At 42.8% G+C, this 65,224-nt stretch overlaps 2 protein-coding genes and 1 pseudogene across 2 annotated transcripts; all 3 read left to right on the top strand.

Moving 5' to 3' along the window:
* The first annotated feature begins 10,903 nt into the window (after positions 1-10,903).
* Positions 10,904-30,291, top strand: LOC126648461 (transmembrane 4 L6 family member 1-like). Its single transcript, XM_050331408.1, has 7 exons — positions 10,904-10,940; positions 13,843-13,902; positions 16,611-16,789; positions 20,057-20,122; positions 26,722-26,867; positions 27,567-27,753; positions 28,272-30,291. Exons 1-7 carry the CDS (start codon positions 10,904-10,906, stop codon positions 28,290-28,292), a joined length of 696 nt encoding a protein of 231 aa, XP_050187365.1. The 3' UTR covers positions 28,293-30,291.
* A 4,891-nt stretch (positions 30,292-35,182) lies between these two features.
* LOC126648457 (high affinity choline transporter 1-like) lies at positions 35,183-42,579 on the top strand (annotated as a pseudogene).
* A 14,925-nt stretch (positions 42,580-57,504) lies between these two features.
* On the top strand, positions 57,505-64,212 carry VSTM5 (V-set and transmembrane domain containing 5). Its single transcript, XM_050333161.1, has 5 exons — positions 57,505-57,661; positions 60,687-61,016; positions 61,116-61,253; positions 62,822-62,946; positions 64,115-64,212. The coding sequence occupies exons 1-4, from the start codon at positions 57,577-57,579 to the stop codon at positions 62,863-62,865; spliced, it is 597 nt and encodes a 198-aa protein (XP_050189118.1). The 5' UTR covers positions 57,505-57,576; the 3' UTR covers positions 62,866-62,946; positions 64,115-64,212.
* Positions 64,213-65,224: the final 1,012 nt, after the last annotated feature.

Genomic DNA, 65,224 nt, shown 5'->3' with positions numbered 1-65,224 from the left:
GAGAGGTAATAGGACAATATAGATGTTGTACAAACAGATTTCCTGATCCTCAGCACTAGCAGTCTTCCTAATAGTCTTGGAGACCTTGCTCATCTCTTCATTCTTGGGCTGCAAACCACATGCTGCCCAGCTTCTTGGCTTCTCGTGTCAGTCTGTATCTTCTCTTCCGAAACACTGACACTTAGAAACTGTCTTTCATCTCTACTGCTTTGTTGTGTCACTTTGTTGTGTTACTCACAACAAAGGATAACAATTAAAAGTACTGTGATTCTAAAGGGCATAATTAGAAAGCAAAGACAATGACTTCAGGACAGGCAGAGCTTTTCCAGATAGTGGCATAAACATCAAACATGGCTCTGGGGTGGGACTCACAGGCCAGCTGGTGGGCTATGAAGTTGTGAAAAGGTCAAGGTGATGCTTGAAGGTTAACAAGACCCCACTGTTGTCTTTGCACAGGGCCTGGGACCCTCCTGCAGATAATACTTCCACTGCCCTACCCGGAGTAGCTATCTTGAGCTCAGGGAAGCTACAAACTTCTTGTCCTGTCACTCAAGCACTTGAGTTTACATACTCAGAACAAGGTGCCTGTGTTATGCAAATATTCATTGCCATAAAGTAGTAAGCATTTTGCATTTGAATAGAAAACATGTTTATTTAAAGAGTAAAGTGCACTTTGAACAATATTGTGTGGAGTTCAGTTGCTTAAATCAGCCACTTGCATGGCATTAGAGATATTTAAGGACTAAGGTACAGGGAAATTTCATCCAAACAGTTTTTTGTGACCTCCTGTCTGTTTGCTTTTATGTAACTAAAGAACTTTGTTATACGTTTAACTAAATTTCTGTATATGTGGACTCCTATAACTCAAGAACATCAAGCTGTAGGGGACTAGAAAGGGGGAGTGTTCAGTTCTGAGCTGGCACCTGACTGCATTATAGTAATTTAATTAATAATAGTGCTATGTCCTAGTTTTTCTATTGCTTCTCATGCACGCAGGATTGAGTCCTGGTAGCTTTCTTCTTAGAATAACTATTTAAAATTCAAATATGAAGTTAATTTATTTGTCTATTACTATAAAATTTATTTATGTAACTGAAATAATGTGTGGGCATTACCACCCTATATCAGTAATATGTAGTAAGTCTGGTAAACGCCTTAGCTTGGCTTTGGCACTTACTAGATCTGGCAACTTGTACACCCTTTGTGTCCACACATTAACACTTAATTACCTTGTCACATCATTAAACCCAGGCACATTTACATTCCGGAGAGGTGCTGTGGGCGTGACTCAGAAAAAGATGAAAGAAAAGCTGTTTTGCCCTTGCATCAGGAAAATTTCTGGGAAGCTCCCCTCCAGCGGTGAGGTAATGGGATTAAGTTTGTCACTTTGTTCAGGATCCTTTCAGGGAAGGGGTTGGGTACCGGTTCCTCTTTTTGTTCCTCTGAAGGCTAAAATTAGAGCATGGCTGGGTTTCAAAATTTTTTAATAAGAAGCAATGCTCATAGGTCTGAAGGGTGAACATTTTGCTACCAGTTTGTGAATGAGCCCTGAAACATCACCAATAGACCTTTCTTTTCAAGTACAATAATAATGATTGCAACAATTATCTTAAGTTAGTGCACTAAAGACCAGACTTGTGCCAAATAATGTTAGTGATTTAACTACAATACTTAAGGTAACCTTGTGATTGCCATAAAATCAAAAAAGAGAGATGCTGGATGATCTTGATCAGTTCCTTGAAATCAGGCAGCTCACAAAGAAGCATTTTAGTAAGACTGTCTACTACTGAACCCCAGCTTGCATTCCCCATTGAACAGAGGATGAGTTGATGTTCATGCAGATTGTTTACTCTGTTCCCTCTACTTCTTCTTGATAGCAGTAGAATTCCCAGTCATAGGTGTCCCTTCCTAGTCCCTCTGCTCTGTAGGTTTGTGTCCCTATTGCAATCCGGGTTTAGGAAATTGTCTATTTCTAGCATAAGATTACTCTCAGCTGGTATTGCTACCAACCTTGGAACTATGCCTGTAGTGGCCATCCCAAGTTTTAATCACTCTTTTAATCAAGACATCCTCTCCCTTCATCAGTTTTCCCATGCTCTCCAGTCATGAACACATACTAAATACAAAAGTGTCATAGTATGTTGCTGAAAAACACTTTCTATTCCGCTTTTTAATAATTTTCTGAGTTGCAGCAGTAGTGAGAGAATGTAAACCTCATGTTACCTTGGGTAGTCACACAAGGTGTATCTGAGTGACTTAAACCTTTTGAGTTCACACTAGTAGGTTGGAAATCTCAAAAACCACCTGCCCTCCAAGACACGAACAACTCCTATTTACAATTCTGGATAGGACTTTGGTGAGAAAGGCTTCCTTGGCATATGCAGCACTTCCCAGGAGCACTCCAAGTCTGAGCACTGAAGCTGTTGGAGGCAGGAAGACAAAAAAGCTGCTGGAACTCCAAGAATAACAAGGATCTGTGATCAGTGAGGAGGACAGCTGTAACCCATATTCCACATGCACAATGAACCTGACTCATATCTGCCCAGAAGGCTTTGTGGCAGGACGGAGACTGAACCTTTCCCTCCAGATTCCCATGTCAGAGCCCGCATGGCTCCATGGCATTGCCTTCCAGCCACTTGGGCTCAGTCCATGTACCCAGCTCAGGGTCACAATTGGACATTCACCACAATGGTTGTCTGGAGATATTAGGGCAGAGTAATTTTCTCTGTGCAGATGTTTTCCTTGTAGAACACCTACTTGGGCACATTATCAGCTGTGGACAAATCTTTACTCGAGGTTTGAAATGGGGAAAAGGGCTTCTGTTATGTCAGAAGCAGCACAGAGATTCTTCTCAAAGTTTTGAACCACACCCAATATCTGCCACAATGGGAACAAAGGAGAGTATCATAGCTAAATTTAGAGTTTAGAGAAACCAATTATACATTGGGAAAAAAACTGAAAATATTTAAATTTGAGAAATTTTGGAATGCAGGGATGAGAAGGAAGGCGTTTACCAGTGTACTGAAAGAAGCTGCAGGTTTTAAGAGATTACAATAATTTGCCAAATAGGCTGCACAAGTGAAATGTGCTCATCCTCAAAAGCCATTAAAACAAAGCTAAAAAAAAAAAAAGACGTTTTGATCCTAATTAAGAGAAGCTTCTTGCATGTAGTAACTCATGTAATATCTGCACTGTTAAAACAAGGCTAATACCTCAACAGAACTTCAAGGTATATTATTTATGGGTTTCTATAGTGTTGCCCATTGTAGCACTTAGCAAACATGAAAGAGCTTAATATTACGTCAGCACTGTGGGACAGAGCATGTTTATTAACCCTATTATACAAACAAGACGCTCAGGCAGCAAGGCAGCCTGGTCTCTTGACTCCCTGTCCAGAGCTGGGGGCAAGGCAACAGCCCCTCTGCCCCATAACCTTTCCCCTGAGCACGAGGATGGTGGAGACCAGGGTCTCACCGGACTTTCACTGTGGAAATGATGCTATGACTGGTTGCACGGTGAAAACCTTTCACACCCATCTTTGCTGCCTGCCAGAAGAAGGGCCAGTGCCAAGGTCCACTTTGGATCTCCCTCAAGTAGCTCCTCTGCCTGCCTAGCCTCCTCCAGATGCCCCATGGGCATCATGGGAACCTCTTCCATCAAGTCTCGAAACACTGACCTACTTACTGGAGGAAATGTGGCCCTTTTGTTTCCCTCCAATGAGATCATTGCCTCATTTTCTCTATAGGTACATAGGAGAGTTGTGGTAATAAATCCCAGCACTGGAAACATAAGCAGGGCTATTTAAAGCAGGTAGCAGAAAAGAGCACTGTGAGCAGAAATGGAAGAATTCATGTGATTGCATCTGTACAAGTGGCTTCTGAACTGTTGCAAACTCAACTCTGCCGGGCAAAAAAACCCCAAGAGTGCTATTAACCTGCACTCTCCCAGCAGGCTCATAACACTTTGCTTGGGGTCTGCTGATTAAATGGGAGGGTGTTGTGTGTGGTGGAGGAATTAACAGGAGTTACCTGCTGTCCAGACAACTTCTTCTGTCCTGTTTTTCTGCCTGAAAAGGAGAAAATGTGGAAAATGTCACAACCTTGTGGAAACCTGGATGATTGCCCACCTTGAAATTATGTGATTTATGGGATATGCTGCCAACACTTTTGGTGTCTTTCGTCTGTGTCTACAAAGCTTTGCAATAAGGAGCACTCTTCACTGACTCTGGTACTTTCTATTTGAAGGAGCCTGTGTTACAGCCAGAGAGCCATTCCTGGAATGGAAACTTTCAGGTCTGAAATTAAAAAGGAAAATAATTTCTAGGGCATTATAAATTCTGTAGTCTATGGAAAAAAACTTCTCTCTTCCACCAGCCCAGTTATCAATTTAAAGAGCTTGCTATGGTGTTTCAAGACATAATTTGTCTTTGTTTTGTGATTCCGTGTTAGTACCAAATCTTACACAGTTGCTACTGAGAATTTCTTTTCCTGTCTGCCCAGCTCTCCTTTTCCCTGCTGAGTACAGTCCTGGGAGCTGCAGAGGTTTAGCAGAGACATGCAGGAGACAAGGTAACTCATTTAAAACTCCAGAGTTGGGTCAGGAGTGTTGGCATCTTTCTTTACAAGTAAGGGCTTGTGAACACCATGGCAGGGATGTGGCCTTGTAAGCCTACACTACGTATACAAGACTGATGAAATTTGCCAACTCTGGTCCATATGCCTCTCCAAAGTATTATGTAGTGAAAGGCAGTATGATGCAAATATGGCTGCACCATCCCTGGGTGCAAGCTGGAGTGTTTCTGTGCTGGAGTCCACTCAACGTTTCTGAAATCAGGACCAACTTAGACAGAGGCACCCGGGCTTTGCCAACATGGTGCCAGCAGAGCTTCCTCCTTTCCCAGGCCAGGTTAGTAGCTCAAATGGGAAACTTCATGAACAACAGTGCCTGAAATGCTTCCTCCAGCTCATGCAGGACTTGGGGCAGATCACACAGGTCCACAGTCTGTATGTTTGGGAAGTAAAAAAGTGAACACCAAACCCCACCTTTAGTCATCTCAGGAAACAGCCAGAGCCTCAGAAGTGCTGAGCAAGTTCCCCCAATGAAGGAAACACGGTTTCAGCTGACTAACTGTAAGCCCTCAGTTAGCCTTAGCTTCTCCTCCTGTGTGCTCATCTGAAAAGTGGAGATGATTATATCTGACTCCTTCTCCAGGTATTTGGAAGCTAATTTAGCTAATGCTTGTCAAGCACTTTTAGGTCTTCAGATGAAAGGAGCCGCAGATAGGCAAAGCACTGCTATTACTATTAATTATTTCTATTGTGCAAGGAGACATAAAAGCAGCAAGAGTGATGATTACTCGCTTCCTTTACAAATGTCAGGACACAGTGCAAATACACAGACAGGGATCCTCCCTGCCCTGCAGTGCTCCTATCTTACCAGCCAGATCAACCAGACAAGGAGAGGGGAAATGAGCACAAATGCAGACAAATGCAATGCATGTAGTAACTTACTACACACTGGTTGGTTTTTGCAACAGCTGCTTTTTAAAGTGTCCTGTTAACAAAAAAAAGCACAATGTCACTGTTCGGAGGTATTTAAAAATACCAAGTCAGGCTCCCAAAAAAGGAAAAGTTTTTACAAAAGCTAGTAAGCTAATTCTCCCTCTTTGGCCTCTGATTTTTGAGCAAATCGAGTTTTGAAGTTTTTCTCTGCAGCCACCAGTACTGAAAATATTTCACTCCAAAACTAATTTAAAATATTTGGATATGTAAGAAAAATTCCTAGTAGTAACAGGTTGCTGTCAATCAGCTGCTCAGCAGGAAGGAGATGAGCGTGGGCTTGGTGACAGCTCATCCCTCTTCCCTCCCAGGCACCTAGTGAGTCTCTCACAATTAGTTTTCATTCTTTCCAAGGTGCCAGGGGCTGAGTGCACACCACAGAGGAGTCTGTGGAATCTATGGAGTCTAAGGAATCTATGCAGTGATGAGATGCTCCACAGTAATTTGTTCCTTTATCTAATTCCTGACTAGAGAGGCAGACAGATAGAGATGTGAAAAAACCAAGCGGATCTGAGCCAGATGCCGAAAACTCTCACGCATTTCTGTGAAAGGGCTGGTGCTGGCTCAGATGAGGGAGTGGGAAGCACGTTCAAGACTAGTAGCATAGCAGGACTGGAATGCTCTGAGTTGAGATGTACTAATCTGAGCCATCTCACCTTTCTTTCAGAGTGTGACCTGTCACAGAGGCAGATCCTGGGGCAGGGAGTACCAGGCTAGCCTGGCAATCAGGAATTTGCATACCTCACCTCCTTCAGGGTCTGTTTCAGCCCCTCTGTGGAAGGAGTGGATCTGCAATGTCTTGGGTGAATCTGACTACTGTATGAATCCAAATGGTTTTCTTGTTAGCTTTTTCCCAAATAAATCATCCAATTAATTTAATAATAGCTAGTGAACATGCTTTGGACTGTATCAGCTGCATTTTTTTGGTGAACTATTCATGGGATGAGGATGCCTGATGGAAACTACCACCAGACATGCACTGTAATTAAACTCTTGAACTATTTTTAAAAGAATCTCATCCTCTTGCAAAAAACAATTCTTTCAAGGAAGAGGCAGCAATGTTTCTGGGAGATCATAGGGAAGTGCATCCTTATCTCATGAAGCATCTCAAGGATATTAAAAATAGGTTTAAAATGCTGAACCAGCTGTTCTCCATGTACTTCTTCTTCTTTTCAGGATTGCATTTCATCCTTGGGTTCTCACCAAGCTCCCTCTAATGGTCATAGACATTGTCAGTCATTGTCTCTCTGTACCACCACACGGGCAAGACACAGGCACAAAGCCCCAGCATTGCACAGGGTGAGATGTACCTAACAAGGATGCCCTCCAGGTTCTTGTTTTAATAATGTGTGTGGGTTCATCTCTCACCTACGTCTTTTATGGTCTTGTCTCCACCCAGTGTCTTCCCTCTTAACACTTCCCTAGGTTCTCGCCTTTTTCCTCAGCCACTGGAGACGTTCCATCTTCAGAGTTAATGGACACCTTGTCCTTAGAATCATAGAATCATAGAATTAACTGGATTGGAAGAGACTTTTGAGATCATCAAGTCCAACCCTTGATCCAACCCCACTGTGATTACTAGATCATGGTACTCAGTGCCACATCCAGCCTCATCTTAAAAACCTCCAGGGACGGTGAATCCACCACCTCTCTGGGCAGGCCATTCCAATGCCTGATCACTCTCTCTGTAAAGAACTTCTTTCTAATATGCAACCTAAACCTCCCCTGGCAGAGCTTGAGCCCGTGCCCTCTTGTCCTATTGCTGATTGCCTGGGAGAAGAGACCGACCCCCACCTGGCTACAACCTCCTCTCAGGTAGTTGTAGAGAGTGATGAGGTCACCCCTGAGCCTCCTCTTCTCCAGGCTAAACAACCCCAGCTCCCTCAGCCTTTCCTCACAGGACTTGTGCTCAAGTCCCTTCACCAGCCTCGTTGCTCTTCTCTGGACCTGCTCCAGCACCTCAATATCCTTCCTGAACTGAGGGGCCCAGAGCTGAACACAATACTCAAGGTGTGACCTCACCAGTGCTGAGTACAGGGGAAGGATCACTTCCCTGCTCCTGCTGGCCACACTGTTCTTGATGCAGGCCAGGATGCCATTGGCCTTCTTGGCCACCTGGGCACACTGCTGGCTCATGTTCAGCTTCCTGTCAATCAGCAACCCCAGATCCCTTTCCACCTGACTAGTCTCCAGTCAGGTGGGAAGCTCAATTCAGGCCCACACCTAGTATAAAGAGTGGATTACAGCACTGAGGAATGACAAGAGCATACACTGGGCAGTTTGTTCCTCTTTTTAAGTCTAGCTTTTTGAGGTCTTCCTCCTGCTGGCTCAAACAGGGCCACCTGGAGCTGGCTGCCCAGAACCATGCCCAGATGGCTTTTGAATATTTTCAAGGATGGAGATGCTATATCTCAAGCATGGAGACAGACAGTTCACAGCTTTTCAGAAAGGACCTAAAATTATGTCTCCCTAATTTTAGACACAAACAAAAATGCCTGCAGTCCACCTCAACATCCCCTCACCCTCCAAGAAGTGAGAGTGCATCTGCCTTCTAGTGGACCTAGGAGTAGGAAAGAATAGATAATTTGAAGATGGAGATTGCTTCACTTCTGGGAAAAAATTGTGATGTCATTGTCTGTGCAAGCAGAGAATCCCTTTCAGGAACTCATGCAGTGCTAAGACGTGCCTAGAGGCACTTCCCACTTTGGGAAATATTGACTTAATTGCCTCAGACCCTTCTGCTACACATGTAGAGATTTAAAATACCATCCTGTCCCACAGTGGGCCCAAATTAACAACTTCAGGGTCAGTAAGGGGATGATGCATTGTGCTTTCTTCAACCAGCCAGCACCAGTTGAGAAAAAAACAGACAAACCTCAGGATCTGAACACTAGCTGTATTTCCTAAGGCTTATCCAATTTTTCCACATATATCTGTTTCTCTGATACAGTCAAAGTAAGTAGTAAGTACTTTCACTAGCAAGCAATAATTCTGGCTACAAACCTGACCTCATCTATGTGTTCAAAACATCATAGTTAAGCACACAGAGCTAGTATTGATTTTTCTTTCTTTTTTCCTTCTGGCACAAAACCAGATGGAGATGGTGAACCAGAGGACAGTCCCCTTGCAATAACAAAACACTTAATGATCACTTCTGACCTCCTGGCTGTTTCCCTCCTCTTTTATTCTGATGGGAGTCGCTGCACCAGGTGCCTCAGCCTTGCACAGAAATTTTTAATCTCTTTTAAGTTACCTGGAGAAGCTACAAGTCTCAGTCTGACCAAAACCACCACTCTGAACTATAAAAACCTTTCCTCCTGACAGTGTCAAGCAGCTCTAAAAAACGCAATGAGTGTTGTTTGAGAAACCCTGTGTTTCTTTACTATATTTCCAATATTTGCTCTTTGTTTCTGAAGGGTTCCTGAGTGAGCGGCTCAGGACAAGAGAAGAGGGAGGTGAAGGATCACTGGAAAAAATAATATTGCTCCTGTTTGCTCAAGTAAAAGGAGTATTTTCCAGTGGGTACTGCTTTTAGCTCCTAATTCACCTGCACTCCGAGCATGTACTTGGACAAATCCCAGTGTCAAAACACAGGGATGAGAAATGCCTTTCAGCCACAACCAGAAAGAAGTGTTGCATGAAACCAGCAAAATGAAAGCACAAACCTCTAATTATTTTAATATTGGATTGTGACAGTGTTGTTCTCTGTTGGGAGCACAAACAACCCTTGGCCACAGGTCATGGTTCATTGCTATTTCAGAAAACATTGGGATTGGCACAGTGCTGTCCCTGGACAAACCACTCAGGTAATTAAATAAAATGAGCTTTGTGATAAATCAGACGAACATATATACACACAAGCAAGCAGTGGGTAATACTTTGGTGGATGGGCAGAGCTCACTGGGTGTTTTCTCAGGACCATTCCCCCTCACACCGGAAGGTGTAGAGGGTTCTCTGTGCAAACTTAGGGTGCCCTGGGCTCACAGAGTCACTGATAACCGTGGGGTTTGTTCCCAAAGGGCTGTGCCTTGACAGTGACTCTAGTGTCCCCAGAGGCAATGATGTGTGTGCTACCACTGAAAGGGGAAATCTATGCTTAGCAGGATGTCATCTCAGGGAGCACAGAGAGTCTAAGTATGCAGGAAAGGGGGTTATGCATAAAAGGAGAGACAAGTGAAAAGACAGAAAGGAAAAAAAAACAAACAAAAAAGAGGACAGAAGACAAAGAAAGATCCATCTTTGTGAAATTTAAGCTGTTGTTGTGAAGTGCATGTCCAGCAAATGCTGTGTCTTAGGACCACCAGTGCATGATGGTGCCATGCAGTGAATATACTCCCAAAGAGTGAAGAGAGCCTATTTCAAGCTTTGTCCAGACTAACTTCCATTCCACCTCTTCAGATTCATACATATTCTTAATATAAGCGCCATAACTTGTACTACTCAATTATTAAATATTATATTTTTTTGCCTATCTCTGAACTGATCCAAGTTGAGCTTTTTTGCATTGAGCTGCTCCTCAGCTTCCCTGATGATCTTGCCATGCAATCAGCTCTTTGTTGCCTGGATCACGTGGGTCTTGGATACTCCAGATAAAAGAAAATCTGAATAATATTGGTAGTGTTGTTTCCATCTTGCTGTTTCTACCGTAACAGAGCATCTGCATTCTCCTGGATACAGGCAGGCTTATTAACCTGGGTACCTGCTGCAAGAGCAGCAGGGGCAGCTGGGGCTCTGGCCTAGGTGACCTGCAGTGCCCAAACTCATGAACATTCGCAGAGCCAGCTCTTCTTGGAAAAAGCCTCTTAAGGGCAGTTTGTTTCCTGATTCTTCCTCAGAAAAATCAACTGCCCTTTCCCTTGGTGGAAGGTAACATTTAACAGCAAAGTGTAATATGAAGCAGCAGCAAGAGACACTTTGTGTCACAGTGTCAAAGTGTAATAAATTAAATGGAGTGGAGTGTCACTGTGTACTTGGAGTAAAGCTTTGACTTTGGAGGAGTCACATAAGATGAGAATAGATGGGAGCAGAGCTGCTTGGTTCCTTTTTCCACAGTGTATCAACAGCAAAAAAGGGCATTTTTCGTTAGCGCACAGCAACTGCACTCCAAATGGGGCAGATCTATTAATAGAGTAAGTGGGCAGTCAGATATGCCCTTCAAAATCCTGCACAGGGCTATAATTCTTCAATTTCTAGCTCTCACATTGTACCACCCAGGGAAATGGTGGGGTTGCAATGGTTTTTATTTCTAGCACAAGAAACAGAATTTTTCACATATTTACAGTTCCTCTCTCAGTACCCATGCTACTACATGTAATCGGAAAATTAATAAAGAGTTTATGGCTAAAATGGTAGAAATAAAAGGAGGACCAGAGCTGCTCTACAGTAAGTCAATATAATCAGGAGGCATTGATCAGTGGAACATAAAATGCTTTCATTGCTTTTAAAAGTCAATACTGCAGAGGGAAAAATAGATGTACAAAACCGTATACACCCAGCTTAGCCACTAAACACTTCACAGGCAAAGTTCAGTGTTTCTAGGTGTTTTATGGCTTCCTTTCATTTCTTTTGGATGAGTCTATCACTTTAGAAAATCAGGTAGGAATCAGGCTGTCTGGTGCTAATACATATTTTTATTATGTTCTTCTTTTTGACATTCCTTCTGTACCTCACAATAAGTAGTATTTAGTTCGTCATCTACTGAATACGGATATTACTCAATAATCAGAAAATCTAAATATATTCTTGAAGCAGTAAGTGAATTGTATTTAATATATCTTACTGGTATTTAATTTTTTCTGTAATGGCTACAAGCACTCATTTTTGGTTAAGCCCCTGAGTGCAAAATGTTGAACAAACATAGATAAAAACACCTAACTCTCCCCAAACAGTTTAAAATCTACATAGTAGATAGAAGCTTTGGAAAGTGCAGAGAAGAAAATTTAAAAGGTCAGTAAAAAAGGTGTATAGTACTGGGGACACAGTATAGGAGAGAAACTGCAGAGGTAAGGTTTGCACATCACCCTGGAGGGCTGTGAACCAGGCAAAACCAGAATCAAAATCAAGGATACTGAGGCTAACTGAGGGTGTTAGGTATATAAGAATAGGAAAGGTGCTGCCTTAGAGATATTACAGAATAAGACTCTATAAAAACTCCAAGCAACCAGGATTTGAGATTTAGGGGCAGGACTCAGTTTAAGTATCGTTGTGAAATTTCCTTATCTGCTTCTTAACTGTCTACATAAGCTGGCAGATTTCCTCAGGTGCCCCAGCTGTCAGTGCAAATTGCTGATGGTCTTCAAGTTATTCTAAATTTAATTCTTTAACTGCTTTAAATGTCATTAGACCTTGCGCCTTTGTCCTGTCTGAAGATTGTCTGAGACTTACTTTGTTCCTCTACCTTGGGGCCAAAGTACCACCCCAAAAATCATGGTGAAAGGCTGTTGCTGCTATGTCAGTTGAAGTTTGGGGCACTGGATTCAGTGAATTTGCTCAGTTTCCCTCCTTGTTGCCAACTTAATGTAATGAAGGTTCTTTACCTGAGATCACTCTCAGATCAGTAGAGACTTTCACTGGCTGTGAGTCAGTGATGAAGACAACTTTATTTAATATTATTTTATATTATTATTTATATTAAATATGCAATCTGGGGACTGAAGTCCCTGTGCTTTTGCAGTCACCCTGCCATAATAGTAGTCCTCATATATGCGATTCATCTGACCACAGATTCTGACATCTAGATCTGAACAAGTGGTAAGATTCTTTCACCATTAATGATTTATTGTAGCCCTACTCCTAAAAGGGATCTCATGATTCTTTTCCTTGGAAGTGTCTGTTTCTCTCTGCATAAATGCAGCTTAGGGTGATGGCTACCTCATGGACACCCGAAGTCACATGAGATACATTCCACCATAGAAGAATCTTGCATAGAAGATTTAGAGGATGAAGGTGAGAGATGGCAGAGTAGAGAGTGAAATTTTTTTCATCTTCGCTTTCACTCACATGACCCTTTCATAAATGTTTTTGTGATCAAGTCATCCTTCCATCGGAATGTTGAGAACAAAGCAATAGGAGGGCCCTGTCAGAGAGCGGATGTTTTCAGTGGAAGAGAGGGATCTGAGCATATTCCCAGCATGACTGAGCCAAATCTGACCTACTGAGTAACATAAATGTTTACATGTTTTAGCATTTGGATGTATTTTAGTCATTATTTTTATCACATTTTCTACAAAAGAAACTCCCTTTTTCCCAGGTATGAGTCTTTTCCCAGTTTATTTTTAATGGTTTTTAATACTTTATTGTGTTTTACATTTCTTGTCCCATGTCTAGTGTCTCTTTTACCTTTTTTCTTCTGCCAAAGCAAAATTTGGTTTCCCTTCCATATTCCCACTCTCTCCTCCTTGGAATAGTGTTCTTTTTTTGTTTACTTGCTTCCTGCTTTGGTTACATCTCTCCCTTCTCTCCAACCTTTCTGTCCTTCTTCCTATTTTTCCTCCTGGCTTGCTGTGAATTTTCTTTCCTTCCCTTCCCATCTCCACTCTCCTCATCCAGCTCTCCCAGCAGTATCCTTTGGAGCACAACCAGTACTGAATTTTAACAGCCACAAGCTGTCATCAAGAAGACAACAACACAGCAATGGCCAGACTTTGCTGGGCCACCACCTCGTGCTTCAATCACATTTTCTGCCAAGCACCCATTGTTCCTCTGCTATCTCCTGCTTTTTCTCTTCTGCCAAACTGCACATGGTTGAAACGGTTGCAGCTGTAAAAAGGTCTCCACTGCTGCGGTCTGCGTGTCCCTGGGGGCCGAGGCATTGACCACTGGAACACTGCCCTTAAAATAATCAATAACCCCGGGTGACATGCCAACCTCGCGCTGGCCAACCAGGGATAACTTGGGGTATTTCCTCATTCTCCAAAGAGAAGCAGCTGTTTGTTTAATAGAGGCCGTCACCCAAAAACATCGCTGAGCCTCCCTCAGACTGCCACACTCCAGGAGAGAGGAGCTGGAAAGCCTGGAGCCAGCTGAGGGGAACTCTGGAGCCTGGAGGCCATCTTAGCCCTGTCTAGAAGGTAACCAAAAGCATTTACAGTGCTTTCCTTAGCATTAAAAAGCAAAACTTTCTAAAACCCTCATTAAATATTAGAAGCTTGCTCTAGCCACCTTGCTTAACTAAGCTGTAGAATGTGCTTTTGTTTGGTGAATTAATAATGTTTTAAGTGCTTCTGGCAATCCAGAGTGTTTTCCTAAACCGTAATAACACAGTCAGGTCCTCTGATGTGCTCAGGTAGCAAAGCGGCATTGATTTTGGTGGTAGAGGCTCTCACTACGCCTGGTGATTATTTAGGTAAGTTCTCCCTGCAGTTTGAAGTGGTATTGAGATAGGTCAGAGAGAATAAGCTGTTACCCCCTGTTCTTTCAGCCAAAACAGCATCATGTTGCTTTGTGCTGGATGAGAATTGGGCCCTCCAGTGTTGTACGAAAGGTGCAGAAGATGATTTATAACTCAACTACAAGATTTAGCTTTTGTAGGAGGCCAGGCAGTGCCTGTGCTTGTTTGCTTCTCTCTGGGCAGGGGAAGAAGGTGAAGTTGGGAAAACACACAGAAAAGTTAAAGTTGGAATGATATGGGAAAGAAGACAGGCAAAAGTCAGTGTAGAAAATAACATACACATTGGTTATTTCAAAGACAGGTAAAATATCCAATATTCTTTCCATGTCCCTTCACTCCTTCCCCACTTCATCTTTCACTTGTACATTGGGTTTTTTCTGTTTAGATTTTTATCTCTTTGAGCTGGGGCTTTTTCCAGAGGCTTGAAAAATGCCTTGCCAAATTTTGAGCACTATATAAACAATAGGTAATGATCATAAACAAAGAAGTATCTCTGTTAAAAATCTTCCCATCTGGAATGGTTTAATTCCAGTTAATTTGTTTTAAAGCTGGATTAAAAAGTACAACATGATTGCAAAGTGCTCAGAAGAAAAGGCAGGGAAGCACAGTTCTCTTATTGAACTCATAGTGGCAGAGAATGATGCAAATTTTTTGCTACAGAAATGCAAACTCAGAAGTCTTTGGCAATCACAGCTACCTCACAGCAATATGTGGCACCCAATAAAGTCTTTCTGTTTTCCCTCTTGGTTACACAGGTCTGAGGACATTGTCTGTCCTCATGCCTTACCTTACCTCTTCACTGTCTTCATTCTGTCAGCAAAGTCTGTTTCAGTTCATCTCTGTCTTTCTCAAATGTCTTCATATTACTTTTCACCTGGGCCTTTTTTTGCTTGGGAACCCAACCTTGATTAATTTCTGTGCTCCTAGCCTGCTTAAAACCTTCTCAACATCAACCTTTGTCATAGAACTTTAAGGATTAGCCAATGCCTATGACCAAATTGAGGGACATTTCACTGTTTACTGCCTCAGTTATCACAATAACTATTTGCATGTAGCAAGCATAGGCATCTGTACGTGCTTGGCTACAGATGTGTGTACTACAGGTGTGTGAGTCTGACCAGATCCTTTTCCTTCTCTTGCATTTGGTAACTTGCTCACAGGAGAGCAAAGCCCTCTTTGTCATAAACTGTCAGTTGTCTCTGAGGAAAGAAACCCATAGATTGATATTTTGTACTTTCGTGCATATTTTATACCTTTATGCATTTGAAAGGCTTGAGCTGGAGTGAAGCTGTGATAAAACATCATGAAGAACTTGTGATCCATTTGTGCCATAAAGTTCATGGCTGTGTGAAAGTCCAATAATCTTTGCCTCAGTGGTTTGAAATTTCCAAGCTGACATGGAGAAATATCTGTGTACTGATCAGTCTTTTCTTCTTGGTTATAAATCACAACATGTGTCATGTGTGCAGAATGAGCTGAGATTGTAGACTTTGTTAAGAAGGATCTAATAGCAGCCTATAACAAACTTGGAGGTGACAGAGGTGGTGGAGTGTTGGGAGAGGATGTAATGAGGAGCAAAAGCTCTATTTACAGCTTGGAACATTCAGGTTGGACATGAGAAACATTTTTCACCAAGAGGGTGGGTCAGCCTGGCAACAGGTCACCCAGAGAGGTGGTGGTGGCTCCATCCTTGCAGCTTTTCAAATCTCAGCTACATAAAGCCATGGCTGACACAGTGACCTAGTGCTGTTGATAACCCTGCTTTAAGCAGGAGGTTGGACTGGAGACCTGCAGAGATCTCTTTCAAGTAGTGCTTCATTTATTTTAAATATTTAAAATAAGAACCTGAATGCTGTGAAATACTAAGCAGCTGCTTTAAATGTTATGGCAGATCTCTGAAAATGAGGCAGGATGGCTTTTTGACCTGTCCTTAGCAAACAGGCTTATAGTTTTTCAGGTATTTTTGGGTGCATGCCAAACAAGCCCACAACCCACAGTCTTATCTACCCTTATCTGCAGAACAAGCATGTCACAGAAAACAGTAATGAACATTTCACCAATTCTTGCTGACAGTGTATTTTTGACTGAAAACAGTGGAATTGCAGCTATTAGGGGCCCCAGTGAGGCTTCCCCATCTTCCAAAGCACCAAGGCAGGGTTGTACATTCCTATGGCACTCTTGGTAGCCATTTCCTGCTCCTCTAGACCTTCAATACAAGAGATTTCAAATCAGCTTCCCAAAACAGTGGTCCCAGACAACCTGCTGCATCCATCTCCCCTTCCACTCAAGGCCTTAGCCCCACCATGAAGACTGCCAGCCAGGGTATCTGTTTGTGTGGTCATGGGTTTGTTACTTATGTTCCCAATGGACAGACAATTGTCCATTAATGATTAAAATGAAATTCTCTGTAATTTCATAGCAACACAGGTTTAGTCCTATAATTTTAAATAAATCCAATTAAACATTCCAGTTTTGAGTAATTCAATTTTAAATAAAGTCACTGAAGGGAACGGAGTCTGTAGAATAGGATTATCTGTGTAAGTCTTATTTGGAACGTTTCTTTCTTCAAAACTGATTCTTCTTTTGTTAAAGACGAAAACTGCTGAAATCCCATGTTACCTGTGCTGGAGTAACCCAAACCTCCCTGTGTCTTTCCTGAGCAGAGAGCTGCCATGTGCACGGGAAGTGTTCGAAGTGCATTGGGATCACCCTGTTCCCACTGGCAACATGTGCCATTGTCTCCAACATTCTCCTGTACTTCCCCAATGGACAAGTTCTGCAGCTCAGCGAGATAACCGATCTGGTCTGGTATTTCCATGGCATTCTGGGAGCTGGGATACTGGTAAGAGAGGTGTTTTTAATGTTTTTTAGGGGGGTTGTTCTGTTTTCTTTTAAATTTGGGGCCAAGAAACCTCCGTTAACAGAAAAAGTCATAGAAATGTGTTTTGCATACACTCATGAACAGCTTAGCTGGGTAGTTGGGTAACATGACTGAGAAAATGCATTTAGGACAAAAAAGTAGCTAAGGTATTCCTGAAATACTAGCAGTGCTCCAAGACAGAAGGAAGCACTAAGACTGACTGCTCACTGTGAGGAGGGTTACGTGGGTGTTCATCCTCCCTGAGTCAAAGTAAAGCTGAGGTCCTAAGTTTAGCTGGAGGTCACTATTGTCTGCACCATCCTGTTATTCCTCTAACTGATTTTACGCCCACATAAATCTCAAAAACATTAAGGGCAAAACTGAAACATCTTTCGGTAGATATTAGTTCAAAACCCAGCTAACACTCCACAAATGTAGAGCTGCAAATGCCTTAAACCCTGAATGCCTTAAACCCTGAACGCCTCATGTTCCCACACTCCCACCTACATCCTTTTGGGTTTGATCTGGTTTGAATGTGCTCTTCTATAACTAATTCTCCATTCCAGTTCTCATGAAAGCATGCTTTTATATGAATACCCATAGCTGGAAGGGAACATGTTGGGGAATACTTATCTTTCCAGTTCATCAGAAAACCTGCTCCCTTTGTGTTCTTCCAATTATCTACCCAAGCGCAGTTAAAAAGCTGAGAGTACCATGCATATGACCGGTATACTGGCTGCTATGCAGCCTAGGCAGATGGTAAACTGGCACAGAGCTAACTACCTGCATGCCAAAAAAAAAAAAAAAAACGTTTAAGAAAAATTAACTTAGAAATAAAGCAAATCTCATTCACAGTCAGGCTATGATGAGGTTCAGACTCATATATCCCAAAGCAGGGACTTGGTATAAGATCATTCAATAAATTGTTCTCCACCAGCAGCTTGCCTGCGTCTTCTTCCAGCTACCACTTGGGCCTATTACTCATGCTGAGCTTGAACATAAGCATGAGTCTGCAAAAGGAAGGAGTGGAACTACATGAGAGACCTGTGGAAAATTGGTATCACTGCAAGCCCAGGAGTCATTGGCGTTCAATGAAAGAAAAGGCAGATGTTAGACATGAGAGCATCACTGGCTCATTGAAAATGAGTCCTCTTTTAAGGCTTCCACACAGACTTGCCTGTGGCCAGCACCACATACATCAAAAATGAGAACAGCAAGCAAGAGGAGAGGAAAAATTTACATTGACCTTCAAAACACAGCATTAGGAGTAATTATTGATCCACAAGCAATGCTGTTGGGTGTACAGGTTTTCCAGAAAACAGCATAAGAAATGCCTGAAGAGAAGGGTAAAGAAAGTATTATTATGAGCTCTGTTTTCTAGGTGCTGGAAGCATGGAAAAATGAGGATTGACTTCTGGGCCTCGTAATGAGTTAAACAAGGGGAAGAATGTCCCATGACTGGAGTCTGGTCCATATCCTGACTCTACAGTAGGGAAAGATGAGGCTGCAATACCCCATGCACCTCTCAGTTTCCTTAATTCAAACATTTAGGGTGTAAGAGAGGTTCTATATGTCATTGTAACATCTTTCCTCAGGGAAAGCCTACACTGGGACATGCCTGACTGAGCCATGGCTCATGCACAGCTCTTGTTTTACTGACAACAGCCAAATCTAACAAAATCTCATTCCCATGTCAAAAGGCCAGTGTTTATAATCAGGCATTGCATAAAAAGAAAGCTGCCAAGCAAACCCTTCATCCTGAGCCAGGCTAATAGATGACACAAAGGTGTTTGCAGCTTAGATGTAAAACCTCGAAAGAAAGACAGCCCTGGAGGAAAGGGAGTGTTGGCTTGATGGGCAGAGGTATTAACTCTTCTTCTGAGTGCCAGAGAGTAGCACGCTGGGGCTGATGCTGCCTTGGGGACCACTTGTGATTATTTACGAGCTGACTTCTTTTCAGGAAGAGGAACACCTTTTTAACCTCAGTGCTCTACTTCTTCAGGCTTCCAGCTGTGGTCCAGCCACTGCTGCAGGTGCTGTGTGTTGCCTCTGAGGTGTACATAAAAAGCAACTGAGAATAAATCTTTTGAAAAATATTTAGGGGCCTGCAAGTCTAAGCAGGTTTGATAACACTGTCCTACACAGTCCAACAGAGATATTCATACTACACATGTAAATTCCCCTGGCTTCATTCATCATGGACATTCTGTTTGTCCTACTCTACATGAGAAAATATCTCTCCAACATATAGTCAGGTTATTTTTACAGTTTTTACCTTTCATGTTTGTTTGTTTGGGGTTCTCATTATTTCATTAACTTCATGGGGATCATTTCCAGCTTTCTAAAATACTCATTTTCTTGTGTTGCTCTTTGAGATGGCTTAACAAGAATTGGTGGGCAGAGACAAGGCAGCAGGAGTACCCTGGCTGCACAGCTAGAACCACAAAAGATTTCTTGCCCTATGGCTACCCAAGTAAAAGCAACTTTTCCTATCTCCAGAGTGCCTCTGTAAGGTGGCATTATATCTTGAGCCACAGATGGTAACTGACTTCCTTGTATCGGTTGGACTCCACCTGATAATTACCATAAAGAAAGGTGATGGGAACTGAAGTTCCCTGCTGAGTGAAGTTCATTTTATAGGTTTTCCAGAAGCTTAGAACTAAAAAACCAAACCAAACCAAAACCAAAACCAAAACCAAACCACAAAAACAAATCCAAAAACCCAAAACTAAACAAAAAACCACAACCAAACAAAAAACCCAAAACCCAAAACCAAACCAAACAAAAAACCAAACAAAAACAAACAAACAAAGAAATAAACGAAGTCAGATCTGTTTCAAGAAGTACAAGGCTGCTTTCCCAATTATAATACAGAGTAAAATGCTCAGGAGGTTTAAAGTGACGTATTTCTTAGTCCAGTTATGCATCTTTTCTGGACAGAAATTCCGTTTTCTCAAAATTGACACATTTTTTTTCCTAAAAAACCCACCAATACCCTGCTGAAAAGAAGCAGTATAGCTTCAGCAACCAGAATTAATGCACCAGCTATTTGCCAGACAGCTCTATCTGTAATCCCACTCTTATTTCTAAATAACTCTTCAGCAGCATCAACATCTAAGCAGGTGTAACTCACAGAGAAGAGACAGAATGTGATTTGCATTTGGGGAACAAGATGGTCCAGCTCTCAGAATTTAAAAACCATCCCAGCAGAAGTGCTGCACACCAATTCAGTCTGTGCTTTCCTCACAGGTTATTTTGCCGGCATTCATGATGCTGGGAGCAGGCGGAGCAGGATGTTGCGCTAACAGATGTGGGGTAAGTGGATATTTATGTGTTGAAATGGCACTATAGAGTTTGCACAATAGCTCCTAAATGGCGGCTCAGCAGGTGGAAATGTGCAGTGACAAACCATCACACCACCATCAACAGCCATGTCAGGGAAACGCAGAAGAGGAGCTTGATCTACAGCGTCCCTGGGCTGGGGCTGAGAGCTCAGTTAGCCAGCAAGAATGTTACGATATTGCAGCTGCTGATATAAGGGAAATCAGCCAGGGCTGATGTTGGAGCACTAAGACACAAAACTGAGGGCAGAGGGGTACCACATCACATAAAGTAAAACATGGCTTCAGCTTCACCTGCTCAAGGCAATACCAAAGACTGAGACAGCTGCCTGTCCCTTCTGCTTCCACCAGGCCCTGTTTCCTCCATACCCTTCCATGGCAAATTGTTTTTCCACAGGTTCATTCCTGCTTTCTTCTGTAGGGGTAGACAGGTCCCCTGTTTGGAAGTCCATGCTAAAAGCCTGAGCTGCTGCATCTGGCCCTAAGGAGCCCACACTGCTACCCACAGTTTCGACTAGTAGCCTACATTTGCCCAAATCTCATGCACATGAAAAATGTAAATGCAATTTAGGCTCTGTGTCATGTAAAGAAAGGTCAGAAAGACTTTTTTCCTTGATAACTAAGGATATTATAAAGCAACGCATTATACAGACATCTCCATTATTTCTCAAGCCCTGAGCACAGACTTCTGTGTGGCTATTATGATTGGTAAGAATAAACTGACTTAGAAATATATTTTTAGTCTGCATGCTTCCCAGGAGCAGTCTGGAATGAGAGATTCCATACAATAAAGTGTGTCTCTTCTGTAATCTTCAACTAATATTTAGTTTGATCCATGAGAAGATCTTAACCTCTTCAAGATGCTTTACTTAAGTTAATTCATTATTCATAATAAAAAATAGCATTCTTCATTAGGATGTAAGCAAGTACATCTCAAGGGACATGCCATTACACTGATTTTACCAAATGTCATAAGCCAGGATGCTAACAATATCCAAGCAGGCCAGTTGCAGAGCTGGGGTGTGAGCCTAAGCACCCTGAACCCAGTGCCTGAGCCAGCTGCTTCACCTGATTTTGCGTGATGTAGAAAGCAGTGGTGAAAAACAGTCGTACTCTGGTGGTACTCCCTCTCTGCTGAATGTGGTGAGTCACGAGGGGAAATCCAGCTGAACTGAGCTGAGTTCACACATCATAGGTGTCCCTTCCCCATCCTTCATTCCAGCACTAAATATTGCAGAGCCAAGAGTCAAACTTCCCCATACTGGCTGGATTTGCTCCCCAGCCCAACAGTAAAAGGTGTTAGCACATTGTCATTCAGTAGCCCACATCTACAGACCCCTCACGATCCTCCATTCCCCTCCACCACCCTGAGTGAGGGTCTGAGCCATTCCTAGCAGCAGTATATGAATGCCAGATATACTGTCTGCACCTTCCCATCACTGATCAGTTACCTACAAGCTGTTCTTCCTCTTCTTTGTTTGCACTTACAGAGGACTACAATAGATGCTGACAAAGTGGTTTGATTATGCATGATGATATTTCATAGAATCAGGAAACTCATTAAATCTTTATGGTTGGAAAAGACCTCCAAGATCATTCAGACCAAACTTCAAATGCATACCACCATACCCACTAACCCCTATTATAAAGTGGTAAATGTTTATATGAAGAGAGCTAACTGATTCCCAGGTGATGAAGCTATCCAAAGCAAACTAGTGAATAGGCTCGATGAGGACAGTATATCAATTAAAATGCTGTTTTCTGAGACTGTGGGAATCACACACCTCTGTGAGGTTGAAAGGGTGAAGGTCTACACCCTATGTTTTAAACAGAACGTGTCTCGAAGTAGAGATGAGATGGAGACATGAGCAAAGAGCAAGTGGCTATGAATGGCACTAAAAACAGTTTCCCCTGCACAGCTCCAGGGGAAGAGTGACTTCCAAGCATGCAAAAACAGGTGAGTATGGCAGGGAGATTTGAAGGTCAATGATATGCTTCTTCAAGAGAAGGAAGCTCAAGGGAAATTTGCTTTGGGGATAGTGGAAGAAAATGCAGAGACATCTGCAGCAGGGTTCCTCAGATGTCCTGAACATCTGGGCTGCATCTCCAAGGCAGGGGATGATGTGAGGCTCTGGAGAGCAAAGGACCTCTGGGATGGATTCAAACATGCATAATGGCAGCAACTTCCCAAAGTGCCACAACTCCTTGTGAGGTAGGTCTTGGTAGACCTGATAAGGCATCCACCAGCTCTTGTCCACCAGCTTCCACCTACTGCCAGAGAAATAGCCCTCACTGGAGCTACTCAGCAGGAGCATCTGTAATCCAAAGGCTAGTTTGGGCACCTTTCTGCTTTGGAGATCTTAGGTATAAAATGACAATCTACACTGAATACTCAGCATTACTTCACACAGGAAAAAAAAAAAAAGGGCTAAAGCACTATTACTGATCAGAATTATTAATCAATCAGAACATAACATTTTTCCTTAGGGAAGGAAATTTTGTGCAATTTCTGGTTTAATAGTTTCAGACTTAATCAAAGACTTTACACACTGCCAAAGTATCTACAACAGTAATAATAATTACTATATTGTTCATACTTTTTATTCACCTTATTGAGTTCATCAGTTCACAGTTGTTATGTGCTGCATTAAGCTTTTTAATTAATACATTTTAAAGTTATTACTTTCAAACATGCATAAATGGCTTCTTATCCTTACATTATGGAGTAATGATTTTGAAAAGTAATAGATTTAGAAAACTGCCTTGTTTTGCAGCTTAGCACATGCACATCTGAAAGCATCCACTGCACCAGCATGATGAGGAAAAAAGGCCCACCCAAAATACAGCTTCTCTCATTGCATCAGCACACATCTCCAGTATTTCTCTCTAAACCTTCCTTAAGAGTTACCAGTAGAACAAGAATAGCCATAGCAGCTTTCCAGACAAACAAACCTAGATAAGAAAAGATATCTGGATAACCCAGCAGAATAACAACTCCAGAAAAAAACCCAACCAACCAACTAACAAAAAAAAACCCAAACCACAAAACCACTCCACACCTACAGAGAAAGAAACAAAGAAGAAAGAAATGTGCATGAAACAAGAACCAGGGCAATAAAGAGCACCACAAGCTAGGACAGGAGGAACTTGGTAACTTCACCAAAGCAACTGATGCAAATTCTCAGAGAATGAATGCTAAAAGCCTTCATCAGCTCACCAGGGGCAGGCAATCCAATTGTGTGAAGGATAAAGCAGGGAAAACATTAAAAGAAAATCAGCAAGAAGAGAGGCAAAACCTTTGCAAGAAGTAGAGAACAGGTCAAAACCACAGGAAACTAATTTCAACAAACTCAAGCATCCCAGCTTACACCTTGTGTTGCAACCAAGGACACAAATGAGGAAATAAAAATTTCCATGAAAAGTAAAATTAGGGAAAATACTGAAAGTTTAAATCAGTTAATAAAACTCTTGGATTTCTACAGATTAGGAGGCAAGCCTCCAGAAAAGTGTCCACAACACTAGATATAATGGGAAAATGCCACTGTGTGTCTAGAAAATGCCAAGAGAGCCAATCTAACAGCTGCAGCAACTTCAGACTCCCCTTTTGGTGACAAGTAAAGCTTTTGTCTATATGATCTTGTACACAGTAAGGGAAATAGTTGGGATGAGGCTAGTCATACAGTCAACAGATTTCAAATGAGAAAATCATGTGACAGAGAACAGTCAGCAAAGATAGCACTGACAAGTATTACAAGTACTAACTACTATCATAAAACACAGTAATAGCAAAAGACCATTTGACTTTTCCTCTCATAATTATGTTTGGGATGCCCCATACTGCTATACTGCACTAAAATGAATTGTTAGCATTATTACGATCCTTCAACCAGAATGCACAGTTAAAGTAAATGACAAAACAAGTGGGGAAAAGTGATTCAACATAGGTAGTTGTTTCAAACAGAAACAAAGAGTATCAGTCATTCACCTTCACCACAAGGCATGGTTGGTGATCTTATATGAGAGACAGTGCATCAACTGCAACCCAGACACTCCTTTGGTCCTGGACAATATACTAAATTACCTACATTTTGCTGACAATGAAGCTCTGCTAAGAGTCAACTTAGCCAACATGAAGATAAAGACAAAAAAGGGTATCCAGCTTTGCTTAAAAAAAAAAAACAAACAACCAACTCAGTTATTAATCTGTTATTATGAAATCTCAGCAACTTCTAACTCAAGGATTGCTTTAGAGGCAAAATGACACACAAAATGAGTCTATTGACACACCAGCATCATGCAAGGTTCTACAGAAGGCAGTAATGTCATCAGCCAGCAAGCTGGAAACTTCATTCACCAGCATATTTAGACAGTGAATAGTTTTTCATTCACAAATGTCACAAATCTCCAACATGAGTGGTGGGTATTTTCATTTGGCTCTGAAATGCAGAGGTTTGTGGAGCAACTGGCACCAGGAGAAGGTTTCTACCTGCCTTATGGACTGTTAGGTTTCACTGGTATTTACTGGCAACAGGGAAATGAGACCTGAGGTATTTTTGGCTTCAAACCCAAGTCATGGATGAAAGTATTTCCTGTGTACTTCCTCAGCCATGTCTCTATCCTGACTCCCAGGCAGGCCTGCTGCCTCTTCCCTACTCCAGGTCTTTCCCTGTCTCTATCAGTCTGCTCCAGATTTTTTTCTCCTTCTTGGCAGTGTTGTGAACTACCACAACAATGACTCTTAGCAAGACTAGTGGAAAGCCTGTCCCAGATAAAACACCAGTAGCACCTCCTGGTATTCTTGTTTCTGTATACAAACAGCAACCAGATACATTCCATCTACTAATAGAAAATGTCCCAAAATGGAGTAAAGGTAATGTTTCTGTGGGAGTGGCTGATGTTAAACATATAGATGCATTACATACAATTAGAAACCACCACTGGTTTGTTGCCACACACAGAACAATTAGATTTCTCAGCATGAACAGTGGTTATCATGTGTCATGGTGTTGCAAAATGAAGGGAAGCATCAACGAGAAAGTTTTTTTTGCATTCCATCAATTAGCAAAAACAATTAATGCATCCTCTGCTACTTTCATACCAGGTTTGGTGGTTGCTTTCTAGTTTCTGTTGGTGCAAGGGCCAAGAAAGGTGAAGAGTTGGAAATACCAAGGTACATGATATGGAACACGTCAAGCCGGGACTGGCTTCTTATTGGCTTTTGAAAGAAAACTCATCAGATTTTTCATAACTGATAGTTCAAGTATAAAACTCTGAATAAGTAAAGCTCTGGGCTTGCCACCTTTTAAAAGCTAAACAAATAAAATCTGAAGTCCTTCAACATATAGGATAGCTGCAACTGTCAGAAAAAGTCAACTATTTTTTATTCCCACAAATTTATTAGTAGTAGTAATAGTAGTAGTAGTAGTGGTAGTAGTAGTTTCAACATACAGTAAGAAACAAATAAAGAGAATTTTTTCCCACTCAGTGTAAGCGCTCTGTCATTTGAAAAGGGGGTTTTACCTGATTCTTAGTGTGGGGAGATTTTCTCAACGCTTAGTGATTTATTTGTCTGTCAGAGCCCCAGGGAATCCAAAACCCTTATACCTGACCAGTCTGTCAGCATCCCATAAGGGGACCCTTCACTGAACAGATTCACTGGATCGGAGAGTGATTCGACTGCCCTTTTCAGGGGGCTAAGCCAACAGCATGGAGACCCCTCAGCAGTCTTACCAATGTGTTATCTGCTGCCATCAACTGCTAGCACCTGTAAAGGACTCATTCTAACAGTTTATGGAATAACACTCGTTATTAATACAAAGTGTGACAGGTTAATAAGGTTCAAGGTGACAGTATCTAACTGGTGACAGTATCTGACTGAAAAACATGTTTAAAACAATCTGCTACACTATAAAGCAAGCTCTAATCCTAGTACCAGTATTTAATGCACGTAAAGTATGATTCTTACCCAAGAGACATCCCTATAGGGGGGAAGACAGGTTTCACCCGTTGACTCAGCCCAGCAGTTTTGGTGGAGCCTTTCTCAATTTTCTCCTTATTCTCAACTTATTTTAAAAGATTTCTTCATGTTTAGGTAAAGCTTGAGTGACTTGAGTCATAAATCCTTTTATTTCTTACTGCTGTAAAATTCTCTCACTTTGCTTCTCACGCCTAATGGGAGGTGGTCATATCTCAGCATTCAAGGAGTGGGATTTCAACAGTTGTTGCTCAGCAGCAGAACATCTGCATCTATCTCCCTTGGTTGACAGGTGCCATACAGTCTAATGAACTACAAAGTACCACTGTGCTCCTATCCCTGCAGGGATTTTTATGGAGGGAGGCCACAGCACCTCCATTCTGCTCTCTGCTCTGTTCCACCCCCTGTAGCAGGTGCTTATGGTTGTATCGGGAACTTTCATGGGGCACGTCAGCTGTGTTCCATCCATTGAGTAGCAGCTGCATTTTATCTTGTAATTCTTAGTCTCCTCTAATTTTTTAACCCCAGCCATCTTCCCACACTCTCCATGCTACTCAAACCTCTGTGCATGCAATGTTGAAGGTTTTTTTCCCTTTCAGATGCTGCTGTCAGTGATCCTGGCTGTGCTGGGATTTGCAGGAGGAGCATATTGTGTGGTCATCTCCTCACTGGGGCTGATTGGGGGTCCTCTGTGTGACACAGGTGATGGAGAATACCTCTACCCTTTCAGGAATGACACTCTGCAGTGAGTATGGTTTACAGGCTCTTCCAGCTTTGCTTTCCCTGATCTCTCCTGCACCTTTTTATAGCAAACTTGATTTTTTCCAAAATGAGTTGATGGTCCACCCTGTGTACAAATTGCCTGAGTTTCTTCTGTTGTGCTTGTCATGGGACCCTTGTGCAATTTGCACCATGCTTTCAAAATGCTGGTGAGCTGTGACTCCCACAGGAGTCAAAGGGAAATGTTTGATTACTGTGTCACATTAACCTGTTAAATCACCAAGAATTGACCCTACTCTACTTACTTTTGAAAAGCAAAGCAAAAATCTTCTCTGAATCTTTAAAGTTAACCTTGGCAATCATGCTCTTCAAGCCAGAGCTAGAGATAGGCTGAGATACCATGGAGACACATCATAAAGCTATTACAGACTTTCCCTTTGGTTCTTAGCACGAAATAACTAATCAATAACTAATACAATTTAGCCATAGAACAAAGAGGAGCTTCTTGTGTATGCAACAAAGTACAGATGTGGTTCACTTCCCTAGTTATCAATTGCATCTCTGCAAAGGGAATTCAGAAGAGAATCACCAGCTTTTACCAGTTAGTAGAATCTGAGACTTACTTTGTGCAATCAAGCTCAGAAAATGTAATGCCAGAAAACACAGAAAGCATTCTGAAGTTTTTATTTTCTAATACCTTGCCAATTATTTTTCTCTAACACAGAGACAATTATTTATTCAACCAGACAACATGGAGTATTTGCAAAGAACCTGAAAATATCATCCTTTGGAATATTGTCCTTTTCTCTATTCTCCTGGCCATCGGTGTGATTGAAGCTATTCTTTGTTTTATTCAAGTCATCAATGGACTTACTGGCTTCATATGTGGCACATGTATGAGGAGAAGAAAGGTTGGTATGCAGTGAAAGATATCAGAGTGCTTTATGTTCCTACCAATTTTATTTTTCAGGCTCTGCAATGGTACATGAGCTAAGAGATGTGCACAGCCCCTGAACAAGCTCCTCTGGGGAGCTGAGGCAGTACAGATTTTATTTGCACACACCCTTTCTCTCTCTCCGTCACACTGCAGTCAGGGATAAAATGCTCCTCAGATATTTCTGAACAGCAGAGCAGTATAACACATTGACATACTTACTTGCATGGTTGTGTTCCTATTCAAGAAGCTTTTTTGATAAAGTGTAATGAATGACCCTCTCCAGTATCTGTGAGAAACAAAAAGTAGACATGTTTTAAATTGGTCAACAGGAGTAAAATTTTTATTTTACAAAATGGAAGAAAACCTCTTTCAAGTTTCATTTATCACTACTGCTTCCTCTTAATTGTTTCTTTTTATTGTATAAGATATTTGCAGTAAGTCTGATATCCCCGTGGAATATTAATTAATCACCTTTCATTCATTGCCTTTCAGACAAATATTTCTGGGATGTGAACAACCTACAGCAAATGCCAGGACAAGCCCCAAGCTGCCGATTCACATACAATAAGGATAGTACACTGTACTGTGTTTATGGGCGGACAACAAAGAAAAAACAAAATGTTGAGGAGTTTTCGGGAGCAAAATGAATTTTTAATGAAAGAGGTCAGGGTAGAAAAGGGCTGGATCATTTAGATCTGAGACTCCACATTTTCATCTCTCCAAATATACCTGCTAAACCTCAGGTAGCAGCAAAAACATTAATCTACCTGGTCCTGACTTCTGCACTTGTGTATAAAGCACAGCAATCTTCAGATAAAAGATCAACACTTGCCCTCTTGTGTATGTGGGAAATGGAACTGTTGTTAATGTATATATTTATCAACTGCATAAAGCAGGCACTCTCTATGGCTGATGTAAATAACCTCCTAGTGTGGGCTCACCTGTCCCTTCCTATTAACTTGCTAACTGTGCACTCACAGATCTGAATTAGGATCAGCAGAGAATATATCAAGCAGTATTTGAGACACTGTAGAGGCAACTGAAAAACACAGTTTTCAGCCTCCTTCAGCCACCCTGGAGCCAAATCCCCCTGTGCCATTCGGTAGCTTGCTGTCATGTTTGACCAAGTCCAGTGCACTTCTGAATCAGTCCTTCAGGAATATCTGAGAGATGCGGGAGCCTTTTAGGGGCATTTGGGCCAATATAGACAGCAGGGTTTGGAGCAAGAGTTTAGAAACGTCTGGTTTAACACAACAGTGAAAACAATTTTGCCCTCATGAGACTACATAGGAATTTCACTAACTTCCACACAGGTCTCTAGGGCTATTCTAGAATAGATCATATGGCCAAACCAATTAACCAGCTAAAGATAACCAAAGATAAAGGCAGCAATTATGTGCAGTTTAGTAAAAAATAAAAGATATAATCTGATGGCAACAAACTGCATCAGTTTTAGTGTTATAGCAACAGTAATCCCAATCAGGAACTGCGTAATTCCCCATAATCACTTAAGATCTTGAGTGATTATGGGGAATAATCACTCAAACCCTTGAACTTGAGCTGAAGTCCATGACTGGGAAATTTCAGAAAACCTATCATTTCAGTGACTTCCTTAGAGGTTAATTCTTGGACATGAACCATCTTCCCTCAGTCAGCTTGTAAAATAATCTTTACCCGTGCTGAACATATGTACACATCTATGAAAACCTGAATATATTTAAAGTACTTGGAGCCTATTTTTCAAAGAGAGGCGTTTGTGTTTTCTCTGTCACAGTTGTTCATATTTCTGCATTGTGGCATGGGAGCAAGCTATTTGAACATAGTGATTGCAGACACACCGTGCTGTCCTCCAATGTAGTACACAAAATGCTTTATATAAATGTCTCCTTTATACAAAAAAAGGGGAAGAAGTTGCCTAGATGAGGAGCATATGTACTTTGGAGCACAGTTTTGCCTCTAGAAGCAGGAAATTTGACCCCAAAAACTTAAAAGGACCTTCTGTAAAAAATAAAGCACAAGACTTGTCAAAGTTTGCAATCATCACTAGGTGCATCCAAGCCTGCTAGGTGACTTAAAAAGCTTGTGTTCGTTGTCAGCAGTGAAGTCTGGACAGTGCTACCACATAAAGGAGACATAAAACCAGGAAAAGAGTCAAGGAGGACAGCTAGAAATATTCACACATAGGCAGGTGGAGAGAGACTCCTTCACCAGCAGAGGGGCTCTATGAACTCTTCAAGGTCCCTGCCCTCATCCCTTAGCTTTGACCCCCTGACTCTCACCTCTCTGACAAAACCAATTTGGGCTGTGCCAGCACCAGGAGAGGGAGAGATACCCACTGGCACACTTGCAGCACAGAAAATTAAGTGCACTGTACTGCTGCCTCTGCTTGTTCCAAGCTGTCCCGCCCTGGGGATATTTAGTGTCATGTCTGTGTGTTCCTGGGGCCACCCTCTGTACTGTGTGATCACTGGCCTCACTAATATATGTAAATATTAAATATTGTTCTTCTGAAGTTATTTCCTGGCTTGATTTGTGTGACGTAAAGGACTTATGACTTTGAAGTACCTCCAGTAGGAAAAGAAACAGAAAGCAGAGTTAAATTATCCAGCTGAGAAGAAGTCTTTTCTAGGGTAGGCATCAAGGTATATAGTCCATGGAGAGAGGCACCCTTCCCCCAGCCCACACTGAAAGAGATGCCTAAGGCAGGTGAGAGGCATCGTCTCTCCGGGCAGGGTTCCGTTGTCCACCATGGACAGGAGTTTCTGCTGCCACTGAAGTGCAGCAAAGCATCCTGCTCAACCTCCAGATGTCACTCCAGGTGGCAAGGGTCTCTCCTATGTCCTCTGTCATACCTGACAGCCACTCGCAGGTGTCTAGAGACCTAAGTATGTCAGACGGAGCTAGCAACACAAAGGTGTGGGTGACCAAAGCAAACACCTGTCTGTCTCTATGCTAAAAATTCATTTAACCAAAATACCTAAGGGGGCTAAAACTAGATTAAATAATTTCAGCTCCCCAAATCACCTTTTATATGAGTCAAAGCCTGACCTCTCAGAAGTGTCATCAGAGCCTTCTCCAGGAGTCAGCCAGGACATTGCAACAGAGGCAGCTCCTTATGATGATCGCTGCAGGGAGACCTGCAAACCCAAGCTCTTCTGGTGGGCAAGGTTTCAAAAGAAAATGTCTACATAATACTAAATATAATAAAAAATTTGATTTCAAAAGAGAGTTGGTTTGACTAAAGATATCATGCTTTATAATTTGGATTACTATCGATTTTAAGTTGTTGTTTTGGTTTTTTCCAAAATGAAAAGAGTTATTTCAGGGAAATCTACTTTAAAAAAGAAAGAACAATTTTGTCCCTGAAATATTTTATGTATTGTACACATGAAGAATGTAATAAAACTAAGGAACTCATAATACTCTTCTATATCTCTTTTCTCTCTGTTGATCTTTCTGTCTACCTATTGATCTGTCTTCTCTCTATCTATGATCTTTAATTAATGGTCAAAAACTTACACAGTCATAATGAAAAAAGTGTTTAATTTTGATATTTATTATTTACCATGCAGTTGCAACAGCCAGGTTCTTATAGAAGAATTAAAAATACGTTTTTTCTCATCAAATCACCCCGTCTTCTGCATTTGAAACTCATGCAGGAGATCAGCCACTGGCAAATCTGTGTTGGCTGGAAAAGTATTCCTGGGATTGGCTTGGGATATGAATTAAACTTTAGACCAAGGACATCATTTGAAAATTTGTAAATGTTTGAAAACCAACAGCTCAGTGTTTCATCTGTCAGGATCAAGGACACAATCCAAATACCTGTGTTGGAAACCACAGACTAGTTCATGCCATCTCATTTCAAGAGGAACTGTCAGTTCATTTTGATGCAAATGGCTCAGACGCCTCAGGCCTCAGAGCTTGGTTTTTGTTGGCACTCAGAGCAAAGCAAACCAGTGAGAGGTTGGTCCCCACAGATCTCTGAGTGCCACAGCCTCTGCTCTCCTGTCCCAGTCCTGTGCCTCTCCTCCCAGGCAACCTCTTCTGTGTAAGCAAACTTTAAAAAAATCCCAAAGGAAATTAAGAAAAAACCCAAATCTTTACAGACTCTCAGACTACTTTATTTTATCTCTTACAGAGCTCCAGCTTGTCCCTTTCCAGAGGAGTGGCAGGGGACAGCCACCCTTCAGAAATGCCATTCCCTGCAGAACCTCTCTGAGTACCTCTTTCATCCTGAGCCCAAGGGCCACAGAGAGCCATCTAAAGCCCATCAGCCATACTGTAGCACATTTAACCCATAAAGGCAGGGCAAAGGCTTTGTTTTAGGCACAGAGGTCACTTCTTTGTCCCTCTTTATTTCTTCCTGTCAGATTCAAAGCCAAGTAGATGCAAGTGCTAAATACAGTGCAGGTCATTTCCACCACAGATAGAAAACTTCACTGGTACATAGCACTCCTCGCTTTCTTTCAGGCACTCCTCTATTTTTCCAACAACCCATGTCACAGTTTGATCTATCAAGGTCAACTGATGAGGAATAAGAGTAAGAGCTCAGATGAGTATTATAGAAACACAGAATGGTATGAGTTGGAAGGGATCTTAAGGATCATCTAGTTCCAATGCCCCTACCATGGGCAGGGACACCTCCTACTAGACCAGGTTGCTCAAAGCCTCGTTCAACCTGGCCTTGAGCATTTCCAGGGATGGGGCATCCACAACTTCTCTGGGCAATATGTTCCAGTGCCTCACCACCTCATAGTAAAGAATTTGTAATATCTAATCTAAACCAACTTCTTTTAGTTTAAAGCCCTTATGCCTTGTCCTATCACTACAGACCCTTGTAAAAAGTCCCTTGTCATCTTTCCTGTACCCCCTTCAGGTACTGACAGGAACTTGTGTCCGCAAGTAAGTTCTCAGAACTATTGGAAATACATCAGAATATCCCAGCTGCTGTTCCAGAGGGGCATGCATCTCCCACAGGAACTGTAAAACATCAGCTTTCCCATGCGGACATCTCAGTGGCTTTAGAGCATCTCAGGTGACACATGCTCATCTCTGTGTGAGAATTCAAATCAAGCTCTGAAACATCAAATGTTTACAATGACACTGCTCTTAAAAGCAGCTCTGAGTTTAGCAGTCTGAGACCTGTCCTGCCTCAAAAGACCTAAAACAGGTCAGTCATTCACCCTCTAAAATTGCATATTTCTCCCCATGGGCTACACAGGGAGCTTGAAGTGAGCAGTGCAGCAGCTGACATCCTAAGCTGCAGCCCCCCATTATGAGAGGGAAGGTGAAGCCCACCTCAAAAAACTCTTAATTAATGAGATTTCTTCATTTTTTTCCTTAAAATAGATGCATTATCTGAGAGTCATTTAATGGCAAAAGAGTACAATAACAGTCTTCTTGGTATAAGCTTGTGCTTTTTTAATCCTTTCATGCACTATGTATCATCAAAACCACTCCAGATTCAGATGAACTACCTCGCACATCCTTTTTCTCTAAGTGTCCATCCCATCATTCAATACTTTTACTTATGTTTTGTCCTACTACATTTGCACTCCACCCTCTGGTCTTTAAATGAAGCTTCCCTGCCTGCCACTATTTTTTAATTTTTTTTTCCCCAAGAGATGAAAAAAATCAGACAGTCTTTGCAGATGTCAAAGAACAAATTCAAATCTTGCTTTGGACATGTTGAATTTAGTTGACCCCCACATGAAGGGTGCAATGTCAGGTAAGTCCTCCCAGGAGTAGCTGACTGCAGAGCAGGCTAAGACCTGGCTGAGTGCACCCTCAGCCCTGTCCTTTGCCTGCCTAGGAAATATGCTGTAAAACATTTGCTCATAGAAGAAAAGCTTAGCATGTGTCTGTGTGTAAACTATGTTTTAAAAGTTTTTGAAACATTCATTTTGACAAAGGAAGGCAAACCAGACAAAGCAAGGGTTCCATTGCCACTGACAGATGCAGTTTCTAGGACCTTGTACCAGGTTCATTTAGGGTGGAAGGGAGTGTTTCTAATTACCATCCAGAAAAATGTACCTTTAAAATGCACAGTGTCCCTTTTTGTACTTAGATAATTAGGTCAATGTTAAAAACCATTACTCAGTTAAAATAGCATTTGATTAAAAATATAAAGGAATATTTCTCCTAAGGCAGGATAAATAAGGTTGTCAGGCTTTTTCATGTCTTTTAATTTTCACTTCTTTGTAAACACTTCCAATCAGACCACTGCATAATCTTACCAAAACTCTTATTTACCCTTGTACAGAAAGGCGTCACAGACACCATGGGGTTCCTGCACTTTTCCTCACTTCTCATAGCCATCATCGATGTGCCTGTGTGTTCATACCACGTCCTACTCATGAGACATGCTTAGCCTGTGCCACTGTCGTTTCTATGCACAGCTACTCCTGGATGTCTGCAGGAGATGGTACATTGCAGAAAATCTTTCTAAGGTTTGGCCTTTCACTCAGAGTGCAACTGTGAAGAAGAAATCTTGATGTCCCCTGCTCCACAGATGAACGCAGGTATCCAGAAAAGCCATACGTGTGCCTTAAATATGGCAGTTTCTACACAGAATTGGTTATGAAGAACCACACTTGGACAGCTAATAATGGTTCACAGAACAGCTAAAAATATATTGGTATGGCTACTCTATAACAAATGTAACTAATTTAATTCCTTAATGCACATATAAGGCTTTTTTTCAGAATTGTGTCTGTTTAAAGGGAGCTTCACAAAGTAGTTTAAAAAAGTTTGTATCCTTCCTATAGTTTCACTGGGAAGTACAACAGCACCTTGCTTTCTTACTGCTTTCCAGGAAAGGAACAATAACATGTTTGCTTTGAGTATTAGCATGCAGCTCCTTCCACTGGTCTGTGGTAAATCATTTACTGTTTCCTAGGTTTATTTACTGAGAATGTAGTTCACTCAACTTTAAACAGGTAAATTCTTAGCCCTATCTTCTGCACTAGCCTTGTGCCTAGAACCTAGAGAAAGATGCATTATTTTCATACAAAATATACCATTTCCCCCACTTAAAGACAAGCTATTATTAACTCTCACATCAGTGTTCCACTACTTTCATGCAACACTAGTTACTACACTCTTAATCTCTGCTCCCCACAAAATAAGATTGCATATCTTATGAAGAAGGGGGAAGACTGAAGAACTGCCATTACTCCTCCAAAGTCAGAGACTCTGCATCAAGTTCTCAGGACTTAAGGGTTTATTGTTCTGTTTCATACTGCATCTTCCTTTGCAAAGTACAGCAAATATCCAGCAGTTTCTTTACAAGGTGGAGTGATTTTTACTGACTTTTTTCTATTTTTTTTCTTATTGTGGACTCAAAGAATATTATCGTCACAACATTATTCCTTTCTGTGATATAAATTAAGCAACAGAAAATGGCTCTAAATATACCAGGCTTAGTATCTACGAGTGTGTTTTTACATTAACTTTAGCTGCTGGAACTTGGTCTTCCTGGAAAAGCAAAAAGGATCAGCAGAACAGGAACCCAATAGAAATGGCCATAGTTGGAGGCCAGAATATAAATGTTTTCATTGGATTTTTTACTGCAACAGGTAAGTTTTCTTTTCAAATTTCTTCTTAAAGCACTTGTATTACATAGAACTGGGTGACTTTTCTTTCAAAGCAAGTTAACTTCTTTAATGTCAGGGTAGATTTTACCTAAGTGTGACTTTGAAGGGCTACAGCTTCATGAATCATTTTGGGATGGATTCTTCCAAAGCTCTTCACACTGAGAAGAACCTAATGTTTATGTAGATGCTTTTAAATTAAAGAGATTCATTTAAGAGTTTAGTTAAGAGTTAAAGAGTTTAATTTAAGAGTGACTGAAGAATATGACATTTTTCATTAAGGACAACTGTGGTCTTATTCTTGAACCAGTTTCTGTTATCCAGCATTACAGACCAATTTTACTCCTGGAACAGTCTAGTTCTGTGTGGAATAAATTGCCACTCCTGGTGACCACTGGACTCTCTCCTAAAGAGAAAATGTTTCCCCACTGACTGCTGCCCTCAGCTCCCCTTTACTCTCTTTGCTTCGTGGCATCATCTGAAATTTGCTTCCCTGACCTGTTTTCTTGTGAAGGTATTCCAAAATGGTATTTGCCTAAGACACTTCAGCCAGTGTTGTAGGTTTGTTTTCTGACTGCAATGTCTGTTTGCATATTTTTTCTCTAATGTCCATTTTCTTAGACCATGTAAGTGATGCTCATGAAGGATGGTCAATCAGTCATGGCAGAATAACAAAGGCAATTCGGTTGCTGTAGCAAAAGTCTTCCTCTGAGAAAAAAAAAAATAAAAAATTAACATATTCAAATTGCCTCTAAATGTTTAAACTCAGCAGCACATCTCAGTATGGGAGAAAAAAGAAAATAGAAGTGTGATTAAATATTTGTATGAGAAAAAGGTTTACAAGCTCTCACAGTGTTCTACTAGTTGAGAATATGTATTGCAGTTCTTATATTTTCATCTTCGACATTTACAGCCACGTGGGTTGGAGGAGCATATATCAATGGTACAGCTGAAATCATCCACTTGCCTTCAAAAGGATTATTGTGGGTGGGTCCACCTGTGCAATTTGCCTTGTCCCTTATTGTCAGTAAATAATTCATTTAGGACACGTAAGCTTTAAAAATATATCATGAGTATATTAAGATATCTAACAGAGTATAGAGTACATTTTAAAGGTGGTTTTGATTCTTCAGTCTCCCATAGAACCAGAATAAGCATTTATAATGTCGTCCTCTGAACTGAAGCATAAAAAGTTAGGGTAGATTGCAGCTAGTGTAGAGTTTTGCTTGATGGGAACAACTTATAGGACAAAAATCTTAGCTGCCAAGTTTAGAAGTGTGTTGCTATGTGCATATTACTTTTTGTACATGGTCTCTTACTTACATACTATTGAGAATATTGTTATCTTTTATTTTTTCTTTGAAATTTCTGTGTGATAGAATTACACTATCGTGATTTTTCCTCTAAAATATATTCTTCTGAGTAGTGTCATCTCAGAATGAATGTGTAGTACATCCAGCTTATCCCACTTCACAGCTGGTCACTACTGTGTTGTAACTAAGTTAAGTGTGCAGTGTTCTATGTCCGAGTTGCCATTTCTAACTCCGAGAATTATTGAACTCACACTGAGGTTCAGCTGTCTTGCCAAGAACAAAGTTTCTTCCAGGCCACACGGTGTTACACCATAACTCTCTAGGGACACAGCATGATGAAAGCAAGGAGACCTGTGCGGACCTTACACATGGATTTCTAAAATAACAATGACCTTTATTCTCAAGTCAAAGAAAGGAGTCCAACTGACGTGAATATGAATCAGGCTTGGAAATATATTGCCAGCATTGCTAAATGTGAGTAATTCTTACTAACGAAATTGAGGAGTGCAGGTCTGATCCTGCAATCTTTGCTCAGGTCAGTAGTGCCCAGACAAGCAGTCCTGTTGGCTTCAGGGTTAGGCACTATACGTATTCTTTGGTTTTAATGAGATGGCTGCACATCTGAAGTCTAATATTTAGATGAAGGTGGGTGGGACTCAGCTCAGTGCGCAGATAAAACAATATAGTTCTGGGAAGAGGCAATGAAGCCACCAAAATGAAAATGTAATCAGAAAAGGAACATATATCAACATGCTGCCTCACATGGCCAAGGACAGAAGTTTGTCTCTTTTTCAGCCAAATGTGAGTCTCTGACATTTTCCACAGGATGTAGTTCAGAAAACTTTATGTCTCGTGTTGGTAGGTCACTGGGGATGAAGAAAAGGTTGTGTGTGGTTGTCCTCTGACCTAAGTTCCTGTTACAGTCACACAGGTATCTTATGCCATTTGGGGTGCCCTAGGGGGTCCTACTTGGTCTCCAGAAAGACGTGTATGTGTATCCAAAGTGGATGGTTGTATCTGTCAGCTGTAAGTAGATATTCTTTATAATCTAGACCTCTCAGATAGACAAACCTCCATGTTTAGGCAAGTGAATTTAGGACCCGGTGTCTGGTTGGCTGCATCATTCTCTAAGGTCCATTACATATGAATTCCACACTCACTACATGGGTCTGATACACCAATACCATATTATTCTTACTTTTTTTCCTGGAATATCCAAGAATTATGTGACAGACTGCACTCTCTTTAGACTGCCTTTCTCATATAATGTGGTATGCTGGCATCGACAGTATAACATAACTTTATTTATTCTGTATTCTGCACATATTAAATCCATCTTAAATTACTTGACTGCTGTTCTTCTCTGCAGGAACAACAATGAGGGTCATCTTGGATACTGAAGGCTCTTTGGCTATCACTGTCTCAGCATGCACTGTCATACTTTACACTCTACTGGGAAGTCTCTGCTGCATACACCAATTTCATCCAAATGGTTCTTCATTACCCTCAGCCTGGCAAGTCTTGTGCATTTCTTTGTTACCAGTTTCCTAACCAAGGGGAAAAATTCTGCTCTTCTTTTCAGCATGTCTCAGGCCAAAAATATCTCCATCAATACTGGTCCTTGTCCTACAGTTCCTCTTTAGGAGAACAGGTCTCCCAAAATATCTTACGCTGTTTATACCTTATACATTTCAGGCAGTGCCAGTGGCCTTGCTGTGTGAACATAGTAAGGTCTGCACACAAGTAAAGTCTGCAGAACCTGTCCAGGACAATCCCAGATGGAGAGAGATCTGTCTACTGAAGGCACCAATTGTCCTGAATTACAGACTAATGTTCTTGATGATGCCATGAACCATAAACATGTAGATCTAGATTAAGGAAAGGGCAGAAATGAAGACTATAAGTTTGGGTTTAATCTTATGTACCTCCATGTTCTGTATTTACCCTAATTTAAATATCTGTCCTCCAAGAACAAGGACACTGGGAAAATTGTTAACTATTTCCATTTCTATCCTAGTGCATCTTTTGCCCTGGTGAACTCTGCAATAGAAAATATTTACTACACTGCAACTCATCAATGTTACCAAGACCCTTGGATTGGGAAAGATAGAAAAGCTGTATCTTGGAAGGTGGCTGGATGACTTCTTCTACTTGGTATGGAGTATTTATTGGACAAGGGTTTGGGAGAAGGAATTATGCAGGGACTTTCTGTCTGGAAAACTTGTGGGTTCTTCCAGCCAGGAGCCCTACATTGCAAAGCCAGTTGACAGGAGCCAGATACTGTGTAAAACCCTCGTTCAGCCACCCTGCAGCATACTAGATGGAGTGGGGAGATCCAGGGCTCAGCTGTGGGATGAAAAGCAGCAGGGACACTGCATCCTTTACCCACATGGAGGAACATGCCTCTTTAGTAAAACCATCTAGGCAACCAATTCCACTCCTAGTACCTAAATGAGCAGTTTCCTACCTTTTGAGGTGTTGGTTTCAGCCTCAGTAGTGTGCTTTTAACATAAATATGTAAAATTCCCTCTATGTGAAAAAAATAATAAATTAAAATGGCATGACTGCAGGTCATCAGCAAGCACAGTGCTATTGACTCAGCTGCACAACTCAGTTTTTGAGCTGTCAATATAGTCAAGACTACAGAAGGTCATTTTTCTCTCACTGAACTGGTAATAGGGACACACAGAAGTTTGAGTTTTTTGGTGAGGACAGTACCTTCAGATTTTATCTGATTAACTTTGTGTGCTAAGAAAGTGAAAATTATGACATTGTTTTTCATTTTAGAGTATAATCTATCTAAGTTTGTGTAGATTTAGTTTAAAAAATGTCATTCCTGAAAAAAATAACTTTCCCTTTTTCTGTGCCTGATTCACTATTCCAAGCACCTGATTCACTACTCCAAGCAACCTATTTTTCAGCTTTCTCAGTCTGCCAAACCATTAACCTGTTTTCATTAAAATTTTACATCCATCACAATGAAAACAAAAGAAAAGGACATCCTCAACCATAAGAAATATCATCCTCAAGAGTTAGAGCTGGGCAACATTTGAAATGTTCTGAATTGAAAGATGATGGTCTACAGCAGCCAGCAGCCTGGTGAGTACCACTGTTAACATCTGAATGTTTCAGGTGCTTGGAAGCATCCCATGGCAAACCTACTTCCAAAGGCTGCTCTCCACTGCCTCGACAGGACAGGCGAGGCTCGTCTCCTACATCTCAGGACTCGGGTGCTTTGCAATGGCCATCCCCTCTGTGTTCATTCGTGCAGTTGCAGCATCAACAGGTAAAACTAATTGTTGTCTCTGAGTAATTAACATGCTTTTGTGAAAACCAATCAAGATGGGATCCAAAGAAGTCCTGATTTAGACTTCAAATTATCCAGACCTGTGGTCCTGGCCTCCAGGATGAGTGATCTCTACCAGAAATATGGAGCCCTCTGAGGTTCAGTGCACAACTACCTAAAGACACTTAAACAGCCCCAGGATCTGTTTAAAGCTATTTTATTATGATGAAATGACTTTTCATGGACTTTGTTTTTAGGAAAGTTGTAAAAGCCTGTATAATCCTATTTTAGAAGAAAGCTTATGCTTACTTCTATTAACGCCTTTTGCATGTAAGACCCAGCAATATTACTACAGGTTGCTAACAAGATTCTGGAGAAAACTCGCTAGGAGGAAGCGAGAAGTTCAGTCCTGTAAACTCACAGCCTCCACCCAGGGGAGCAGTACTGTGTTGGCTGTGAGCAAGGGTTGAAGAGCAGACAGATCACTGAATATTTGAGAAAACCAGTTGAAGTCACAAGTTCATCTGTAATTAGGGACATCAGAGCAAAACACCCTTCTCCTCATGAGCTGGGTCTTGAGGTTGAGCTTTAACTATTCCAATTCTGGAAACACACAAAGCACAGCTATTTCTAGAGATGCTGCAGAGGAAAAGGAAAATCTTTGATCTAGTGAGAGTTGCAGTATGCTAAGGGGAATCACAAGGAACCACAAAAGAACCAAAAAAATTAATCTAAGGCCTAAAATACCAAGTGGGTCTCATTTCTTAGCCCTGTTGTGATTGCTCCCTATGAAAAGACAACTTCAAAGGCAGCAGAAATATCCATGAAGGGTTTATTGTGACTTTTCCTTGTGTTGTTTAAAAGACTGGAATCAGACAAGCTATGGTCTTTGAAGTCCACTAGAGAGAGGGGAATCAGCAATGATACTACCACTTGTTTTGCACTACCTCTGCCCAGCACATATCTCCACTGCTGTCTCGGGAGCCATTGCTGCTGCCACAATGTCTTCTGCAGATTCAGCTCTTCTGTCTGCTAGCTCCATGTTCGCTCACAATATCTACAGGAAAATCCTGAGGAAGAAGGTACTTTGTTGCAGTATTAAGCAATTTTGGTGTCAGGAAAGACAGTCTTGTTTCAAGACTATTTCTAATCCAGTCTGTGACTGGAGGTATCAGTCCTTCAGCTGCTGAACTGATTCCTGGAGCTAGAGCTCCAAACCTAAGTCAGGTGTGTTCATATCCTTGGTACGGGTACCAATACCCACTCTGGTGAGCTTTGCTCATTCTAATATGACAGGTATAAAATTTGGATTAATATATTAATGGAAAAAGCATAAAACCATGACCCTCAAAAGTCCAGAGGGCAGATCCATCTCCAGGGGTGCCTGCTTTGGGTGGCTGCTGGTAGCACATAGTGCCTGAAAGCATCAAGGGCTTGCTGAGAACCAGCCCAGGACAGGGCAGTGCTGGCCATCCCACCAGTAAATGCCATGTCTTTAATGCTACAATCTCTGTTTTACAGGCTACAGAGACAGAGGTGTTATGGTCTATGAGGATCTCCATGTACCTGGTGTTTGGGGCTGGGGCTGCCAGGCTGGCTTTTTACTCCAGCTCTTATCTATGACCTCTGGTTCCTCAGCAGGGAGCTGGTGTCACACCCTCCTCTTCCCCCAGCTCTGCTGTGCCCTCTTTGCTCCCAGCACCAACACCTACAGTTCAGCTGCTGGATTCTTGGTTGGGCTCCTGCTGGGGCTACTGGCAGGGGAGCCTGCCCTGAGCATACCCCCTCTCATCTGCTATCCAGCCTGCTCCCTGGTGAACAGAATCTACAGCCAGGTCTTCCCTTTTAAAACATTCACCATGCTTCTCACCTTCGGCATGATCCTTGCTGTTTCATACCTGGCCAAGGTTTTGTTTCAGAGAAACCTCCTTCCCCGCCGGTGGGATGATTGCAACATCATGGGGGGAGTCAGCACCCTCATCCTCCTGCAGCAGATGGAGAAACAGAGGGGTTGACCAACCACTGCACTAGAAGAGAACCGTGGCTAATCATGGGGCTTCATTTGAAAGGTCACTGTGCATTCAGCAGTTAGAGTACAGCACAAACAGCATAGCTCTTCCCTTTGCTCTCTCCAGTATGAATTATTTAAAGTCCTCACAGAGCAATAAAAACAAATCCTGTTTATGTGTGAGCTTGAAGTCTGCAGTGATCAAAGTCACATGGTGATGGAGCACAATCCTGTGGTGGTGACCACAGGGCAGGCACCTTGGGCCCCAGCAGTGGTTGCTTCGAGGTGCTCCTGGTACCCCACCTGAAAGCAAAGCTATAAATCATGCTCCAACATTTAGGGCATTCCGGAGTCACATACTTTTCTCACCACAAAGGAGACAAATTAATGTTTAATAGATTGGATATTCTTGATTAAAAAAAAAATGGTAAGCAAACCTGTTTCCATTACACAGTTAAGGGTTTAGCATAACCATCCCTGGGGAAAACATGAGACCTATAAAAACACAGATTACTGAAAGCAGTGCAACCACCACAGCAGTCCAGTAGTAATATCAGCTCTGCACCATTCCTTGTATGCTTTACAAAGCTTTCCTGGGTACAGCAAAAGCTTTTGGTTACACCTCTCTCCACTGCGGTACCAGGCCACACAGCAATTGTGGATCCCACAGCCTGGGGATGTGTGAGACATCCCCTCTCATATGACCTGGTAGGGCAGAAGTAGATGTGCAAGATGAAGCAACAGCCCTTAATTATTCAATAAGCCACTATCTCAAAAACTTAATCTGTAGCTGTAAATTAAGTACTTTATTAGAAATTGTTAGCCACAGAACTTATGTATTTTAGACTAAGCATTTTAAAAGGAGAGTGGTAGCCATAGAACTAATGTATTTTAGTAAGGTTGGAAGTTCTCAAGGGAAAGTGTATAGTTCATAATTTCTTGTGAAGATTCATTACAGACAAGAATTTCAGTAAAACAGAGATGGTTGCTTGCACATGTGAAGAGACTGATAAAAGTGAGAAAGCAGATGAAACAGGGTTTAGGCCTAGAACCAGGTCCAGAAGGCAGGAAACAACACCAGAACCAAGGAGTCAAGAGAAAAACAAGCGATTCGAGGGGGGCGTACTGTGGGGGAAAATGAGGTGGGATGGGTGAGGTAATCCTTGAATCTGTAATTAGAGGATGGTATAAAGTTTTGAAACCTGTGTGATTTGTGGCGCATCCTTTGGGATTTTTTCTGATGCACTTGGTGCTGCAATAAACGTGTGTGTTTTTTCTATACTCAAAATGAGTCTAGAGAGTTTCTTCTCCGACTTTTCGGCATCAAACCAGATGGAAAAAATAGAGGTGCCAGAGAAACTCTTGGATGAGTTTTCTCTAAAACACTTGGTAAACCATTCATGTGAAGGTGTTACTCTAGCACAGTCAGAGGATGGTAAGGGACACACACAGAAACTGCTGTGTGAGAACTCAAAGCACTGTGATGACAGAAAGGTGATGGAAACTAATCCTGAACCTTTCTGCAGGGACATGAAATCCCAAGGGTAAGATGCCAAAAGATTCAAGCCTCAGGTCAGTACAAAAAGCCCCTGATACCTTGTTTGCATAAATTCTCAATGGCTCGGAAGAGAAGAAACCCAGCTAAGTAGTGAGTTCAGCCTCTAATCTGAAGTCTGGTGGACTAAGAACATCCCACAGTGGGATGGGACATTAAGATGAGCTGAATTAAAGATTCAGGAGGATCCTGCAGCAATGGCTGCATTTATTTTATACTTCCATCAGCAGCTGTGCAGCAGCCCACCAGGGATCCACTGCAATCCACCCACAACAGTACGCAGGAATCCTGCTCACAATACCTTTACAAAGTGGTTGTGGGAGATGCTGTGCAAGGAAACACCTGCACTGTTGGAGGGAAGATATTTACTGGCATAACCAAAATACCCTACAGCAGAGCAACCCTCACAGCCAACTGAGCTGCTGAGAGTGAAAACAATATGCTATTCCATGAATTGCTTCCAGCATGTGCACGCACAAGGTGAGAAACTCCACTGGTGCCACGATGCACGGCTGCAGCAAGTTCAGTGAGGAGCCACATGTCACTCTGAACTATACCAAGGCAAGTGTTATGGCTCAGGAGGAGGACTGGCAGCTCCTTGCTCTAGATATGGCTTTGATGACTCTGCTCCCCATGGGGAACATTCATCTCCTTTAAAATATCCGTCCTCAGAAAGGTGGAGATTCTGCTCCCCATCAGACAAATATCACACAAACTTATGCTTTGCCCTAGTGTTAGTGAACACCTGGAGACACTTATCTCCCCATGCACAGCATGTTTATATGCTTTATTAAACCAAGACCAGAAATTCTTTCCTGTGTCTCTAGAGACTGCCATGAAATATTAATTATAATGTGTCTAGAAAATGGGAAAAAAAAACTGTTTGGAAAATTAAAAGCATTATCATTTACTATAGCCCTAGGTGGTCACCCACTGAAATCTTCCACACCCCAGTGATTTGAGTGGGAGCATGTGAGGTTGTGCTTAGCTAAGGAAGACACCAAAGCTATCATTACCTTAGCACCAGAAGAACAGGACCCTTGTTAAATCACAGTTGCTGAATGCTGATTCAACCATACTCCCTGTAAGATTCAGGGCTGACCTAGTTTGGGGACCTTTACCTCCCCCTGTGTGGAGTAGACCAAAGCTGACATACTGCACTTGAACCAGGGCACAGACTTGCTCCATGGCCCAGCTGAGTCATCAAACTCTGATGTTCTCATGCCAAGGTCAGCACCCTGCTCCCTGACCACAGAATCATACTATGTTTCGGGTTGGAAGGGACCTTAAAGATCATCTAGTTCCAACCCTCCTGCCATAAGCAGGACTGCCACTAGACCAGGTTACTCAAAGCCCCTCCACACTGGCCTTGGACAGTTCCAGAGATGGGGCAGCCACAACTGGGCAACTTCTTCCAGTGCCTCACTGCCCATTGAGTAAATAATTTCATCCTAATATCTAACATTAACATAACCTCTTTCAGTTTAAAACCATTGTCCCTTGTCCTGTCATTACCTGCCCATATAAAAAAATCCTCTCCCTCCTTTTTACAAGCCCCCTTTAGGTACTGGAAGGACACAATAACTTCTTCCCAGAGCCTTCTCTTTTCCAGGCTGAACAACTCCAACTCTCTCACTCGTCTTCATAGGAGAGGTGTTCCAGTCCTCTGGTCATCTTTGTGGCCTCCTCTGAACCCACTTCAAACAGGTCCAACCCACTCCATCCAGCTCCTACCTGAGCTGATGACCCCAGAGCTGGGTGCAGCACTCTGAGTGGGGTGTCACAAGAACAGAGTAGAGGAGCAGAATCACCTCCCTCGACCTGCTGGCCGCAGCTCTGGAAGGCAAACACTTACATCTTGAGATTCCTTTTCTCTCCACCATTGTGCTCAACCTCTCCGTCTGCTTCCCCGCAGAGTCCCAAAGTTTGACATTAAAGCCTTTCTGTGTTAACATGCTTGGCATGGTGGACAATAGATCCACAGCTTCCCAAGAGAGTGACAAAGGGCATTGCTGAAGAGCATCACCACCACCATGTTACCACCCAGCATCACCACAGAAACTCACAGAGACTTCAAATAGGAAAATCTCAGCACTGTAAGGTGGCATACTCAGCCATTCTCTGCCCTTTCATAGCTTCCCTAAATTTCATACTACTAAAAATGCTCAGCTTTGTGTGAAGAGAGGAAAACGCCAAATACGCAATTACTGTAGCTCTCCTGAATGCTTACCATTTTCCATCCTTTTATGACTCCCTCCTCAGAACATCCCCCATCAAGCTTAAAAAGAAAACATTAATCAAGGTCAGACAAAGTTTTGAAAGCAACTAGCTCCAAGTAAAATAAATAAAAAAGTAATTCTAGCCTATACTTAATGACCAAATGCCTAGTTGTTCCAGTACAGCACACCCAAGTCCTTGAGGTGTTGCTGGAATGGGAGAAAATGACCCAGCTCTCAGGAAAGTCTTCCTCTCAGAGGAACTGCCTCCAGTTCAGTATTCCTTTATTTTTATTTCTCCTTCTTTATAAAAAATTCATCTGGTCACTGGAGGGCCCCAGTTTACCTCTCTGCATATGGATTTATCTCCTTTGACTCTTAGATGTGCCCATGTCAATGACTCTTTTCAGTTTTAGTTTTCATTAGCTTTCCTCAGCCTAGATAGCTGCTACCTGTTTTTGGCATTTTTGACATTTTCTAACTTTAATAATACCCTATCTGTCATGTTTAATTTTAAAAAAAACACCAAAACCAACAAAACAAACAAACAAACAAACCCAACAACCAACCAAACAAACCCAACCTAACTAACCCAAAAACCAACCCAAAACCAAAAAATCAACCCAACCTGCAATTTGGGAAGAATTTGGTTTACTGTGAGTTCTTGGCATTTCATCAGAAGTCTGGTTTATGTAAACAAGAAAATCAGGCATCTTCAGAAGTCTGGTTTATGTAGACAAGAAAATCAGGAAGATAACTCTACTGAATGGAAATCCGCATCTCTTCCCTTTTTCACTTATTAATTTTTAGGATTTCCTAAATGTGTCCTCAATGGAATAACGCTTGAATTTGGAAGGTGCTGGGTTAGGAACTGGTTGGAGGGCCGGGCCCAAAGAGTGCTGGTGAACGGGGCTGCCTCCAGCTGGCGGCCGGTCACCAGTGGTGTCCCCCAGGGATCAGTGCTGGGCCCAGTCCTGTTTAACATCTTTATCGATGACCTAGATGAGGGGATTGAGTCCATCATCAGCAAATTTGCTGATGACACCAAGTTGGGAGGGAGTGTCAACCTACCAGAAGGCAGGAGGGCTCTGCAGAGGGACCTGGATAGACTGGAGAGATGGGCTGACTCCAATGGGATGAAGTTCAACAAGGCCAAGTGCCGGGTCCTGCACTTTGGCCACAACAACCCCCTGCAGCGCTACAGGCTGGGCACAGAGTGGCTGGAGAGCAGCCAGGTGGAAAGGGACCTGGGGGTGCTGATTGACAGGAAGCTGAACATGAGCCAGCAGTGTGCCCAGGTGGCCAAGAAGGCCAATGGCATCCTGGCCTGCATCAAGAACAGTGTGGCCAGCAGGAGCAGGGAAGTGATCCTTCCCCTGTACTCTGCGTTGGTGAGGCCGCACCTTGAGTATTGTGTTCAGCTCTGGGCCCCTCAGTTCAGGAAAGATATTGAGGTGCTGGAGCGGGTCCAGAGAAGAGCAACCAGGCTGGTGAAGGGACTTGAGCACAAGTCCTATGAGGAGAGGCTGAAAGCAAACAAACACATGCAGGATTGCCAGACATTTCTATCCCTGCTGGGGAGATACTTCCAGGTGAGCTATGAGCTGCATGGGGCCAGGATGAACCTCTCATTGTTTCCAAATTCTGTGCTCTCTGGCTTTTCCCCACATGCCACACACCAGTGCTGCCTTGCAGTTCTCAGACTTTGCTACAACCCCTGCTGCAGAAAACATCATCTTGGTTAGCAAAGCTTTTTAGTCTTCTAATAACTTTTCCTGCTCCAGACTACCACTGACTTTTGTGTTCTTCTAAGAAAAGGAGAATTGAAAGGCATTAATCTCCCACAGCAAAGCAATTGTAAATATGTAAAAAAAAAAAAAAAAAAAAAATTTCTTTGCTGATCCTTAAAACTTCAAGATTATCCATCATCCCTAGGGATGGGAATGCTGCTGCATGGCTTTCTCTGCCCCCAAGTAGGGACAGAATTACCTTTGTGTCTGGAATTTGGGCTGTCTGGAATAATCAAAAGAAGAAGAATAACCTGAAGTAAAGTTTCTTCTATCTGATACAAAAGCATGAACATCCCAAAAGATGTACAGATAAAGTTTTCTTGAATTCTGCTGGGAAATGTCTTTCTTCAACATTAAACAACCTCAAGAACAAACAGTCTCAATTCTTCAGCCAAAAGGGTAAATGGTTGTTTTGTGTTTTTTTAAAAAATCTTTTGGCAGGTCTCTTGCAGTACTTGTCTTGGCAGAGGTGTCCATTTTCCTCCTCCCCTCCTCAGTTTCCCTCCACCAGCTGTCTTACCTGACCCTGAGGTATTGTTGCATGAGTTCAACTTTGCAGATCTCCTTTAAGCAACGCACTTGACTGACTTGTGCTTTGCTTTCCCAGTCCCTTGAAGAGGGACAGCATTTTAACTCACTCTGGGACGGAATTTGAGATCTTTGGAAGAATGCTCTGCTATATATGGTGAATGGTCTTCTTGCATCATGTGAGAATTTCTGTCCATAGCTGGAGGGCAGTTTTCCCAATCAGTTTAATTCCCACACTGGACCAGAAGAGGTTGTTTATCTTTACTTTAGCAAGACTTTTAACACAGTCTCTAACAAAATCTTCAAAGGCAAGATGATAAATTATAGGTTAGATAAGTGGACAGTGAGGTGGACTGAAAAGTGGTTGAACTACCAGGCTCAGAGATCTGTGATCTACAGCACAGAATCCAGCTGGATGCCAAAACCTAGTGTGACCTAGGGTTTAAAGCTGGGCCCACTACTGTTTAGCATCTTCACTAACAGTCTCAGTGTTGGGGCACTGAAAATGCAGTGAGTTTGGAGATCATACAGAACAAGGATGAGTGGCTGACACAAGAGATGGATGTGCTGCCATCCACAGGAACCTGGACAGGCTGGGGAAACTGACCGACAGGAACCTCATGAATTGCAGCAAAGTTAAGTGCCAAGTCCTGAAGCTGGGGAGGAACAAACCAGGTGCTAAGGCTGGGAGCCAAGCCAGCAATGTGTTCTTGTGAGAAAAAACACCAACAGCCTCCTGGGCTGCATAAGGCAGAGCATTGCCAGCAGGTCAAGGGAGATGACCCTTCCCCTCTGCTCAGCCCTGGTGAGAGAGTTCAGTGAAGGACTACAGAGGTCATAAAGGATTTGGACCGTATGTCATACACTGAGGGGCTGAGAGAGCTGGGACTGCTCAGCCTGGAGAAGAAAAAGCTCAGGCAGATCTTACCAATGCATTTAAATATCTGGGGGTTGCAGGGAGGCAGGGCTAGGGGGAAGAAAAGCCAGACCATTCTCTGTGGTACCCAGTGAGAGGACAAAAGGCAATGGGCACAAACTGAACCCCAGGATAATCCATAAGAAGTGCCTTTTTCACTGTAAGTGTGGTCAGGCACTGGAACAGGTCACTCAGAGAGGTTGAGCCATCTCGACCCTCAGAAATATCCAAAGCCAACTGGGCACAGGTCTGAGCAATCTACTTTCACTGACCCTGCTCTGAATAGGAGGCTGGGCTAAAGAATCTCCGGAGATGCCTTCTCACCTCAGTCTTTGTGTGATTTTGTGACCCTGGAAGAATAAAATGACAGTCTTGTGGCACGGTGTAAATGCCTTCAGAGGCAGCACCCCTTTGGTGGGCTGGGACTCCTTTCAGATATGTTCTCAGTTTAGCTGTTGGCAATAACAAACAGTTCCATCTTTGAAAGGTTTTATTTTAAGTTATCATAAAGTTACGTTTTGGTTTGGTTTGGTTTTTTATTGCCATACAGTGTTCTGGACCTAAAATTGTCCACAATAACACAAGTCTAGCTTAGCTGGCTGTATGAAAAACTAACAAAAGCTGGGACAAAAAGACCAGAAAGGTCTGGATCATTTCTGTGGATATGGGTGTGATAAGAACTCTTCAGTGCTTCTAGTGCCATTGTGGTTTATGCATGACAATGAGGAGAAAGATTCAAAAAATACGGGAAACATGCTTCCAGACTAAAAGAGTGTCTGGACTGGATTTTAGTCTGTTACCTCAAACAAGATGAAAAGCCTCTTGGACACTGCTTGGACAGGGTCACTCCATGGGGCAGGGAGAGGACCTGGTGGACTCAAAGGTTATGTCTACATGACTAAATGCTTCTGTATGATAGAGCAGTCCTGGTCCCTAAGCCAAACTGTAGAGCTAATGCAATCAGGTGGGGATGCAAAGTCTGTTGGAATAGAAGAGTAATATTGCAGAAGCTGGAGGAGCCAAATCTTGTCCAATCTCTGGAGTGATCTGAGACGAACTGTCTCCAGAATAGCACCTGAGTTTTCATTTCAAGTAAACTGGTTGGTTCACTCAAAAAAGGTCCAGGTAATGCACTAACATTCACACAAAATGGACAGTGAATGGTCTGGGACCTGGGACTGAACCGAAAGGATTAAGTATTTGCAGTAAACAGACTTAAAGCAGCAAACACCAGCATCTGTACAGCATTCTCTTGTTGCCTGGGCTGGCAGGATCCACTGAGTTACCCTGAGGCTTTCATTGTCTTGGTTTTCCTTGACATTTTTATAGTTCATTTGTGGAGCATCTGAGATGGTATCAGACAGAAATTTGATTATGAAAGAAAAACAACACAAAATCAATGCCATGTACATTAGGTAGATTAACAACTGGCTAACTGACAGGTCTGAAATGCAATTACAAGTAGGAAATTATCATCCAGTATCTGAACCTCTAGCAAGGGTGATTCTTGGCATCGTGCAATTTTACTGCACTAACCAGTGAGCAGTAGGGTAGGCAATGAGAACCAGTCCATATCATGTGTTCAGCTGGTCAAACGAGCTGCAGGTCAGTATGGGCTCACAGACAATCTAATGCAGGTGTCGATAGACAGATCAGGTGTATCACAATCTAAACCCAACTATTGGCTGTGTTATCCTAAAAGGAAGGTCCAAGTGACTCTGTGCACTGTAGTGTGGAGATTCAAAGTAGAGGATGCTCCTGCTACTTTATCTCTTTTTCTTTTTTCTCACAGGCAGGGCTCATGACAACATCCACTGCCTGGATGTTAAAACTAGACAAATTCAGACTACAAACAAGGCTCTGCATTTTAAATGTAAGATCCATCAAATGTTAGAACAATTTGCCAAGGACTGAGCTGGATTCTTCATCACTGAAAATCCAGTTTGCTGGGCAATGCAAACCCTGGTGCTAATCCTGATTTACATGGCAAGAAGGAGAAAGAAGTTTCTTGGGAAGTTGGAAGAAATAGAACTAGCAGAAGACATAGGAGAAACAGGACAGAGGTGGAGCTCACTGTTCCCCCAGTTACACTTTATAGGCAAGAGAATGCATAAGCCACTATTCAGTTTGTGCATTTTTATTTAAACTGTATCATTCTAAATATCCCCCTATGAGAATATATCCAAAATTATACGGGATAAAACCTGAGGGTCTATTGTCCTTCAAATTGAGTTTTGAGAAAGTACTAAACTGCTAAGAGAATTTTATATAGTTTTTCCTTAATCACTGCTCCCTGTCACATATCGTGAGAGGTGCCTTATTGGGATGTGTTGAGTCTGCCTGATCACCATTCTTCACAATATTTTCTAGGGACAAATGTTGCTGAACTCCCCACACAGACACCCAAATTGCATAGAGGTTTTAAATACACTCTAGCACTCTGTATGCTCAGTCTCCAGTAACACAAACCAGCCTTTCCCCATACCCTGAGTGGGGCTCTCCCAGTATCACCAGAAATGTCCATACGAGGAGACACAGACCACCACCAAGCACCATTGCTTGCCATTTCGCACTCAGATAAACACTTCCCCAAGTGGCCTTTGGGCCCTGGAAAGACACCTACAGCCCATCGCAGCTCACTCCCCACAGCATGACGCTGTTAAAGTTGTTGGGCGGTTTCCTGCTGTCAGTGATGGTGCTGCGTGACCTCCTTCAGAAGCCACCTTGTCACACTGCACTCCTGCAAGTTAGAGGTGAAATATCAATGAAGTTTCCATCTCTGATGTGTTTGGAGCAGTTCCTAAATCCTACACACACAGGCTGAGATGGGGCATAAGGCCAAGTCTATAATTGACGTTGTGACATCTGTGGTGCTCCAGGAGGAAACCATCCATGATGCTTGTCTGAGCTGTGACTGTCCTGAGTTACCCATACTTGTTTCCACGGGAGTCACCATAATTACACCACCATTGCTCAAACACAGTCATTATTTGAAAGGCCACATGCTTAAAATGCTTCAGCAGTCATTCTGCAGGGCCAGACAAGCTGAGTTTGACTCAGTTTGCTTCGGTGATCCACATTCCCAGCTGCCTTGCAGGCATTGTGTCCAGACACGGGAACCAACACAGATAGTGAGCCAACACAGCCTGTAGTGAGGAGCATTAAGCCTGGTTCTCTAGAGAGACCCTGTGGCAGCCCCAGCTCAGTGCTTCAGAAACCCAGAGTGAGCCTAATCAAAAAGAGAGTTTTGGTTTCAGCAGCTCAGTTAGACCCCGTGAGGACATTGTGCTGACAGGGCACGTCAAAGTAAATTCTTTGCACCAAATATATGCCAAATGAATTGGAGAGGTGTTCATGTGATCCACATAAGAAGTGCGGTTGAGACTAAAGTGTGAATATTTAAATTATAGTCAATTTCAACTATACCAGCTTAATCACGCTTAATTATTGCTTTGCTTAATTATTGTTCACACCTAATTTTATTTAATTTCTCATTCCATCTGTACATATCACTACTCCTGCATCTTAGGAAGTGAGCAAATGAGGACGAGGAAGGCCAAGGCACAGCTGGAACTGTAGTGATAGGAAAAGGGGTAATGGTTTTAATCTGAAGGAAGGAATTTTTTCAGTGAGGGTGGTGAAACACTGGAACAGGTTGCCCAGAGAGGTGGGATAAAGACCTCCTCAGAGACTCAAGACAATGAGGATTTATTTCCTCTGTTTTAGCATAAACTTTCAGAAAAAAAGAGTAATTTAGTGCTTTGGTTTCCCACTGAAAGAACATGGGGATATTACAGTCCCTATAAATACAGAAGGAGGAGGATCTTGGAAGATCCTCAACAGTGCCTCATGGACGAATACAATCACCCAGCTCAAAGGTGTGCTTTAAGTACCTCCAATTTGATAACAGCTGTTTCCAAATGTCTTCCTTCTACTAAGTATCTGTGCATTCCCAGATATCCATTTCTACACCATCATTTGATTTTTTTCCCCTCTGTTTTCCTAACCTGCAAACTCACAGACCAAATCCAAAAGGAGACTCAGGCAGTCCAGAGAGCTTAAAAAGTGGAGGAATGCTGACAGACCAGAACTGCCCATGGCCTCTCCTCTTACAGCCACTGATTGATTAGGGGTAAGAGAAGGGCTTTTTGCATTGTGCCTCTGCCAAAAAAAAAAAAAGGCAAAAAGAAACCACTGACATGCAAAGTGCAGATTTGGCCACGTTCTACTTGAGATGAAAAAGCCTTTTTTTCATCTTATACAAGTGGAATTAATGTTTTTTATACACCAAGACCTCACGATGAATGTTCTTTTCACTTACAGAAGACCAGAATAAGCTAAGCCTGGACCACCATCTTCATGTGAACGAGGAGGGGCCAACAGGATGTTACCCATTTTTAGACTATTCCTGTGCCTAGTGTACATTTCTGTTGCTGATTCAGAAGCCTGCAGCTCTTTCCTGCTCCCTGCCAGCTGTATGTCAGCTCACTGTATCAATCAAAAGCATCTCAAGGCAGTGGTGAGCAGCCTCTGGAGCCCTCTAACCCTGCAGATGCAATGTCCTGCAGTCCCTGCTAACATTTCTTTGCTCAGTTTTCCCCCATGGTTTCTTGCAGGATTAAATTACCTCTCAAGGGCTATTTCCTGTCTGTAATTTCTTTGGATTTTTAACTCTGTTTTTTATATTTTTTATATTTTCTTCAGCAAAAGACAAGGTCAAGCATTTTGTCAAGATGAAAAAAGACATCAACGCAAAAGGGTGAGGAAAAAAAAAGCAAGCCCTCAGTATAAAGCACTTCAGACTACTCATGCAGCATATTAGAGAGCAAAAGGAGCTTTCTGGCTCCTATCTGGCTGTTGTTGCAATTGTTAATGTGGTTTTGTTCCATTATTAATGACACCAGAAAGAGAAATGAGACCTTCCACGCAAAGTTGAGAGACTGTCATCTGACATCTTCCAACAAGAAGGAAGGAAACAAATGCTTAAAATAATGGAAATAAGCAAAGGGAAAGGGAAAATTACAATACTGAGCATATAGCAATAAAATCTGCAGACATCTATAGCAGTGCTGGGATTGTGAGTCAAATCTCTTACAAGCCTTGTAAATCATTGCCAGAGCCTGCTAGTTTAAGGTCACTTGGTAATAAACAAAGAAAAACTCATTTTTTACAGTCTGTATTGTATTGCATAATATGTCCATGTTTCCTAGAACTGCTGTTTGACAAGCAGAGAAAAGTAAAACCAGTAGAGCAGCACTAATGGACGAAACATCTATAACCTGGAGTGACATATCATTAGTCTCATCTGGATGTGGTTGGACAGGACTTTAATAAAAAGCTTTGTTAGGAAAACACATCGTGAATATGCTAAGGTAAGTAAAATCAGGAATAACACTCCAATCTGGCCTTCCTGTAAAGTTACCCTGAGTTAGCTACCAAATTTGCAATCCTGCAGAAGAGTCAGGCAGGATGCATCCCTTTGGTCTCACCTGGCAGAAGCAGCTCCATTGCTGAAGCCTTGCACTGATGCCTAAGCACCAAAGCCCACGACCTCCACACCAGCTTATCCACAGCATCCTCTTCAAATTCCATCCCAACAGCAAGAGATACCTGCTGAGGTCCTTCCCCCATTGAATTTGGGGTGCTGAGAGGCAGTTAGAGGCTGGGGGAACTCAGAGGGGTCAAGCATCAAGGTTAGATTGGCTGCTAATCAGTAATACAGCTGTAAATCATCGGTACAAGAGGAAATGACCTCAGGTTGTGCCAGGGGAGGTCTAGACTGGATATTAGTAAAAATTGCTTCTCTGACAGGGTTGTCAAGCACTGGAATAGGCTACCCATGAAAATGGTGAAGTCACCATCGCTGGAGGTACTTAAAAGACTGTAGATGTGGTGTTTAGGGACATGTTTGGCTTAGTGGTGGACTTGGCAGTGCGGGGGGAACAGTCAAGCTTGATGACCTTAAAGATTTCTTCCAAACTAAATGATTCTAATTCCTTGAAGCTGAGTGATTCTCTCTGTAGTCACTTGTTGATGGGGCCGCACACCAAGGTGAAAAATCCCCCCTGCCCTCCGCTGCTCAGCTTCCCTGCCACCTGGCTCCCACCCTGCCCAAAGCACTCACCCATTGCTGCCGTTTCACACTCCGATGCATTTCTGTTTAAGAGAAACCTCATCTCTTTCAGAGGGAATGTTTGCACCACAGAGGCAGGGAGCACTGTTTCCAATGGGCTGTCAGGGAGAAAGGAACCAGTCAGCTTTCAAATAAATATGGTTTATAATAGCTTGATTAAATGCTTTCTTAATGCTGGGCATTTTGTGATGTCACTATATTTCTTGATGTGAAGCTTATATTGAAAAAAACCCCTCTAGATATTTTATAGTTTTCCCTTTAAAAAGAAGGAATCTAAAAGCTCTTTGCTGTTAATTATTGATGCTGAACACAAATATTCATTTCTTATCCCAGGACTGAACATTTGACACATACTGCAGAGCCAAAATTCAGTATTTGAGAAGAGCTCCAGATGCAGATTTCAATGTCATGACTAACATCTGTCTCTCCAATAGGTTGGATTAAATTCATGCAACCAGTGTAATACATTTAAAATAGGTAAAGTTCAGTTCATTTTATATAAGCATCTGCCCCATATGTTGTGCTGCCAAAATAGGTCACTGGGCCAAAAGCTCAAAAATAATTTAAATAAAGGTTGAAAGAAATGAAAAAGGAAAATAACATGAAGTCCCATCACCATGAGACCTTATTTAATGCTTTGGAGCACTTCCATAAAGTGATGGGATCAGGAAGAAGCTTTGCCAGTGGCAATCTCTCCCAGGGGAAGGGCTATACACTTTTTCATGTAATTTCATCTTCAGCAGCAACACCTGGGCACGATGATTTGGCAAAGCACAGGAGCAGCTCAGACAGGTCACAGAAGCTTTTTCAAACACTTCTTGGGCTCTAGCAAGCTTGGTGCTGTGACTACTTCCTTGGAAAGCCTATTCCAGAACCCAACCACTCTCTGGGTGAAGAACCTTTTCTTAATATCCAAACTAAACCTCTCCTGACACACCTTCAAGCCATTTTCTCAGGTCCTGTCACTGGTCACCACAGAGATCAGTGCCTGCCCTTCTTCATCTCCTTATGAGGAAGCTGTAGACTGCAATGAGGTCTCCCCTCAGTCTCCTCTTCTCCAAGAACAGACCAAGTGACCTCAGCCACTCCTCATACGGCTTCCCCTCAAGGCCCTTCACCATCTTCGCTGCCCTCCTTTGGACCTCTCTAATAGCTTAATATCTTTCTTATATTGCAGTGACCAAAACTGCACACAATATTCAAGGTGAGGCCGCACCTGTGCAGAGCAGAGAGGGACAATTTCTTCCCTCAACTGGCTGGTGAATGCTTTGCTTGATGTAAGATGGGGTGGAAGGTAAGCAATTCATAGCCTGCCTCTGCAGATTAAGCGCAAATGCACTTTCATGCAACCCCAGCACCATGGCAGGCTGAAAAACCTATGTGAGATTATATATGTTTGGGCAGTGCATCCTTGCTGGCCTCTCTCCCCCAGTCCCTTCATCTCACTCTCATTGATGAAGCTTCAAAGGAGACACCAAAATTTGGGGAAGTTGGAGATTTTATTGCATCTGAGAAGTCCTCTAAGGTGTGCAAGAAGGAAGCTGTAATGACATAGGGAGGTGTAATGACATTAGGGAGAACTCGAGGAGAGGGAAATGCGAGGAAGAGGAGGATGGACGACCTACAAAAGGGCCATTCTGGGGTGTTACTCTTTCCCTGGTCAGAGGAGCGGCTCTCCTGAGGATGTATATGGCTTCTGGTAGCCATATATAAGGCTGCCTCTGAGCAAGGATGAATTTCAGGGTTGGGACACTCATGTTTTCTAATCATGTTTCCCACTAACTCACGCTGTCCTGTGCTTTCCTGAAAGAAGGACAAGGTTTCTGGGAACCTCCGTTGACGACAGTGGAAGGGAGAGAGGAGCACCCTGCTCATGTGCTGGGTACGACGGGATGGGAACGAGTCTTATTTTCCAACGTGGTCATCAAAGATGACCCCTGGAGACAGAGATGCTGATGCCCAGTCCCACCGTCTTCCCTGCAGCATCACCAGACTCTTCGGGGCAATAAAGTTAGTTTTAACAGCCCGAAGAGAAATTTCCCTCGCAGTCATAGCTAAAAACAACCTCCTCGGCCGGGTGTCCCGACCGCGGGCTCAGCTCTCGGCTCCCGGCTCCGGCGGGCAGCGTCAGGGCCGGGCAGGGCTGCGCGGTTCCGCGGCCGCCCATCTCATTTCCCGGCTGGGCGACTGCCGGGCAGTGCCTTCCCTTCCGCAACCAATTGCATCTCCAGCGCGGATCGGAGGATCGCGGGGTGTGAGGCGGGGGAGCGCCCTGGGGCCGGTGCGGGGGGGAGCTGGGAGCAGCCCCGGCGCCGCGGCGGGAGCGGGAGGAAGAAGAGGGAGAGAAGCGAGGGAGAGAAGCGAGGGAGAGGCCTGGGGCAGGCAACCCCCGGAGGAGGGCCGCGCCGGCCGGCCCAGACACTTAAATGCAACCCCTGGGGCATCGGCTTCTCGCTGATGAGACCGCTGCAGGGCTGCCGGGGACGGGGCGTCGTCGTGGGTACCGTCACCCTCTGCCTGGCCGCCGGGTGGGCTCTGCAGAGTAAGTGTCCGACTCCGTCCCTATCTCCCCCCCCCGCCTTCCTCCCACAGCCCTTTCCTCCTCCTCGCCGCGATACCCCAGCCCAGCCCCAGCGCCCGGCACCTGTTCGGGGCGGTGCGGAGCGCCCGCCGCCCACGGCCAGCTCCCTTCCCGGCCCGGCCGTGCCCGGGGCGCCCCGGAGCTCCCGGGGACGGGACATACCGGGGCTCAGGCAGGCATCGCTACCCTCTGCGGGCTGTACATGGTCTGGGGAGGCTCGTCCCCGCTCCTGCTGCTCGGAGGGAGCTGAGGAGCCGAGCGGGGCCGGCCCGGGGGTGTAGCCCGGCCACCCAGGCGGGAGCCGCGGCCGCGGTGGGGACGCGCCCCCCGCCCGCTCCCGGCGGGGATGGCCCCGGCAGCCGCCCTTCGCCCTCTGCCTTTCCAGCAACCGATGGGACAAGGCATGGAGGGGGAATCAAGCCCGGTTAACCAGTCCGAAGGGCGTCGGGTCACGCTGGGAAACGCGGCGGTAAAGAGAAGGTGGGTTCCAACCCAGCACCCCACAGTGGGTGAGTGGGCATGGGACAACACGCAGAGAACCGTCCTAGCTGTCCTAGCGAGGGCTGGAGGAGACTGCTGCCAACCCCACCCACCCCTGTGGACTAGGATGTCAGTGCCACCAGAGTTTGGTTTAATCAAAGGTGATGCACAAACAGGACACCGAAGGGTGGAGGAACTGCCCCAAGGGTTTCAGAGCTCTGTTTTAGAGTTGTGCGTTCAGTTTAGAGCTCCTGCATTGAGCCCCCTCAGCCCCTTTCCCACCCACTCCCCAGCATGCTGCCGTCTCAGGTGCATTGCTATGGCCAGGTCTGGTACACAGAGCCACACTTCCCACCTCAGCCAGGCAAATACTTCGGAGCAGAGCAGCGTGCCAGGACCACACACTCACTGTGCTCTGAGCAGCACCGGTGCCCTCTCTCCTGGGTGCATGTTTTACTGGGCGGGAAGGGTCTGGTTTTGCAAGCAGCAGGGCAGAGCGGCCTGCAAAGGGCCCTGCAGATGGGTGTGATGTTTGCTCTCCAGCCTGGTGCAGCTCTGCTGGGATTAGACCGGTTCAGGTGATCTACGCACACTGCCTACTAAAAATATTTTTGAATGGTTAGATATGCACTGCCTTTTGTAGCTTGGCATGCTAGATATGGACAGAACACATTTGCAAATAATTCAATGGAAAGATTTTTAATTTTTACATTTATCTTGCAATCATGTATTCAAAACAAAGCCATGCCTCTATCAAAACATAAAAGAGTCACTGAGGGCAGACAGCTCCTGTCTGATCAGAAACAGTGGGAAAGGCCTTTAAATAGACACATGGAGCAGAAAACAATTGGAACAATTTGCAGCGATTACCAGAGGTTCCCGGCTGTTCTGTGTCTGTAGCTGGCACAAACCCTGTTTTCACAGCTCTGGTTAGTCTCTCCAGCACACAGGCTGAACAGCAGACCACAGCTCCGCTGAGGATGCACTAGGCTGCCCAGAAAGTGTGATGTTCCTGCAGGGGGACTGGGCAGCGTGATCATAACAAAGCCCATGAAGGGAGAATCCCAGAAGTGTTATCTTGGAAAAAGCTTAGATTTTATCTGGTCCCATAGGTTAGGGCCTGGGAATTGAACTGGCTTCTTGAGCTTCCTTGTCTTACCTTGACCAGAAGAGTTATTGAATTTTGCTACATACCCCAAATACAGTAAAGTCAGCTTGTAATTCATTTATCCATGTCTTCCATTTCTGGTTGCTCCTGGAGGGTTCTTAATTCAAGATTTTTAGAAATAATTTCTTTCCCCTAGAGATTTTTGTTCTTTGCCTTTTTTAATCATTCTTATCTCTGAGGATTCTGCAGAACCTCCAGGATCATCTCCAGGGATCCTGCTTTGCACTCCTGCAGTGTACCTGAGGGTCTCATTCTCACTTCTCACTGGGTTACAGACTTTTGCAAGTCAGCATTACTTTTTCATTCTGCTCTTGCAGTTGGGCTGTTCCCACAGCAAGAGTGGGTGAGCTGCTCCAAGCCAAACCAGGAAAAGGCTTTCAGCCTTACTCTGTGCTTTATCTGCCTTTTGTCTGCTTTGATTTTTGTGGGGAGATAACAGGATTTCAGCCTCTAGCCAAGTGTCTCAAACATGCCACTAATAAAAAGAAAAAATGTATGCCAGTTGAAACTCAGATATTGGTGTTCATCCAAGTTTTCATGCAGAAACACCCACATGCAAGCAGAAATTATTGCTGTTACACATTAAACTAAGTGGTCTGTTCAGTTTCACAGTTATGAACAGCTATGAACAGCTCTGTAGTCACATCAGGAGGAACTAGATGAGAATTAAATATTCCTTTATGTGCATTTTTGCCCGGACATCATTAGGAACATGAAGTCCCTGGCTTTTCATGAAACTGTGTACGTTTGATTACATGCAATTTATCTGTGCTGGTATATAACTGGCTGCCTGTAAGAAGCTCATGTCTGAAATGTTGATTACACATCCTGAAAACAAGACCAAGTTCTTACCGCGTCTTCACATACTTATGCCTGCTGCCGTTCTTGCTTTTGGGGGATGGTAATTAATTAATATAATAGGTTACCTTGGACATGGTGATTAAACTTTCCATCTAAATGCAGGATTTTAAAAGAAAGCCAGTTACCAATGAACACAAAAGTTTTGCTCAGTTTTCAGAAAATGTTATGCTCCCTTATCCAAAAAGACCCTTCCAAAGTTCCTTTTGATTTGGGTATCCACACATTTAAACACACACAATTACTCATCCTCTATGGCAGAAACATTTTTGCTATCACCAATTGCAAATGTGCGTTTAATCTTTAAGGATGTATGTTACTTTTACGGACAGCAGAAAGAGATACTGCAAAGCATAATCTGTCCTCTCTTAAAACAGACCACTGAGATAGGTAGGATGAATCACACCCAGAGGTCCCAACCTGCCCTGGATGCTTGGTGCAGCATCACCTCCACACTCATCACCCTCCTTTGTCTTTCAGCTCCCGAAGGAGTGTCGTTAGTTGTCCCACAACCCAACATCAATGCAACAGTGGCACAAAACATCCTCCTCTCAGTTGAATACTCTTGCAGAGGCGTCGCCACCATTGAGTGGAAGCATGTGTCAAGCTGGGGCACCACCAGCATTGTTGAGTGGAAAAGTGGGAATTTTGTCAACATATCCACAGTCTACAAGGACAGAGTGACTACTTTTGAAAATGGCTCTATACAGCTTCTCAACGTGGGCATGCGAGATGCCGGCTACTATTTTGTCACTGTAACAGAGGAGTATGGAACCAACGCCTACGGCACCATCATAGTCAATGTTTACGGTACAAACTAGATGGGACTTCTTGGCTTTACCCTGTGTTTAAATACCAATCTGTTTGTAATCAATTTTATAATATTATTTTTTTCCATTCTCCCTACAGAAATTATCTATGAAGATTTACATTTTGTAGCAGTTCTCTTTGCCTTTCTTGCTGCAGTATCGGCCATTCTGATCTGCTGCATGTGGCTGTGTAATAAATCTCTGCATCTGTTTCAGAAGAAGACACACAAACTCACAGGTACCTCTCTAAGAATGCAGTCAAGGTATAGGGGTTTCAAATCTGAAGTTTGAGCCTAAAATTTGTGCCCTAAGGGTGCTAAACAGGGACACTGAGAAACAAGACTGAAGGGCTCAAAATCAGTTATCCTGTTCTAACTCTTTACTAGCTGAGGTAACTCAATAACAGGTGTTTAGTTGCAGAACAAGCCACAGGACATCTACTTCATACACTTCACATCAGAAATAATAAAACACTTCCCAACATTGCTGATTGCAAAAGCTGGGGAGAAAAGGCAAGAGCTGCAATAACCCCCCTATCAGAAGGCAGGAGACAAAGTCAAGAGCATCAGCAATTTTTCAGAGTTCACACTAGAAGAGTATATCCTCGGGGAAAATAATCCCTTGGGAGTGGCCCTCACCTCAGTTCATGAAGGACTGCACCTCTCCCTCTCTTCTCAAACTCCCCCTTCATCTGTCCTCACCTTTGATCCAGTTGCAGACTGCAACAAACACTAATATCAAAACCAGACTCCTGACACACACTGAAGATAACAGTCATGAAAAGCGGGTCAAGGGAACATGAGGGCCGCACTGAGGGGAACATTCACGTATTAGGGAAGAAACTGCAAGCCACAGCCAGGGATATTTGGCCTAGGCAGCAAGACAAGGTGCCACGCTATGGACCTGGGATCGAACTCTGTAGGCGCATCCTTGGAATGGGAGGTTTCTTTTACCACTTCAAAACATTTCAGATGTTTACCTCCATACTTTGTAAGTGCTGATCCACTAGTGGTTTCTCGCCCTGTAGGAAACAGGTCTGTATTTCTTCTATAATGAGCGCTGCTTAAGCTTTTACATTACAACAAGCAGCACAGCTATCAGGATTTTACTAGACCAACACAGATACTCGAGCATTCTAAGCCTTATGGCCCAAACTTTGTGTATATTCTGCAAAACCTGATAAAAGAAGAAATTAATTTGGCTTGAGCTGCCTATTCCTTTCTGTCACTCACATACAGCTCTTAAGGGTTGCTGCTGTTTTCATGGTACACACACCATTCACAAGGTTCTGTAGCTACTGAAAGTTTTCCTATCATGCCAGGAAATACTGGCTTTTGCTGGGATAAAGCCTCTTCCTCCAGTTAATGCTAATCTTCCTACAGAGCTGAATTGAATACAGTTATTTGGCAGAGTTCAGGAAAACCACAGTTCCAGAAACTTGTTGTGTCATCTCCCAGAACATGGTCCAAAGCAAGGACCTAGCTTCTTCCCCAATTCCACCTTAGAAGAGCCCTCCTTTCAGAAGTTATGAAGAGAGGTGTAAGGATGAGCCCTGTGGACTTCAGATTTTGTAGTGCCTTTAGCCTTGTACTGGAAGAAACTGGTATCACTTTAAAGATTGTAAGGGCTTCTTTATGCAGTTTAATATTTTGAAAAGATGTATTTAAAACCTAACTGTAGATGAGCAGGCTTGAGCTAATATTAAAAATTTCAAAATATCTCAGCTATTAGCACAGCGCATGTAATTTTGGAACATTGGCCTTCCAATCCATTTGCCAATCAATAACAATATGCTTTTATTTACAGCAAGTACAACGGAAGAGATTGAATTGGAAACCATTGAGTGTTAGCCAAGGACTGTATCATAGCAAAAATAACAATTCTACCTCAGGAGAAAATATTGACCAAGAAAGCAGGAACAAACCTAGAAGGTAAAATGTTTGTGACTACTGCAGAAACATCCTGACTTGCAAACTAATCAAATCAGCAGTGTCTGATGGAGCTGTTTGACCTGTTAAGTTTTTTCAGTTCTGCTAGTCAAGGTCACAGTAAAAAAAGAGAACGCTTTCATGCGAGCACGAACACATTTTTGTGGCTTACTAATAAAATCTACAGCCTCCACCACTCTTGAAAACAACTAGCCAACCAAGCAACCAAGCCTCTAAGACCAACCATAAAGGAAATTATCATGGTCTTGAAGGACACCTGTATTTTGGATACAGCAAGTCTTCTATTAAGACAGAGTGGTCATTAGCATTCTTCAACATAATAAATTTAATATCTAATTACAGTATTACATTAAAAATTAATTGCAAGCATTGAATCCTGTTTATTGCACCTATGCTGCTACTTTCGGGTGTAAGGAACTTCCTGAAGCTCTGAAGACAAACTGTAATTTTTCATGAGACAAAACTGACTTTGAAAGAATGCGGAGCTGGTCAAAGTTCTCCCACTTATGTTTGCAATTGTTTACACTGCCCCGGGATGGATATTAACACACATTTTATGACATTACTAGAGCAGGTGGTTATACAAGGAAGCCTGTGCAGGCACTAAAGAGGACACTCTACAAAGATATGAAGGCTCACAAAATACTGATACACCGCACCAGTGGGGTGGCAAAGTACTACACAGTTTTGTTGTGAAAGATGTCCAGCCCTTTGCAAACTTAGCCCAGTGACAAACAGTCTGAGAAGAAAAATTAAAACAGCAGTACTTTGAAATTTAGTATTTACAAATACAGTTCTGAAATTGCTTTTGTTGAGAAGCCACCTTTGCTTTCCCTATGTTCAAAGAAAACGTGATCCAACTAATGCTTTCTTGAATCTGCATATTGCACTTAATGCAATCCTCCACCTGCAGATCTGTTGGGTGGAATAACATTTGTGTTTGTCAGCGAGAAAGCACTAAACTGACCGAGCTTCAAATTATTTTGTTTTGCTTTTGTAATGAGAATTTTGCAGTGTGAAATAAACTTGGAAAATGTAAGAGACCATGGACTAGTCTGTGCCTGTAGATTGCCACGCGGCTGTTTGAGTCAAACTGCTGCTACTACCTCTCTCACACTTTGTCTCACTTGTTTGCAAAAACCTTTTACAGGACAGACTGACAGAGCTTCCCCTCTGGTCAGGAACTAGGATGACCAGGTGCAGAGGTTCCATTTGGAAAAACTCTCAGAGAATTTCCCACCAAGTGCAAAACAATGCAGGTAGGTGTCTAACAAGCTTTTTTTCCAACAGCACCCTATACACAATACCTTTAAGTCATACTCAGATTGAACTGGCCATTTGTAGTATGAGGGCCTCTCTCCCCCTCATAAATTCAAGTACTAGATTCAGCTGTTTGTTCCTTCCTGCATTTAGGAGAACAGGTCAAAAAAGGGAAGAAATTAAATTTTAAAAATCTCAGATACAGCACAGATGACTGACAGTTTGTCCTAATTTTCTGTTTTAAATGTGTATTACCAGTCTAACGTATCTTTGAGTGAACTAAGCTTTGACAACATAGAAACTCTTAAGTGCATCTGTTTCAATCACAAGCCTGAAGTACTCAGTGAAGTATAATTATAGCATATGGAAAACATTATTGGGGTTTTTTTCTGTTTATCTATTCCATATTTTTTAATTCTCTAAATCTTAGAATTTGAATGTGAAGTTATTAGTTTGAATTGAAATGTGTAGCAGGTGCTCTGCCAGACTTATTTAGAAAGTACAAAAAGCGCAGCTTACACATAACACATTATTATCTGCTAACATTGCCCTGAACACTGCAATTGCCAAAGGAAGTCAGGAAACACATCCAGACATGAATGACCATTCAAGTGCATTGCTGTGTAGAGATCACACACACCTGTAAACCACAGTATTTGAAAGCTAGGATGAAAGTAGGAAATGACCACTTAATATTCTTCAGTTTAAGATGTACTACAACAGCAGTAACAAGTTTTCAGCTAGCACAGTTGTTCTACCTCTCTCAGCTCGGCCGAAGTCACTGCAACTTCAGGCACCTATTTCTGGCTGTTGACCGTGGGGCCAACTTCGCTTTTAGGCAGTAATATCCCAGATGAACAACGGGGACTCAACAATCACTGATGACATCCAGTACAGTTAACCTATGTACAGCTTCCCTTATAGACAATTCCTCACCCACAAATTCTACCCAGACTTTATCATTCTTACTCTACACAGGTAGCGTCTTTTATAAAATAGC

Source organism: Myiozetetes cayanensis, unplaced genomic scaffold, assembly GCF_022539395.1.
Source record: "Myiozetetes cayanensis isolate MyiCay16 unplaced genomic scaffold, myiCay2020 scf5-8, whole genome shotgun sequence".
Taxonomy (NCBI): domain Eukaryota; kingdom Metazoa; phylum Chordata; class Aves; order Passeriformes; family Tyrannidae; genus Myiozetetes; species Myiozetetes cayanensis.
The sequence above is the reverse complement of the archived record's forward strand: the minus strand, read 5'-3'. Positions and strand labels throughout refer to the sequence as shown.

Excerpts from the sequence above, each read along its gene's own strand:
- LOC126648461 (XM_050331408.1), top strand. The coding sequence starts at position 10,904 with ATGGTAGAAATAAAAGGAGGACCAGAGCTGCTCTACA. Across the intron at positions 10,941-13,842 it reads AGGACCAGAGCTGCTCTACA|GTAGCAAAGCGGCATTGATT; the intron begins GTAAGTCAATAT and ends TGATGTGCTCAG. Across the intron at positions 27,754-28,271 it reads CATGTATGAGGAGAAGAAAG|ACAAATATTTCTGGGATGTG; the intron begins GTTGGTATGCAG and ends ATTGCCTTTCAG.
- VSTM5 (XM_050333161.1), top strand. The coding sequence starts at position 57,577 with ATGAGACCGCTGCAGGGCTGCCGGGGACGGGGCGTCGTCGTGGGTACC. Across the intron at positions 57,662-60,686 it reads CGCCGGGTGGGCTCTGCAGA|CTCCCGAAGGAGTGTCGTTA; the intron begins GTAAGTGTCCGA and ends TTTGTCTTTCAG. Across the intron at positions 61,254-62,821 it reads GAAGACACACAAACTCACAG|CAAGTACAACGGAAGAGATT; the intron begins GTACCTCTCTAA and ends TTTTATTTACAG.